The sequence below is a fragment of the Eptesicus fuscus genome, chromosome 1 (assembly GCF_027574615.1).
Source record: "Eptesicus fuscus isolate TK198812 chromosome 1, DD_ASM_mEF_20220401, whole genome shotgun sequence".
In the NCBI taxonomy this organism is placed as follows: domain Eukaryota; kingdom Metazoa; phylum Chordata; class Mammalia; order Chiroptera; family Vespertilionidae; genus Eptesicus; species Eptesicus fuscus.
The window spans coordinates 129,553,999-129,619,819 of NC_072473.1; the positions used below are offsets into that span (position 1 = coordinate 129,553,999).

The window sequence follows — 65,821 nt, forward strand, 5'->3', positions numbered from 1 at the left end:
CCAGGACTGCTGGCTCCCAACTGCTTACCTGCCTGCCTTCCTGATTGCCCCTAACCGCTTCTGCCTGCCAGCCTGATCACCCCCTAACCACTCCCCTGCCAGCCTGATTGATGCCTAACTGCTTCCCTGCCAGCCTGTTTGCCCCTAACTGCCCTCCCCTGCAGGCCTGGTCACCCCTAACTGCCCTCCCCTGCAGGTCTGGTCACGCCTAACTGCCCTCCCCTGCAGGCCTGGTCCCCCCCAACTGCTCTTCACTGCAGGCCTGGGTCCCCCCCAACTGCCTTTCCCTGCAGGCCCAGTCACCCCCAACTTCCCTCCTCTGCCGGCCTGGTTACCCCTAACTGCCCTCCCCTGCTGGCCATCTTGTGGTGGCCATCTTGTGTCCACACGGGGGCAGGATCTTTGACCACATGGGGACAGCCATCTTGTGTGTTGGAGTGATGGTCAATATGCATATTACTCTTTTATTAAATAGGATAGAGGCCTGGTACAGGGGTAGGGGCCAGCTGGTTTGCCCTGAAGGGTGTCCCAGATCAGGGTGGGGTTCCCTTGGGGCATGGGGCGGCCTGGGTGAGGGGCCTGTGGTGGTTTGCAGGATGGCCACCCCCCTCAGCGACCCAAGCCGAGGCCCTGGTATCTGGGGTTTATTTATCTTCTACAATTGAAACTTAGTAGCCTGTAGTGAAGACAAGCCTCCTGCTTGCTCTATGGTGGCAGCCATTTCTGTTGGGATTTACGTATCTTCTATAATTGAAACTTTATAGCCTTAAGCGGAGGCCAAGGCAGGCCAGGGCTTCAGAAGCTTGGCTTCTTCTATCGCCAGGGGCAATCCTAGCTTCCTGCTCTTTCCAGCTCCGTGGCCATTTCTGTTTGGATTTACTTATCTTCTATCATTGAAACTTTGTAGCCTTGAGTGGAGGCCTGGGCCCACCAGGGTGTGCGGAAAGCTTGGCTTCCTCCATCGCTGGGGAAACCCAAGCCTCCCTCCTGTTCTCTGTGGCTTCAGCCATCTTGGTTGGGTTTATTTGCATATTCACTCCTGATTGGCTGGTGGGCGTGGCTTATGGGCATGGTTTGTGGGTGTATACTTTTATTAGATAGGATATACAGACACAAGCTCCTGGTAGAAACTTCTAATATAATACCAAGGGAAGTAAATTAGCAAATACAGGATCCCAGATACTACTCCCCCACTCCTATTTATTGCCACTTCTCACTTTTCTACACACATTTATTTTAAAAGCTTCTTTGGACAACCCCTTTCTAGAACTATTTCTATCACCTCTACACATCTCTATTCAGATTGATACCCACAATATACTTTTAACACTAGGCCAACTGTCCAACCAGGCAGGCGCTTATTACCCTCTTCCCATAAACTGGCCTGGAAACTTTCAGGATGAACAGGAGCAGTTAGCCCCAAGATTAATAGTAGAAAGATCACTAGACTTGTTGTCAAAACCACAAAGGTCCAGTTTCTGTCACAACACATTCTGCTAAGTCTCCATCTTAATCTTAGTTTCCTCATATTTTGCCTACTCATAGGGTTGTTGTAATATTGAAGGGTATTTGTGTAATAAAGCATTCCTAGCATATTGCTGTGAGTGTAGACAACCCTCCTCTCCACTGTCCATATACACACAGACATATCTGTTGGTATTCATCCACATACAAGAAAGTTTTGGTTTTGTAACTGGAATTAGAAAGAGGAGTATGCTGGAGGACAGGCAAGGAGGGAAAGGTACAACTGCCGTTGTCAGATTGGTTGATATCTGGGGTAAGGAAGGGTTGTCTGAGTGGCTTGACAGTCTTAAGATGTGGCCAGGTGGGAGTTGGAGCTGGATAGAAGAAAGCATGGCATCCCTCTTGAAAACCATAGCTGAAAGTTTGGTTTGAGTGTGCCTAGGATGCCCTGATTTAGTGGTATACTTCAGAGCTTTGGAGCCACAAATAATTGGAAAACACTTTATTCCCTACACTCTGGAATGTTAGCAGAATAAGGAGAGGAAAATAATTCTTCCACTAGAATAGACCTTTGGTTTATGCCATTCTGAATTGACTTTTTTGGATTGTCATCTAGAGAATGGGTCTGTGTTTTCCTTTCATTGAATTCTTACTGCCTACTGGTATGCAATAAATATTGGTTGGGTAAATTGACTATTCTCATACATTATCTACTTTATCCCTCAAGACCAATGGAATAAGAATGATGTGTGTATAGCCAATTTGTAAAGCCCAATTTCAATTCAACAATCCAATAAGGCAGGTTTTATGTCATTCCTACTTTACAGATTAGGCTACTGAGGTTGAAAGGTCAAATCACATACCTAAAATCACATGGCATATAAGTAGCAGAGGCTAAAATAAACATGCCCTCAGTCACATAAAAAGGGTTGTATAAGATGGTGGTTATCAGGTTGTAACTTACAAAATAAAAGACCTGGTTGTGAGTGGATACATGCGGTGTCCCTGAAAGGTGAAATATATGTAGGGAACAGACACATTTTCAGACAGGAAACAGGAATTAAGATGTCAAGCTTTCCATAGCCAGCCATTCCACTGATAATATATTTTCAGAGGTCCTACTCTGTGCTGGGTCCTGAATCTGATAATTGGGATACAAGAGTGAACAAGTGGGCCACACTGGTTTGACTCATTGGATAGAGTGTCAGCCTGCGGACTGAAGGCTCCCAGGTTTGATTCCAGTCAAGGGCATGTACCTTGGTTGTGGGCACATCCCCAGTTGGAGGTGTGCAAGAGGCAGCTGATTGATGTTTCTCTTTCATCGATGTTTCTAACTCTATCTCTCTCCCTTCCTCTCTGTAAAAAAAAAAACAATAAAATATATTTTTTAAAAAAGAGTGAACAAGTGGAACAATGAGTTCTACAAAGTCGTGCTAAGATGGAGCCCACCAAATAGGAGGCTGATAAGGCTTCAAGGCGGGATGAAGCCTGAAATACTCTGTATGGTTTTCCAAATAATAGTCTAAAATTTGGCACAAACCTCCAAAAATCTATATTTTAATACCCATTTCTGATTATTCTGATGCACACGCATGATCAGCCAGATGAGGTCATTGCACATCATGTTGACTCCCTTTTATTTTCCTTAAGCTTTTAGGTTAAAAATTCTACCTCCACCTCAACTTGTACAATAGACACACTTAGACCACCATATTAAAAAGGAATGATCTTCACCACATCCCAAGGCCAGTGACATAAACAGAAAAAATTGCCTCGACAGTAAGGAGAATCTTGTGGAACACAAAGCCATACTGTGAGGTCCAGAAGCCCCTTTTCAAGAGGAGACTCATCCTCCAAGGCTAATATTAGAAATCCTGAGTATTGTTTGATCAAGAAAGGTAGCAATTCCTTGGTGGGAATGCAGACTGGTGCAGCCATTATGAAAAACAGTATGGAGTTTCCTAAAAAAAAATTAAATATGGAGCTGTCATTTGACCCAGTAATCCCACTTCTAGGATAAATCCTAAGAGACCCAAAACACCAATCAGAAAGAATGTATATACCCCTATGTTCATAGCAATTCTATTTACAATAGCTAAGATCTGCAAACAGCCCAAATGCCCATCAGTAGATGAGTGGATAAAAAAGCTTTGGTATATTTTTACCACGGAATACTATGCAGCAGTAAAAAAAGAGGATCCCTTACCCTTTGAGACAGCATGGAGGGACCTGGAGAGTATAATGCTAAGTGAAATAAGTCAGTCAGAGAAAGACAAGTATCACATGATCTCACTCATGTGGAATCTAAGTAACAAAATAAACCAATGAACAAAATAGATCCAGAGACATGGAAACAGAACAGACTGTGGAATCTCAGAGGGAAGGCAGGGGAGGTTGGGCAGGTGGGAAGAGATCAGCCAAAGAACTTGTATGCATATATACATAACCCATGGACACAGACAATAGAATGGTGAAGAACTGGGGTGGGAGGTGGGAAGGCTAGAAGAGGTCAATGGGGTAAAAAGGTGACATATATAATACTTTCAATAATAATTTTTTTTTAAAAAAAGAAAGGTAGCAATTCCTTTACAGTAAGCCTTGAGTCCAGGTCCTCTGACTCCAAATCCTATACTTTTCTCCTTCTAACTGTCTTTTGTTCTATCTGTAGCCTTCTGAATCAAGATCCTAAAATATCTATTTAGAGACAGTGGCAGTGGACAATATATAAGAAATGAACCTTCTCAATCACCCAGTGTATGATAATTTGTTATAGCAGCTTGAATTTACTAAGACACCTAAAATAGTCCCAGTTTTGTGCCTGTTGTCCCTGGGTAATTATTAATATCACCATCCCACTGTCAAAAGAGACACAGTCATACAAAAAATTATGTGGCCATCCTAGTAAGGGAGAAACTGTAGTTGTTCTTTCCTCATTGGTTTTATCTGGGACACTGCTTTGAAAAAGAAGCTACAGCTTTCAGAATTAGGACAATAAGCTCCTTAAAGGCAATGACTGATAAGTGATTGCCTTTTTTAAATTAAAAAAAAAAAACATGAATTTTATTATATACATTAAAAATAGAAAGCTAGTAAACTAAAAAATAAATTTTGATTGAATTTTGTATGCCCAGCATCTAGCTGTATATATGAATTAATGCTTCTTGACCTGCCTTCCCTCACAGTTCTTTTCTGACCAAACCTTAGCTACATTAGTATCTCAATGATTGCACTGACATCTGGTGGTCATTTCTAGGTTTTATTCTGGGCAGCTCCTGTATAAGAGGATGAATTAATGTGTACCTCATACTCCATCAAAGCCACTTTTATCTGAGCCCTACAGTAACTAGACATGAAACTCTAGTTTGTAGCAAGTTGTTGATAGCTAGTAACAACTACATATATTGTTTTTTTCTCAAAAGGTATTTAGATCAGAGGCCGGATGGTGATAGTGTGAAAGGAGTCCAGTAAAATTATAAATAACATCAAAAAATGAAATTTATTTGTGACATTTTAGGCTTATGAGTGAGTTATCCTACCTAATAAAAGAGTAATATGCAAATTGACCCCAACTCCGCTACACCCACAAGCCACACCCACCAGCCACACCCACCAGCCAATCAGGAGCAGATATGCAAATAAACCCAACCAAGATGGCTACAGCCACAGAGAGCAAGGTTTCCCAGGCAACGGAGGAAGCCAAGCTTTCCACCTGCCCTTGCAGGCCTAAGCCTCCACTCAAGCTACAAAGTTTCAATTATAGAAGGTAAACAAATCCAAACAGAAATGGCGGCAGCCACAGAGCTGGAGAGAGCAGGCCAGGGTTGCCCCCAGCAATGGAGGAAGCAAAGCTTTCCGCACACCCTGGCTGGCCCAGGCCTCTGCTTAAGGCTACAAAGTTTTAATTATAGAAGGTGAATTAACCCCAACAGAAATGGCTGCCGGCCACGGAGCAAGCAGGAGGCTTGGCTCCGCTCCAGGCTACAAAGTTTCAATTGTAGAAGGTAAATAAATTCCAGATACCAGGGCCTCCGCTTGGGTCACCAGGGGGCGTGACCAGCCTGCAAACCACCACAGACCCCTCGCTCAGGCCGCCCCATGCCCCAGGGGAACCCCCACCCTGATCCGGGACACCCTTCAGGGCAAACCAGCTGCCCCCCACCCATGCACCAGGCCTCTATCCTATCTAATAAAAGAGTAATATGCAGATTGACCATCACTCTAACACACAAGATGGCTGCCCCCATGTGGTCAAAGATCCTGCCCCAATGTGGACACAAGATGGCCACCACAATATGGCCAGCAGGGGAGGGATGTTGGGAGGGACCAGGCCTGCAAGGGAGGGCAGTTAGGGGTGATCAGGCCAGCAGGGGAGGGCAGTTGGGGGTGACCAAGCCTGCAGGGGAGTGCAGTTAGGGGTGACCAGGCCGGCAGAGGAGGGAAGTTGGGGACAAATAGGCTGGCAGGGGAGCAGTTAGGCATCAATCAGGCTGGCAGGGGAGTGGTTAGGGGGTGATCAGGCTGGCAGACAGAAGTGGTTAGGGGCAATCAGGAAGGCAGGCAGTCGAGCAGTTGGGAGCCAGCAGTCCTGGATTGTGAGAGGGATGTCCGACTGCGTGTTTAAGTGGGATCGGGCCTAAAGGGGCAGTCGGACATCCCTCGAGGGGTCCCAGATTGGAGAGGTTACAGGCTGGGCTGAGGGACACCCCCCCCTCCGTGCACGAATTTCGTGCACCGGGCCTCTAGTTTTTACATAAGAGGTGTCCTTCTTTAAATGATACTATGTAAGCTGAAGGCATTAAAATTCTTGGTAGCAAAAAGATGTCAAGTCAACACCAGTAAAGATGTGATCAAATGTCAACTGAAGGAATTCTTTTTTTTTTTTGTCTTAAGTTTTACATATGTCCCCTTTATCCCCAATTGATCCCCTCCCCCACACCTTTCCAGCCTAGGCAAGCCCCCACTGCCCCAGTATCTGTGTCCATTGGTGATGTTAATATGCATGCATATAAGTCCTTTGGTTGCTCTCTAATCCCCCCTCCCCTACCATTTGTCTCTTGATCGATCTATTCTTGTTCATCAAATTATGTTGATCATTATATCCCATATATGAGTGAGATCATGTGATATTTATCTTTCTCTGACTGGCTTATTTCGTTTAGCATAATGCTCTCCAGTTCCATCTATGCTTTTGCAAATAGTAAAAGTTACTTCTTGTTAATAGCAGCATAGTATTCCATTGTGTAGATGTACCATAGTTTTTTAATCCACTCAAATCTTACCTTTTGTAAATTCTGCTGCTATGAACATAGGGGTGCATATATCCTTTCTGATTGGTGTTTCTGTTTTCTTGGGATATAGTCCTAGAAGTGGAATTACTGGATCAAATGGGAGTTCCATTTTTAACTTTTTTCAGGAAACTCCATACTGTTCTCCACAGTAGCTGCACCAGTCTGCATTCCCACCAGCAGTGCACCAGGGTTCCTTTTTCTCCGCATCCTCGCCAGCACTTGTTGTTGATTTGTGGATGATAGAGCCATTCTGACAGGTGTGAGATGGTACCCCATTGTTGTTTTGATTTGCATCTCAGATGATTAGTGACTTTGAGCATGTTTTCATGTCTCTGGGCCTTCTGTATGTTCTCTTTCGAAAAGTGTCTATTTAGGTCCTTTGCCCATTTTTTGATTGGATTGTTTATCTTCCTTTTGTTAAGTTGTATGAGTTCCCTGTAAATGTTAGAGATTAAACCCTTATCGGATATATCACTGCCAAATATGTTCTCCCATGCAATGGGCTTTCTTGTTGTTTTGTTGATGGTTTCTTTTGCTGTGCAGAAGCTTTTTATTTTGATGTAGTCCCATTTGTTTGTTTTCTCCTTAGTCTCCATTGCCCTAGGATCTGTGTCTGTAAAGATATTGATACGACATATGTCTGGAATTTTGCTGTCTATGGAGTCTTGAGGATTTTTATGGTTTCCTGTCTTACATTCAAGTCCTTTAGCCATTTTGAGTTTGTTTTTGTGTATGGTGTAAGTTGCTGATCTAGTTTCATTTTTTGCATGTATCTGTCCAATTTTCCCAACACTATTTATTGAAGAGACTGTCTTGACTCCATTGTATGTCTTGCCTCCTTTGTCAAATATTAATTGAGCATAATGGCTTGGGTCGATCTCTGGGTTCTCTGTTCTGTTCCATTGGTCTATATGTCTGTTCTTGTGCCAATACCAGGCAGTTTTGAGAAGAGTGGCTTTGTAGTATAGCTCAGTATCTGGTATTGTGATCCCTCAACTTTGTTCTTCTTTCTCAGGATTGCTGTGGCAACTCGGGGTCTTTTTTTTTTATTCCAGATGAATTTTTGGAGAGTTTGTTCTAAATATGCCATTGGTATTTTAATGGGGATTGCATTGAGTCTGTAGATTGCTTTGGGTAGTATGGACATTTAAATGATGTTGATTCTACCAATCCATGAACATGGTATGTTCTTCCATTTGTTTATGTCTTCCTCTATCTCTTTTTTCAATGCCTTGAAGTTTTCTGAATACAGGTCTTTTATGTCCTTAGTTAAGTTTATTCCTAGGTATCTTAATTTTTTTTGTTGCTATGGTAAATGGAATTATTTTTTTCGTTTCTCTTTCTGTGGGTTCATTATTAGTGTATAAAAAGGCCATAGATTTCTGGGTGTTCATTTTATATCCTGCTACATTGCCAAATTCATTTATTAGGTCTAGTAGGTTTATGATGGAGTCTTTGGGGTTTTCTATGTATAGTATCATGTCATCTGTGAATAAGGACAGTTTTACTTCTTCTTTTCCAATTTGGATGCTTTTTATATCTTCTTCTTGTCTGATCACTATGGCTAGCACTTCCAGTATTATGTCAAACAGGAGTGGTGAAAGTGGGCATCCTGTATTGTTCCTGTTCTTATGGAAAATGAGTTTAGATTTTGCCCATTGAGTATGATGTTGGCTGTAGGTTTGTCATATAAGGCTTTTATTATGTTGAGGTATGATCCCTCTATTCCCACTTTGCTGAGCATTTTTATCAGAAAAGGGTGTTAGATTTTGTCAAATGCCTTTTCTGCATCAATTGGTATGATTATGTGATTTTTGTCTCTCAGTTTGTTTATGTGATATATCACATTTATTGATTTGCAGATATTATACCATCCTTGCATCCCCAGAATAAATCCCACTTGGTCATAGTATATGATCTTTCTAATGTAATGCTGAATCGGATTTGCTAGAATTTTGTTGAGTATTTTAGCATCTATGTTCATCGAGGATATTGGCCTGTACTCTTTTTTTGTGATGTCTTTATCTGGTTTGGGGATTATAGTAATGATGGCTTCATAGAAAGAGCTTGGGAGTGTGCCTTCCTCTTGAATTTTTTGGAATAGTCTGAGGATAGGTTTTAGTTGTTCTTTGAATGCTTGGTAGAACTCCCCTGTAAAACTGACTGGATCAGGGCTTCTGTTTGCTGGAAGATTTTTTATTGCTGTTTCAATTGCTTCAGTAGTTATCGGCCTATTCAGGTTTTTTTTATTCTTCTTGAGTTTTTTTTTCCCATTTTTAAATTAAGGTATTACATGTGTACATATATTCCCATTGCCTCCCCACCCCACTCCCATACATGCCCTCACCCCCCAGTGTCTTGCGTCCATTGGTTATGCTTATATGCATGCATGCAAGTCCTTCGGTTGATCTCTTATCTCCCCCACCTCTCCCTAATCTTCCCGCTGTAATTTGACAGTCTGTTTGATGCTTTACTGCCTCTGAGTCTATCTTTTTGTTCATCAGTTTATAATGTTCCTTCAAGGTCTATAATGTTCTTTATTATCCACAAATGAGTGATATCATGTGGTATTTTTCTTTCATTGACTGGCTTATTTCACTTAGCATAATGCTCTCCAGTTCCATCCAGGTTTGATTGAGTTTTGGGAGCTTGTATTTTTCTAAGAATATGTCCTTTTCATCTAGGTTGTCCATTTTGTTGGACTAGAGTTGTTCACAGTATTTTTTCATAATCATTTGTATTTCTGTGGGATCTGTTGTTACTTCACCTCTTTCATTTCTGATTTGTTTATTTGGTTCCTCTCTCTTTGCTTCTTGGTGAGCCTGGCTAGAGGTTCATCAATCTGTTTATCCTTTCAAAGAACAAGCTCTTGGTTTTGTTGATTTTTTGTATTTTTTTTGGTCTCTATGTCATTTATTTATGCTCTGATCTTTATTATTTCCTTCCTTCTGCTTACATTGAGCTTTTTTTGTTGCTCTCTAACTCTTTGAGTTGTAGGGTTAGATAATTCATTACCATTGTTTCTTATAGAACTATTCCCCTTCTTTATGTATTCATTTACTATTGGAAAAAGGAGAATAGAGAGTAGCTAGGCCTGAGTTTGTGATTGTAATTCATTAAACTACTAATAGAAGAATAGAACAAGTGAGGAAAGGAATAACAGAAGCAAAAAACAGCAACAAAAACAAAGAACAACAAAAACAAATATTAACAAGCAATAAAAACCAAACTAATCAATAATCAAACATTAACAAGACAGAAAGAAAGAAAAAGGCAAACAATTAAAAAAGGAAAAAACAACACAAAACAACAAAAAAATGGAAGTAAAAGAAAATCTGGATAGTGAAGAAAGAGAAAACTGTGTATGGTCTTGAAGCAGGGGAGCAGAAATTAGATATGTGTATAAGATAAATTTTTTAAATTTATTTTTTAAAATATATATTTTATTGATTTTTTACAGAAAGGAAGGGAGAGGGAGAGAGAGTCAGAAACATCAATGAGAGAGAAACATTGATCAGCTGCCTCCTGCACACTCCCTACTGGGTATGTGCTCACAACCAAGGTACATGCCCTTGACCGGAATCGAACCCGGGACCCCTGAGTCCGCAGGCTGACGCTCTATCCACTGAGCCAAACCAGCCAGGGCATAAGATAAATTTTTAATGGGGAGTAAAAGGAAAGGATAGAGAAAAACTAAAGCAGGAACAGGGTAAGAGAAACAGGGCAAAAGGGGAACATGAGGAAGAGAATGATGGTATAAAGGAAAAACTGAGATAGAGTAAAATAATGCTACAGGAAAAAATAAAAATAGAGTGTAGAACACTAATCCCAAAATAAAATAAAGAAAAAATAAAATAAAACTTTTTAAAAAGGTAAAATAATAGTAGTAATAATAGTAATTATAAACAAAAATAGAATTTTAAAAAAAGGTAAAATCAAGTGAGAAAGAAAAAAAATTAGTTTCCCAAGTAAAAGATAAAAAAATAATAATGTGAAATAGTGAAGGTCGTTCACTTCCTCTACTGTTCTGTTTGGCAGGTCTGTTTCCTGTCAGGTAGACAGCCCAGTTTTGGAGTTCCCTGACTCCACAGCTCCTCTGTGTTGTAAGGCACAATCCTTTTTTCAAGCAGTCGGGTCTCTTTGTTTCTCAGCCTACCTTTAGTTGCATTCACACGAGTCAATTACTGATACAACCCCTGGGTGGCAGTGTTTCTGTATTGATATCCAAGGCTAAAAGGCTCCTCCCCTACCCAGTGTTTAGATGGCTTTCCCTGCTGCACTTAATGCTGGGTTAGAGGGATGGACTGCCCTAGAACTGGTTTTCTGTTCATTTCTCCACATTCTGTTCCCCAGGTTCCACAAAAACAGCTTTCCCCTGCAGTCTCGGCAAGTGTTTTTTAATTGGAAGATCCTATGTACTGGGCTTAGTAATCAGAACCAAGTATTTAAAAAGAAAAAGCCACAGGATGCGTGGTGTTTCCCTTGGCACTCCGCAGCCAGCGCACTGGCAGAACTCCAGACTGCCCTGCTGTGCCCAGCCCTGCCGTGGGTTAATTTCTATAGTCTCCTTCTGCCCCCAGCCCTGTGGACCCCTTTCAACATCCGAGGGCAACACTTACCCCAACAGCGCATATTTTGTGGGGCGCAATCTTCCTTTGAGACTGTAGTTCCTCCTGCGCACCTTTCAGGCACATTCATGTGCGTTTCTCCCTTCAGCCTGGACCCCAGATCTCACCTCTCCCTAGGCCAGTGGTCAGCAAACCGCGACTCGCGAGCCACCTGCGGCTCTTTGGCCCCTTGAGTGTTCTAACGCCACTTCTTCAAAATGGACTCACCCACGCCAAAAACCGACTTCTGCGCATGCGCCACGAAGTTTCAATCACACTGTATGTGCTTGCCTGCATGTGGTATTTTGTGGAAGAGCCACACTCAAGGGGCCAAAGAGCCGCATGTGGCTCGCGAGCCGCGGTTTGCCGACCACGGCCCTAGGCGAAAGCAGACCTTTCCATCCACGGATTTCCTTACCATCCACGGATTTCTCACCAGCTGTGTTTAATTCACGAGTTCCAGGTGGATATTAATCAATTCAGCTGTTCCTTCTCTCTGCTCTGTGAGAAGGCACAGGGGTCATCAGCGTACTTGCGCCGCTTTTTCTCCTCCTGGACAGACTTTCTAGGCTACCCGAGGTCAGAGAGGCTGGAGTCTTGGTATTCCTGAGGCAGCTTGTCCCTGGGGGTTGTGGTGGTAGAGTCCCGAGAGGTATCTGAGGTCTCCCCAGTTGAAGGTAAGGCTGGGCTCCATATCACCACCACTCTCCCCTTCTAGATGGCGCAGACTCTGCGCAGGGCCGCTCTGGGAGAGATTTCAGCAGCAGTAGAGGCTGCCCAGCCAGGGGAGTCTCGTCAGGCAGTCCCCAACAATTCCTTGGAATATAGCTCACAAATATAGACACTCCCTGCACATCCACTCATGCTCCTTTCTTTCTCTCACTCACACACTATCTTGCAGCCTACCGTGCTGTCAGCAGCCATCTTAGAATCTCTGAAGGAATTCTTAAATGAAAACTTGCACACATAGCAAACTGCCTTACTAGTGGTCTGGCTAACAGAGAGAGGGAAAGAGTGGGGGAAACAAATCAGATGCAGGGAAAATAGAGTGAGAAATTATGAAAACCATACTTCAAAGTATAGAAAGTCCTCACTTAATGTTGTTGATAGGTTCTGTGACTTTAAGTAAAATGATATACAACAAAACCAATTTACCTCAGGCTTATTTACATAAATTAGAGTTAAGCATCTCATCAATGTTATAACCAAGTGATGTTGAACAAAACAGTTATTTGAGGACCTGCTGTATAGCTTCTCTTTGCTTTCTAGAGAGGTGTATAAAGGAAATGTTTGTATATTCAAGTATCTCCCTGAAAAGTTCCCTCCTTGGTCACTTCAGAGGGTTTCCAACATATCGTAAAGAGGTTGGTACTAACCCTACTGTTCATTGAGGAACATTTCAATCACCCACCCTACTCCTTGTAAAAAGTGACAGTGCATAGGTAAGAGCCCTATCAAAGTCCATAATCTTACATAATTAAAAAATCAAAAAGAGAGAAAACTACAGCTCCCAGTTAATTCTCATGCCATCAGGAAAGTATCACCAATGTATGAGGCAAGAACATTTAAGTAGCCATAATGAATGAGGTATCTGGAATCTCCCAGAAAATTTTGTAAGCTGCCCCTCATTTGTCTCTTTATGGTAAAAGGTATTACTGAATCTCACCCAGTTGGCATGGCCCAGTGGTTGAGCATAGATCTATGAGCTAGGAGGTAATAGTTCGATTCCAGGTTGGGACACATGCCCGGGTTGTGGGCTTGATTCCCAGTGGGGGCATGCAGGAGATAACTGATCGATGATTCTCTTTCATCATTGATATTTCTCTCTATCCCTTCCTCTCTGAAATCAATAAAAATATATATTTTTTAAAAGTATTACTGAATCTGTAAATGTAAAAATAATCCTATCTAATAAAACAGTAATATGCAAATTGACCGTACCTTCGCTATGCCCACAGCCAATCAGAGCAAACAAGATGGTGGTTAATTTGCATATGCTAAGGGAGGGAGGAGTGAAGAAAGCAGAAACCATGGCGGCTGCGTGAGTGGGCCGTGGCGCAGCTGTGGAGCATGCGGCCATGGTGGCCTCTGAGGCGGTGGCGGGCAGTGTGAGCAGCTGCGACTCGACCACAGCGGTGGTGGCGGCGGCGGTGGGTGGGGCGCGCAGTGGAGGCGGCAGGTGGGGCTTGGCAGGTGGTGTGTGAGGCCTTGGTGGCCTTGGAGGCGGTGATGGCTGCGGGTGGGGCGTGGCGAGGCGGGTGTCGCATGGTGGGGCGCGCAGCAGCAGCAGCGTGCGGGGCTGAGGAGGCGGCGGCAGTGTGTGCGGTGGGTCGGGGTGATCAGAGGCAGTGGCAGTGCACGGCCACAGAGGCAGCTGCGTCAGCGGGTGCAGAGGGTGGGGAGTGCGGGATGAGGTGGGCTGGGTTGGGTGGGCGGGACGGGCGGGCGGCGCCCTGCCCGTTCGGCCCGCCCCGCCCCGCCTGCCGCAGCAGTGGTAGAGGTGGGGGGGCAAGAGGGAAGCCTGCTGCCAGAAGTCTTGCAGGAAATATTCCTGCAACGGGTCCCTAGTTAAGTAGTTAATAAATCTTTTTTAGAAGGGAGCTTGCTAGTAGGAATTTGCAGTTGCCTTTTATACTATCCTCCCCTGACCCTGATACACTGCTCCCCCGATTTTATTATTAGAAATCAATAGGTACAAAATTGCCCTAGCCGGCTTGGCTCAGTGGATAGAGCGTCAGCCTGCGGACCGAAGGGACCCAGGTTCGATTCCAGCCGAGGGCACATGCCTGAGTTGCAGGCTTGATCCCCAGTGGGGGGTGTGCAGGAGGCATCCCATCAATGATTCTCTCTCATCATTGATGTTTCTATCGCTCTCTCCTTCTCCCTTCCTCTCTGAAATCAATAAAGAAATATATATTTTTTAAAAAATAGGTACAAAATTGAAAGTCATCAAAAACACACAAGACACCAGGTTGGATAAGGCTGTGCTTTATTACATGCATAATTACAAATCTGTGCTAAGTGGAAATGTATAAAGCAATGGCAACCTGGGTTTAAGCCACACAGAGAAAGGACTAGACAATCCCATTAACCCTTCTGCCAATGTCCATTCCATTGCCTTTAACATGATTATTTCCATTTCATACAATTTGCATAGCACTTACTCATCAAAGTACTTTCCATTCATTGTCTCAATTTATCCTCACAACAACCCTGTGAGGTAGGTAGGGCAATTAACACTATCCCCATTTTACAGATGGGAACACTGAGGCACAGAACGGTTAAGATCTCGAGGCTAGTTAGTAGAAGCATAGGGAATACATAACTCCCCAGCCCATGTCTTCCTTTTTAGACTTGCTATGCATGACCAAGGAGCAGAATGAAGTGAGCAGTGACTCACAGCTTTGGTACAGGCTGTACCTATGAACAGGGACCAACATCTCTAAAAGTTAGAATAAAGCTAAGAAAGCATGACTATAAGGGTCGGCAACATTCAGATAAATAAACACTCTGAACAGCTCAGCTTCTTGTGGAAACTCAGGCTATATTAGCTTTGGTTGCCTAGTTGATGTCTATACATTAGCTTCAGCTAAACTTCTACCAACTCTTATGAACTAAAATGTTTAGTTAGACAGATTTTCTTTGGCTACCATAGCTGGAGCCTGTCCTATGAATGAGCTTATTACAGAGATATTCCTATAGTGGCCCATGGGCTAGAACCCTCTGATCCTTCTGGCCTCATTGGCTCACCCAAAGGGTGGTATTTCTCCCATAGCCAGAGATGAATGGATAGAGGTAAGAGCATGATGTTGGCCTTGGTCAAATGAAGAAGAGTCACCATCATGACATCAGTGTCATCCTTAAGTGATATGACCTGGGTGCTGTCTATCAGGCTCAACTCCTTTCTGGCCTGTACCTGGTTAGCAGCATAGCTTCAAAAGACAGTTTAAAAGAACAAAATATTAAGTACATCATTTTTTATCTAGAATGAAATTAATTCTTAATCATTACATAGTCCCAAAGGACCAAATATATAATAAAAACTAAATACTTATTTAAAAGCTAGTACTAAAAAGGCAGAACAACAGGAGAGAAAAGATGGATAAGGGATAAAGTAAAATGGAGGAGGGAAAAGGAACACTCTTAAATGTCAATATATTTTGAGGTACACTCAGTATGATAATGAGGCTGAAGATTCCTGCCTTGATAAAACCATCTCAGGCCACTCCCTTGTCCCCATTTTACCAGGTGGCATTTCACTTACCAAATCCTAGACTGCTTCTGACTTTCAAAAGATTTGGACTAGTATATAATAATAAGGTTAATCAATGAATACTTCATATATCTGCCTTCAGGATGCTAAAGCCCTTGACACTCCCAATAAATACCACTAGCTTTTGCCCCTGCAGTGGAGCAAAGCTCCATTCGCCCCATCAACTCAAAATTATCTTCTAGTCTCGGTTTTCAGAATGATCCTCTCCTTTCTCCAAGGTCCACATTTGAAACAATATGTAACAACTGAGAAAGTTTTGAACTTGAGGGAGGAAGGAGAGAAAGAGACAGAGTCAGGGGGAGAGGGTGGGATAAAAGGAAGAGAGAGAGGCAAAGATCACTTTTTTAAATCCTCATAATTTTGTAGTATCACATGCCTTTCTTTAAGCAAGGCATTCATTCAATGAGTGTGCAAACAGAGGCTGAAGACCCTTTGGCAGGAACATAGAGGTAGGAATTTATGACTGCAGGGTTGGGCTGAGTGACCCAATAAGCCCCATGCAAGAAACGCAAACTCTGCATATCGACTTCTTTCTTTCTCTTTCTTTCTTTCTTTCTTTCTTTCTTTCTTTTTTTCTTTCTTTCTTTCTTTCTTTCTTTCTTTCTTTCTTAGGTGACCTGGCAAAACCAGATAACACAGTGGAAAAACCAATTTTGTTCCCTATATCACTTGAAAACTTTACCCAGGACCAGATGTTATGAAATGAGACCCTGGCCAGCAAATGTTTGGGGAATAACCTGAATTTTCTAACACCTGCTATTCCAAGAACTTTTCTCCTCAGAGCAAACAACTGAAATTGAAGCAGAGCAAAAGTCCTATGGTCACCACAGGTATACTACACAGATTTCCTATCAAATTTACACAGCTCCCTGAGCTCTAATCTGAGAAACCCTCACCTTTTTCTTTCTAATATAAATAAGTACATACTGGGGAGGCTAAAAATATAGATTTAAAAATATTTTGTTATCAAAATTCAAGACAATCTCCCTAAAGCTTATCATTTAGGCAATGGCAGTAGTGGCTCCCCACCTTCAAGAGCAGATGTCTTGTCTTATGTCAGCCCTTTCCATAAAAATAGACTCACTTTAGCTAAATACTTTTGCTTGGAAGGCTTGGTCTTTGGGAGACTATTTGACTTTTTTTTCCCCTCGGGGCACATGATCAAACAGTTTATAAATGCCAAGATGTGTGGCTGGCCTTCCTTCCACCATCTTACATAAACTCATATTTTTTTCTTACTAGGGTTTTTCCACTGCCATAACTCTCCATTCCCTCTCCAAAGGGAATCCAGGCAATCTCAAGGTGGTTTTTTAAAAAAATCAAGGTTTTAAGATATTCAGAGTACATATATAGACATCTTTTTTTTAAAGGACTCAATAGTCAACCTCCCCTTTACTTTCTAAATTCCTAATTTTTCTCAGGGTTTTTAAGAGCTCAATACTCTGTGCACTGCCATGGCAGATGCTCTCCTACTTTCTCTGAACTGATGGATTGCATGTATTTGGCTCTGATCCAAAGCAGGTAAGTCGATTCTTCACAGTACAATGTGGTCAGTCATCAGTAAGTACTTTGGCAATATAAAACACACTGGTTGTTTCAAATTCTCGATATTGTCTTCACAATCATTAAAAACTCAGCTTCAAAAATTGCACTCCTTATGATTTTAAAAAGATACTGCAGGGTAACAAGTACACTTTCCTTCTTATCACCCAACAAAACAAACCAAGATCAAAACTCAAATGGGATAGGTAATTTAAATACTTAAAACATAGAGCAACAATTATGTTCCATGATGGACTCTATTATATACTAAGATTTTTTAAACATATTTGCTTCCCCCACACCTGAACAGGTTCATAACATGATTGAGAATTATTTCGCAGCCTTAGACCACACTAATTTTCCATTACTTTATCATTCTCATGTTTAAACACAATTGAAGGCTGGCTAGAGAAATTTATACTGTGCTCTGTTCTTTCTGTAAAGCGTTCAGATTCAGCCTTTGGTACCAAAACAATTGAAGTGCTTTGCAGTTAAATCAGCAAATTAATAATTTATTCTGCCAGCTGGCAAATCCAAAGTATTGTCAGTGTCATATTATATACCAGAGGATATCTGTTCTATGGACTAGTCCACCTCTGCTCCATAGCTGGGCTGAGCCAGAAGGAAGCCAGAGCCAGAAAAGAGCAAATTATCTGAACAAACTTCTAAATACAAATGATCTTGAGAGTGGCCATTATTTTGCGTTTTCATTCCCCTAATTCTTCCCTCTAATGGTATAACTAATCATCCATTAAGTGCTTGAGGTTCATTAATTTTTTACATTAAAGATCTGAAGATACAAAACATAGCAGACTTTTATAAATCTATAGACTCTCACTCCTTTCATGACTGGATATTATTCCTTGGAAAATCCTGAAGTACTTATTGGCATTTTTTTTTTTTTTTTGTAAATCATTCCCTTGTGTCGGGCAATTTCCTTTTGTTAATACCAAACTAGACTAATTTAAACTCATATTCATTTTTAAATCACCGATTATCTTGTCTTTTGCCATTGAGGTCTGTGGACATCTGACAGACCTCCCTAATTCAGCTTTGTTTGTTGGCTAAGTTGTCCAACTGCTGAATTAGCAATGTCAGAAAGAACATTTTCCTTTGCCTCAAGACAAGAAACTCTTGAGTGGTGAGGTGCTGAGTTAGCAGTCTAGCGGGGAACTCCAGCTGCAATTAGCCAAACTTTGAGCCAAACCATAGGATTTGACATATAATGCATACCATACACTATAGCTACTTCTAGCATATGAGTTACATGGATTCCTGAGAAGCTGAGGTTAATGGATGAAACTTATCAGGAGTGAGGTATCAAAGGAATATTATTCTCTGGAGGGCCAATCATTTCTTAGCATCTAGAAAGTTTACCTTGGCACAGTGTTATCTGATTTCTTGAATTTAGTCTCTGAAGTAGCACCTTAACACTGGCTCATCTGTCTAAAATTATAAACAGAGCCTAGAAGAAACACAAAGGCAAACTTAGAAATCCCTCCATATCGCTGCTGCACTACGAAATGCAACCAAATCTCTCATTGTCATCAAATACCATAAAAAACAACATTTCCTGTTTTGCAAACTTTAGTTGGGTAGCTAATAAGGTAAGTAATGATCCATAAATTTACAGATAAGAACTTTGATTTCTACACAATGTACCAGGGTAGTCAGGCAAAATAGCCACATCTCATGCAAGGGAATCAGTAACATGTAAGTGACAAAAGATGTCAAGTTGCTGAGTTATGACTATCATAAAATATATCTGAGGTTTTTTTCTTTTTCATTAAAATGCTAGAGTGATATACTTAAAATAAAAAACTTGGGACTGCTTTGATATTTTAAAGATAAAAGTAAAAATAAGCCTTGACTACCTAGTTCTGGATAATAACAATTTCAGATTTGGGAAAGATAAGAACTAAGGGTTTAAAAAAAGCTTAGACTCTGGGATCAGCAGCTTTAAAATGAGGTATGAAGTGTTTGGGGAAGGGAGGTGGAGGGATGGGAAGGATATGCTGAGTGACTGCTGATTCCAGGTTAGAAGGGTGGAGAGAAGTGCTGGGGAACAGACTTGTAAAATGCAAAAGGCTGAACTTTCACCCCTGGCAGTTAAGTCTCACTGCTGTGGGCATCGGTGTGGAAATTGAGGCATGGTAGCAGTAACTGGGTTATAGAACAGAGCCATGGTTGTGTGTTACCTATGGTCCACATGCCAAAAGATTACTGAGGCTTGGTTTATAATTTAACTAGCCCTGGGAATTATTTTTGTAATAGGAATGATTCAATCAGGACTGTGGAGTGGGAAGGGGCAAAGAATTGAGGGGGAACAACTACACGTGGGTAAAATTGTAGAAAGTGAAACAGTGATCGGAATGATGGTGGTGGCTCTGTAATTCCACCAGGTGTCCCTAGACTGTGATGTTTTCTACTGCAGTTAAGGTGGTAGGAAATTCAGACAGGCACCTTTTCAATTGGATGCAAGCACCTTTGGTGTTACCAGGCCTTATCCACACCCTGGGGTCTTAGGATGGTTCTGCATTTCATTCAGAATTCTAAGGAGCTGCAAGGGAGTCACAACTGCCTATTCTGTTTCAATGACTTGAATATATTTGAAAGTACCCGGAGCCTAAATTCATGTTCACAGGAACAATATTGACCTATTCTACATAATTCACACTGGGAGGAGGCATGGGTGTCCAGTTATTTTAGTACTGGTGGTCTTTATGAAGGAATGCATGAGAACGTAGATACAGTTCAGAATCTTCCCTAGTTTACCAGTATGCAGTCTAGACTTGGTTCCCTTTATTATCCTTATATATTCCAGAAGCCTAAAGCACCATCACTCATGGAGGTGGCATCTGGGTAAGAGGATGAGTTGGAACCTCACAAAATTTAAAGTTCCTAGTCATTGACTTTGCTTAGAACTTCACTAATCATTCATCTGGAGAAATCATTCCTTGCTACTAATAAATGCATGGCAAAGTCCTTGTCTACTAGCAAACAAATACCATCTAGAAAATTACCCTTCTTAGAGCAGACAAGGAGAAAGCTCTATAACTTATCTTTGCGCACTTCAAAAGAGTACCAGGAACAAGCAAGCCATTAAAATCAACCTCTCTAAATTCATTTAGAGAAGATTAACCAAAGCAGCATTGAATTATAATCAGATATTAAAATTAACATACACATACACACACAAACTAATAATGCTAAATATTGTAACAGGAGCAAGATAACATTTGAACTGAATTTTCACAGTCTGGAAAATGCCATTACTATTTTCCTTCTGGTTTTCTTCTCTGTGGTTGAAAAAGCAAAGCTCCTTAGTTTACACTTCATCTTCCACCAATGATAGTTAGAGTCCCAAAAAAGTGACTTTTTCATGAGTTTCCTGCAGGCTATCAGTTAGGACGGTCAACATTTTTCTTGCATAGTTTTCAGTGATTGCATATTGGCTAACAGTTGTTTTAAATTAAAAAAATATTTTTAAAAAAAGAAAAGTAAGTAAACCATCGCTATCTCGTTTACTCTTTCATGAAATCTTTGTAATGCAACATCACAGAAACCTAACTGCATTTTCTCCTAAAGAGATTAACTTTCAGAAATTATTATGTAGTGCAACTGGTTAACTTGTAGGAAAGAGACAACACACTAATATAACTTCACCATCCAGATATGGGAAATGTGTTTTAGGTACCCAGTTAATAAAATATATCCACGGTCTGCAATGTCCTTTCTGTTTTGAATCCAGCACAACCCTGTGATTCTAGTTGAAGAGAATGGAATCAGGATCTTGGTTCGCCATCTGTGCTATATGCTTTAACACATCCTTCTTGGTAATGATTCCAAGCAATCGCCTAAAAGACAATAAAACAAAAACAAAAAATCTGTAGTTAAAATAACATTCTCAAAGGGGATACTTTTCCTCTTCCGTTATATTTGCCAATGCTATCTCTGATAAGGGTTTAATCTCCAAATGTTACAGGGAACTCATACAACTTAACAAAAGGAAGATAAACAATCTAATAAAAAAAATGGGCAAAGGACCTAAATAGGCACTTTTCAAAAGAGGACATACAGAAGGCCAAGAGACATATGAAAATATGCTCAAAGTCACTAATTAACCAAGAGATGCAAATCAAAACAGCATTGAGGTACCATCTCACACCTGTCAGAATGGCTATCATCAACTAATCAACAAACAACAAGTGCTGGCAAGGATGTGGGGAAAAAGGAACCCTCATGCACTGCTGGTGGGAATGCAGACTGGTGCAGCCACTGTGGAGAACAGTATGGCGTTTCCTCAGAAAACTAAAAATGGAACTCCCATTTGACCCAGTGATCCCACTCCTAGGAATATATCCCAAGAAACTAGAAACACCAATCAGAAAGGATATATGCACCTCTATGTTCATAGCAGCACAATTTACAATAGCTAAGATTTGGAAACAGCCTAAGTGTCCATCAGCAGATGAGTGGATTAAAAAACAGTGGTACATCTACACAATGGAATACTATGCTGCAATAAAAAAAGAAGTAACTTTTACCATTTGCAACAGCATGGATGGACCTGGAGAACATTATGCTAGTCAGGGAAAGATAAATATCACATGATCTCACTCATTTGTGGAATATAATGAACAACATAAACTGATGAACAAAAATAGATCCAGAGACAAAGAAACACCGAACAGACTGTCCATCCTCAGAGGGACGGTAGGGGAGGGTGGAAGAGGGGGTAAGAGATCAACCAGAGGACTTGTATGCATGCATATTAGCATAACCAATGGATACGGACACTGGGGTGGTGGGGGAGGGTTGTTCTGGGGGGTGGGAGTGGCCGGGGAGGGGTTGATGGTGCGGGAGAGGAGACATATGTAATACTTTAAACAATAAAAAAAGAAATATCCAAGAAAGAAAGAGCCTTGGCCTTAGGAGTAGAAGATTTATGTTTAAAGCCTACCTGTACTATACACTGAGTGGCCAGATTATTATGATCTCTGAACACATAATAATCTGACCACTCAGTATATATATATATATTGAGTGGCCAGATTATTATGATCTGTACTATACACTGAGTGGCCAGATTATTATGTACTATACACTGAGTGGCCTGTACTATACAATGAGTGGCCAGATTATTATACATTCAGAGATCATAATAATCTGGCCACTCAGTGAATATTAACTGGGAGTGCTAGTATAAATCTTCCAACCTCATTGAAACTTGGTTTTCTCATCCTCATATAAGAATAACAAAGGTATTGTAAGGACCAAATACTATACATATACTATTTAATACCGTTATAATTTCATAAGAACACAGCTATTTATTTTGTGGGGAGGAACTGAGTTATATACAATATGCAACCTGCAGTTCACACCTGTCAAACCCACTTTCTTCCTCAAACTCCTTTTTTATAAATTATGACAATAAAAGAAACACATCCATCTTCATTTCAGAGCTGCTGAAAGGCCCATAAGTGCTACTAATGTTCATGTGAATTACGTTCTTTCTCTCTACAGTCTTTCTCCCACAATCCAATTCGCCTTCACCAAAGAACTCTCACCCATTGTGTGTAACCAGGCACTGTCGCAGTCCCAGCTTGCGGAAGATATCCACAACGATCTCCATGGGGGTAAGGTCAGTCACAGTGAAGGGGCTGAGATCCAGGATGTTCCGAAGCTTTAGAGTAGGTGGAGTGTATGGTGGCATTGGAGGAGAATGCTCAGTGAAATAAATGATGGATGTGCTCACAACTCCATCCTGTTTTTTACGAGCATTTTCTATTTGAAAAATAGAGAGATGTTGAAAATTAAACAGCTATTTCTGGCTCCTAACTAGTCCCCTCTTCCCTCTATCATCCCCCATTTTATGAATATTTATTTATTTCCACAGTGAATCCTATTATCCCTTTTCTGGAAGCCTTACCAATTGAAATAATGAGATCTCTTCGGAGGACAAAACCCACAAGCCTTTGGGACTCCCGGGACACCACTACTGGGAAGCCACTATAAGTGGTTTCGCTGATTACGGTCTCTACGTCTTCCACAGTCATACTGTCCTGAGTAAGGACAGTCAACAAAGGATCATTTCTCCGGGGTTTCATCACATCCATTGCCAGGGTCTTATGAGCAAACTCTTCTTTAGCTTCAAGAAAGGGGTATCCATTGAGACGGATGTGGGCATCATAGATGCCTTCCCGCCCAAGAGCATCTGCCACCCATTTGCTTGTCATTGCCGCAGCCATCAGAGGCACAATGTATTCCAAGCCACCAGTTAGTTCAAACATTATGACAACAAGAGAAACAGTCATTCGAGTCACTCCACCTGCAAAGAAATAGGCACAGGCTATTGAAGGTGGGAAGAGTATAGGATTCATCACAATTATTGACCTGCTACAGGCCCCACTCAGGAAAAGCTTACTTAACAGAAACACTGCTAAAAGGATGTCTCACTCACAACTGCTGACCCCAGCAATGCATTAAAGGAAGTTTACGATGGAAGTGAATCAGAGTTTTCAAAATAACATCTACAAAAGTATGAGATGCATTCTTGATTCTTCTTTTTGTTTTGTCTATTGTGCTCCCCCCACTATAAAAGTAGCTGTAGAAGACATCCATAATCTGTGTAACACTACAGAGGCCAGAAGTTCTCTGCAATGTGCAGGTCCATTGTGGAAAATTCAGAAAATAAAAAAAAAAGTATATCATTATCTACTAGTATAAGTTCACTGCCCAGAAGTAAGTAGAGTAAAAAACTTGAATGACTTTTTCAAGTTGTTTACTATGCCAAAATATGTTTTTCATGAGTAAAGTCATACTACATGTTTAATTCCCCACATGTTCTCCTCCACCCCCACTTTATGTTGGAAACATTTTGTATGTTATTACAAATTTATTTAACACTGTATTTAAATATGTTAAATATCAACATTCAATGGTTACATAGTATAACATTACATAGATGTGCCATAATTTATTTAACCAGTCCCTTACTGTGTACATTTAGGTTGATTCCAACTTTTTGCTATTATAAATAATATCATGATGAACATTCTTGTGCAGACATATTTGTATAAATTTCTGATCATTTCCTCAGTATAATGGATTTGAGAGTAGAATTACTCTTAAAGGGGAGGAATGTAGATATATGGTAAAGACTGTTTTCTTTTTTAAGTATTTAACAATTATTTAATAAAAGAGTATGCTATCATGAAATAGACAATTTGTAATAATATACAAATGTTCCCAACAGAAAGTGGGGGAGGGGGAGCATGTGAGGAATTAAACATATTATCTGAGCAGTCAGAGAACTACTCTCTGGGGAAAAACATTTAACATAAAATATGAAGGCTGAAAGGAACCAACTATGCTATAGCTAGGAGCATTCATAGAAAGGGCAGCAAGTACAAAGATAGGATGGAGGAATAAGCTTGACATATCTGAAAAAACTTAGGGTGGTATGGGGAAAGAAAACACACAACACTTTGGACAATCAATAATGCTTTCTTAAAGAAGTTGAAAAATGGCAAACCCAACAGAAAATAGTCACTTAAAAAATCTGCAGTCAATTGTATTTAATATCACTCTTCTTTTTTGTGTCAACCTGGGTAGCAACTTTGAAATCAATGCAAACACTACTCACCTAAGCAGGCTGCAGCCCCAACCATTGCATAAAGGCCAGGAGTGATACAATCAGCTCCTTGGCTACACCAGCTATTGAAGATGGCCCAGTCATGGTGGTAATAAGCCATTTGTTCCATTCCTACTCCTAAAAGTCGACCTGCTATAGCACCAACGGCCATGCTAGGGATAAAGAGACCAGAAGGGATCTACAAAGAGAAAGTAATAGATGGTTAGTAAGAAATAATGCCTGGTATATGTAAGGGTTAGAGGATTGACCCTCTGAGAAGCAAACAGGCCAATGACAATGTAACTATATACTATGCTAGTAAGTGGCTACAAATATTTGTGTAACTACAGAGACTAGGGGTTCTCCGGGATGTGCAGGCAAGTATGACTGCAAAAAATCTTACCCTGATTCGGGGTCCATCAGGCTAGAGCCTGAACTCTCCAGACCAACAAAGAACTGAAGGCAGAAATTAAGCCTTTCCCAAAGAAAAAGGAAAATAGATGGAATTTCTCATATATGAAGACATTTTCCCCCAAAACAATTATCCTTTATTGGCTATCTACTATATTCTATTCTGGATGCTCTAAAGATAAGACTTCAGGAGGTAGGTACTCTTATTCCCAAATCACAAAGAACCTAAGATTTAGAGAAATTAAGTAACTTACCCAAGGCCAAGATTTAGTAAATACTAGTGATGGGGTATAAATGCAATGCTCATACCCACTTAACCAACTGTTCACACAAAAAGAATGGCACATGAGGTTTCTGTTTATTTTGTGACAATACAAAGAAAGAATAAGTGGTTATTTTAAATCAGGGAGTGATTATGGTTGCCTGGCTATCTAGAAAAGGAACCCTCATCTGTCTCCCCACTCTTTTTTTTTTCTCCTATGATACTACAGTGAATTCTCAATTTTCTGAGCTAAGAGAGAGACATGATGACAAAGATAATCAAAACAGCAGATTATTTTAAATAGCTTGTGTTTGATTTTTGGAATGCTTTTGAATCTAGGAAGGTCTGGTGGTCTGGGGAAATGACTTTAAATTTTAAAAAATGAAGCCAGAGGTGAAAATTACTAGAGAAGCACTGCAAAACTTTTCAGGGTGTTGAGGAGGATGGACGATTTGATCTCAGAGATTTCAGTACTGTCTAAACTGAATTGCTGTCTCTAATTCCCTGGTTTGAATCTCCATTTCTCTAGAGAATAGAAGGCAATAACTTGGTAGTGGGGTGCTAAGGCACAAATAAAAACCAGGGAGGAGGGAAATATGTTAACAAATTTTCTTTTCTGGTTTCTTCTGAAACACGGAAAGAATAATGGGTACTAAAAGTAAAACTTGCTGTCTTGATGCCTCATTTTGACAGTTTAAATATTAATTGAGGATCAACTGTGAAGTCTTTGATAATTGGACATTGATACCAAATGTAAAAAATGCATTTACATAGTCCAGCCAGTGTGGCTAAGCGGTTGGACATCAACCTATGAACCAGGAGGTCATGGTTTGAATCCTGATCAGTTAGGGCACAGGTCTCGGTTGCAGACTCGACACCCAGTGTAGGGCGTGCAGGAGGCAGCTGATCAATTATTCTCTCTTATCATTGATGTTTCTATCTCCCTCTCCCTTCCCCTCTGAAATCAATAAAAATATATTTTAAACATATATTTACATATATATTGGGCTAAACTATATGAAATTGCTATTTTAGTGGTCAAAATGGTAGAATATTGGCAACTTCATTTGGTTCAACCTAATATTTTGCTTTACCAGTAAACTCTAAAGCCACCCTATAAGGACCAATACTATATTGAATAGATATCATTTTAATATACAATGCATAGAAATAAATACCTCACTATCCTTTTTGAGCGGCAAAATATTTTTTAACTAAAAAGAAGACAACATTTCTACTTAAAATCTCAGCACTGAGGTTTGTATTTGGTCAAGAACTAGGCTTGGATCATTTTAGATAGAGGTACAACTGTCTAGGAAGTTATAAGGGCATATGGAGGTAAAAAGGGCTTTTGGGGTTGAGTAATAACATAGGGTGAAGTTGGAAGTGCCACATGAGCTATGAGGATTGTGATATCTGGCTTTGCCCTCCAAACCCACAGCCACACATATACCCAGTGAGTACCAAAAGAATCTCCTCACCTTCATGCCAAAGGTGAATATAGTAATGACAATTTTCAATATGAGTGTCAAGGCCAGCTGCCACATGGCACTGTAGACTCCCGCACCAGCAGGTCTGTCAGGCAGGTCACCACCCTTGCTTGAGTTGAAATGGTTCTCATAATCACAGAGCTTAGAAGAGTCCAGAAGGCCACAGTCATTAAATAGTTCAGAAATTAGCTCACTTGTGCTCATTCGGGTGTACTCATTGGGGAAAGCCAGGATGGCAGTGATGGCTGTCACAACAAGTACCTCTATGACAGGATACTTGCCCAATTGGGTGGTCTTACGCTTCCGACACCAGGCAATGTTTGTGCGGATAAATAAAGCTCCCCACAGACCACCAAATATGCCCAGCAGAATGAATGGCACAAGCTCAAAGAGATGCCACGGGGTGTGAAACTCCACGTAAAACAGAACCAGACGGCTGTTCCCAAATGGATTGATGGAGCGTAGGGTAAATGCTGCCACCAAGGCAGCAAAGAACGAACGCCACAGTGTTTTGAGGGGAAAATAGTAGCTGACCTGTAAGAGAGAAGGGGGAAAGGCAAACTCAGTCAGTATGTAGAAACTGTTTCGGATAAAAAGTTGGTGCTGTAGGAATTAAGACCTGAGAATGAAAACTGCCCAGACATTTCTGGTCACATGATAAAGTACTGACTTATGCAAAGCACTTTGGGACTACCATGTACATAGATACTGGCCAGGATTCCCAACACAAAAGTATGCATATGTGCTACAAATAGTTAAAAGTATTACCTCTTCAAGGCTGAATAATACTCCTCCAATAGGTGCCCCAAAGGCGACAGACACACCAGCTGCTGCTGCAGCCGACAAGACCTACAACCCAAAAGTCAAAATTAACAATAGAATAATGCCACTTTCCTACCATCAATCACAGTTTTAAAAGGAGTGTTAGTGGCTACTAGACATTTTTTTTAAAACTTTACATGCTCCAAGCAGTTTATTTAAAAAATGAAGTCCAACTTATACTTTGAGAGCAAACTTTGTATTTGGATTTTGAACACATAGTTCACATGCTGGAATAAATAGAGGGTCTTTCATTTGTAATTAATTTAGGTATGCTTTATTCCAAATTATGCACCCATCTTCAATACACACAATTCCATAACTGAATTTGAGTCTGTATTCATCACCTAAATGAAGTACTTACAATGATGTGTTTACATAGCACTTTATTTGTAAAGGAATGCTTTTAAAATTAAATTTTAAGGAAGGCTCTAAGCACACAAAACTAAAGTTACAATTAGTTCACAGCTGTTCAGGGGCTGCAAATATTCATACAATAGATATCTAAGTTTTCCTATACTATGTGCCCCACTCCATGTCTAGTGACCTATGGAAAAAGAAATAGGGAGGTAACTAGAAGCAAGGTTGGGAATATATTTTGAAGGGAAGAGAAGACCTATGTATCTTTAGGTGTGGAAAGGTAAAGGGCTAAGAGGGAAGGGGAAAGCATGATAAACACAAGAAGTAATGGAAAGATAAAGTCCTGTCATCAGATTCTGGTTGCTGTGGAGTGATAATATGATTTGGGGTAGTAAGGACATATTTCAAAGAAAAGGTAGACAAAATTTAAGAGTATTTTTGTGGATGTGTTACCATTTCTTTTTTTAATTGTTGACAGTATTACAGATGTCCCCCACATTTTCCCCCTTTGTCCCCCCTCCACCCAGCACCTGTCCCACCCAGACCTTTACCACATGTCTGTGTCCATGGGTTATGCATATATGTTCTTTGGTTAATCTCTTTCCATCCCCCTTACCCCCCCCCACCTCCCCTGAGTTTTTTAAGAATGAAATGGTTCTTGGCAAAATAAGTAAACAGATTTCTCTGGGAGTATAGGATGACCAAGGGAAATGAAGGGGAGGAAAGAGTGAACTCTCTGGTGCTAGGTGGGGAGGACTTAGAAATTTATGGCTATAATGGTTTTCATCTGAGAAGAATGACAGTCAACATGGAACTTGAGAAAGGGGATTTTAGTGGCTGTTTAGGATGAATTATGTGGGAGAAAAATCGAGGTGGCTTGTTTGCTATAATTTTATGTTGTAGAGTGGAGTTTATCTATGCCCTTACTTTTCAAATCTTTATTTTATTCAACCATCTTCCCACTTTGACCAGGCCCTGGGACACAAAAGGGTTGCTGCCAATCAACAGGGGGGAAAAAACTGGAAAGTCTAAATAAGCAATAGGAAGTCAACTAAAACTTCAAATATTCATGAGTCCAGTTAGAGAAATATATGACATCTCTTCAGAGAAACAGCCAAATCAAATTCCCCTCATATTTTATATGAAATTATTTGAACAAAAAATTTTAATTTTATGGAATGAAAGTAATGAGCAGTCTACAGTTCCAAAGTCACCTCTACCTCTGCAAAACCAGCAACAATCAACATTTCACTCTTGTCGAAGTTGAAAAAACAGTTTGACATATAACATTATAACAACTTCACCAACTTAATACTACTTTTATATCCCTCTACCATTCAGATATATATGTCTCTCTCTAGCCTTTCTCTCCTTCCAGGAACTTTTCCCCCTTGAACTATCAAAATGTATTCTGTATTTAAAATTTCAACACCTTTGAGTTTCCTTCTAGGTCTTAATTTTTTCCTTTGTTTTCAAAATAAACCGCTAGGTTCCAATTTTATGAGAAACCTTTTATAATAGAATGGCCCTGGTCTTGACCCATTCCATATGTGATTTCAAGGAAAATAGAGCAAGAACCATTATTTTCTTAAATCTCTAATTATAACAGGAAAAAAATAAACAATGACTTAGAACACTTTTTTAAAAAAATGTTCTTCCTCCTCAAAATCCTAAAACATGAGAACTCCTACAGAGATGCTGTGGTGGAACTAATTTAGTGGGGTTGAAACAGAAGAGAGGGAGATCCAAGGCAGAGGGAGATCCAAGACACAGCTGAATTCCATTTGGTGTTAGGTAGAAATAAAACATGAAGAGTCTGGCATCTGAAACAAATGCTAAGTGTGTATTCTTTCATAGGAATAGACAACTTCTTTATTAAAATCGTCTATTTTTTAACTTAATTTATAATAGAAACTACACAGAATTGTATAGTATTATATATAATAAAAAGTTTAAGTCCTTACTTCACCATTACTGTCACCTCACTTCCCATTCACCAGAAGATATTTTTTAACAGTTTGAGGTAAAACCACTTTCCAGACATTTTCTCTCTAGGTGCACATACATACACCTTTTAAAAACATTAATTATCCCAGCCAGCGTGGCTCAGTGGTTAAGCATCAACCTATGAATCAGGAGGTCTCGGTTTGATTCCCCGTGTGGGACATGCAGGAGGCAGCCAATCAATGATTCTCTTTCATCATTGATGTTTTTATCTCTCTCTCCCTCTCCCTTCTTCTCTGAAATCAATAAAAATATATTTTAAAATAAATAATAAAATAAAAACACTATTTAAATTATACTACATACATTATTCTGAAATTATTTTTTTTAAGTCTAACAGTGCTCTCTGGTCATACTTTCATGTCAGTATATAAAGGGCTATCTTGGTCTTTTTAAAAGTTGCACAGTTTTCTATAGTATGGACATAAGATTGTTCAGTCAGTCCCCTGTTGTACACATTGTGATAATTTCAGTGTTTCACTATGTTGATAAATGCTGCATTGACTATCCCCATACATCTTTGAGCACACGCATGCTAGCAAATTCCTAGAAGTGGAACTTCTAGGTCAAAGGTCATTTGAATTAACATTGGTAGAATCCCCAAATTTTCATCCCTAAGAATTACCATTTATGTTCTCACCCAAAACAAACAAACAAAAACAAAAAGAGAGAGAGATTGTTAAGGCCATTTGTTATTACCTCTCTGCGTTTAGCTTCATTCTTCCTGTATTTGTTGAAGCAGTGGCACAGGATGTTCCCACAACAGCAAGCCACATGCACTAGAGGGCCCTCTTTGCCCAGGCTCAAACCAGAAGACACTGCCAGCACCAACGTGATGGTTTTGATAATCAGGGTCCACTTACCCAAGTAGCCCCTAATAATAAAACCACTCAAGATAGTTTTTATCTGCAGGTCAAACACAGGGAGATTGGATATAGACTAAGCAAGTAAACCAAGCTAAGAAGCAATAATCTGGACCTCATTATCGAAACTATATCTTTGGAACATATAAATGCTAGACCTACAGTGATCCTAGTTTGGGAGGGAGGCCAGGAACCCAAGAAAGTGAGAACTGTTCTTTAAGTTTTCATGTTTCTTGCTTCTTTTTTGGCCGTGGGATAGCTGGGCAAGGGAGTATTGTAAGTATGAGAGCGTGTACATGGAGAAGGGGAGGTGGAAACGGAAGGTATTTTCCTTACAGACTAATATAGCCTTGATTTCCTGCCAGAAAAAATTGTATCTGTGACTTGGTCAGGAAACAAGAGAAGGGCAAGGTCATCTAGGTAACCTTAAAATCTCAGTGGTTTCAATCACTGTCAAGCAATCTAAACCAAAAATAATTAGAAACAGGGTTTTAATCATTTTTTTCTAGCCCACATCAGATTGTAGGAAATACAGCCAAATAGTTTTATTTATTCTGCTGTAACAAAGTTGACAACACCACTACATTTTCAGGCCAGAATCTTGAGATCTACCCTGGGAAGCTTCTTGAGTAGGGAGTGGTAGAGGTCTTCAGGGGCTTAGCTCACCAGAAACCCACAGGAGGCTAGGAATCAACTCCTTTTAATGTCCAGGTGGCTCAGGTGAGGAGGAACACCTAGAAAGTCCCTAGATTGCCTCAAGATCTAACCTTATTTAATAGTCATATTGTTGTATACATATTAAAGGGTTTTTAAAAAAATAAAAATAAAGGGTTTTAACCAAAAAGGATTCATTATTGTTACCATTTATAAACCATTTTAGAGACTCACCTCAGGGATTCCGGAGCCACAGGCATAAGGTGCAAACACCTTGACAAGAGATACGGCAAGGAAGGCAAACAGTAGAGCCCAGAGGACATACATGAAATAATTGACTATGTAAGCAAAGGCTCCCTAGAACAGGGAAAAAAGAAAAGAAGTTTTGTTAGCTCAGACAGCCTCAGTAAGGCATGCAGCTCTTCTGAGTAATAGGTTTTCAGGAGAGGAAATCAGAGAAAAAACATAATATTAAATTGCTTAAGATGTTTCTTTCCCGATTATCAGCAAAGCTTCTACTAAAAACACTGTCAGCCCATTTGCTCTTTAAAATGAAGGGCTTGCTACACCCAAAGGAAACTGACAATGGCTTCTAAGGATAGACAAGAACAAGGGCAAACAAATTCCTGAAGCAAATTCACTTTCTATGTGAGTGGTTTGATAAATTTTGTAGTCAACGGTACAGTTGACCCTTAAGCAATGCTGGATTAAAGATACTGACCCCTGAGCAGTTGAAAATCCCCATATAACTTTTTTTTTTAATTTTTCAATTATAGTTTACATCAGTATTACTTTGTATTAGTTTCAGGTGTACAGCACAGCAGATAGACAACCATATACTCTATAAAGGGATCCCCCAATATTTCAATTACCCACCTGGCCCTATACATAGTTATTAGAATATTATTGACTATATTCTATATGCTGTAATTTCAATCCATGCAACTATTCTGAAATTACCAATTTGTATTTCTTAATCCCTTCACCTTTTTCACCCAGTGCACCACCCCCTCTGGAAACTAACACTCTGTTCTCTGTATCTATGAGTCTGTTTCTATTTTGTTCATTTATTTTGTTCTTTAGATTCCCCATATAACTTTTGACTCCCCCTAAACTTAACTGCAGTTGGCCCTTCACATCCATGGATTAAACCAATTGAAAATAAAAAACTATCTTTGATCTGCAGTTGGGAAACCACGATGGTAATATGTAAATACTGTGTTCCATTTGTGGTTGGTTGAATCCACGGAGGTTTGAATCCATGAAGGAAAACACAAAGGGCTGATTATATTTAGTAGTATTGAAAAAAATTCTGCATATAAGTGGACCCGCACAATTCAAAACTGTGTTACTCAAGGTCAACTGTAGCCCGGCCAGCCTGGCTCAGTGATTGAGCATCGATCTATGAACCAGGAGCTCAGGGTTCAATTCCTGGTCAGGGCACATGCCCAGGTTGCAGGCTCAATCCCCAGTAGGGGGCATGCAGAAGGCAGCCAATCAATGAATCTATCTCACCTTTGATGTTTCTCTCTCCCTCTCCTTTCCTCTCTGAAATCAATAAAAATATGTCTTTTTTTTTAAGTCAACTTTATTAAGATTAATAGCCCTTCTTTTCAAATGGCTGGACCTTGGCTACACATTGAAAGTTTGAGTTGGCTCTAAAGTTTCATTAAATTCACCTTTGGCAACCTACCTCGGTATCAAATTCTCATAGGAGGTTATAGTGTCTAAAATTCATGGGTGTTTTTCTTAAAATACACAATTATGTTCTGTAGAGAATGATCACATCGTTGAGAGAATTTTGCTACCACAGATTCAGCAACAAGTTTATGTAGTAGAAGTTCCAGACTCTGACCACAAAACCAAACCAGTAAAATGCCAGATATCCCAAAGAATAAAATGGCAATAGCAATTTTTTAAATGGAGAAATGAGAATAGAGATAATATACTTTTGAAAATACCCTATGATAATAAAGTCTGTGAGAAAATAAATCTAATTTTAACCACCAATAAGGAATTACCAACATTAAGGGCTTGCAAATAGTTATGTCCTATAAAAAAAAAACTATTTTGAACATAAGGAGATTATGCATGCTGATAGACACATTAGAAGTTGAAATTCAATCAAATTACACAAAACACAAAACTCAATGAACTTTTGACTTTTTAAAACATAATACAATTTAAAAATTTGCTGACCTAGACAAGGAGAACTAAAATGGACAGGTTTTTTCTGAATTATAATTTTGACACAAGGTTTCCATTATCTTACTCCCTCAGAGAAACATAAAATTGTTCTCTCTTTGCTTTTGGAATGTAGCTAGGGAAGAAGACTCCAGAAATTGGAAACAAAGAGGAAAGGGGGGAGAAAGGAAATGTAGCTGAAACTGGCTAGAGGCAGAGATCCGGAGGCCAAGTTCTTGGCAGGAGAACTCTTAAAACCCAGAAGACTTTTTTCCCCAAGCAAGGATTTTGTTCATAAAAAGGAGAGCCAGATACATTTTTCACTTGACAAATCTCAAGCTCCAGTTTGAAAGTTATAGTTGGAACACTTAAAAATATTCCCAGCTATAAAGGGGTAGCAGGGAAGGGTGATGCAACAATAGTTCCGTATCTTGATTGTGGTAGTGGTTACATAAATCTATACATGTAATAAAATTGCAGGGGACTACACACACACACACACACACACACACACACACACACTGAGTGGAGAGATTATTATGATCTTTGAATGCATAATAATCTGGCCCCTCAGAATATATATATATATATATATATATATATATATATATATATATATATATATTAAAGGCCTGGTGCATGAATTCGTGCATGGGTGGGGTAAGGCTAGCCTGACCCGGGGGAGGGAACATGGGCGATTGGATGGTCTGCCTGCTGGTTGAACTCCTGGTCGAGGGGACAATTTGCATATTATCCTTTTATTATATAGGATATACACAGAGTGGCCAGATTATTATGCGTTCAGAGATCATCATAATCTTGCCAGTGTATATCTATGCATGTAAAACAGAAGAAATAAGGTCTGTGGATAAGGGCTGGGTGAAAGGTAAGGGAGCCCTCCCTATATACTGTTTTGCAACTTCCTGTGAATCTATACTTCAAAAATAAGTTTTCTAAAGCAAGGGAATCATAAACACATAAGATACACACACACACACACACACACACACACACACACACACACACACACACTCACCTTAAATTCTAGGGCTTCTCAAATTTTTCTGCCCAAGTACTCCTAATCTAAGAAAGTAAATAGAGATTTCAGGGTAGGGGATGGGGGCATCCAGGAGCAGAGCTAAAATAGAGATTGTTTTATCTTAACAAACATGGGAATTTTGCATTTCTTTTTAATGATGGTTTACATTTAATTTTTGAGAAAAAAATTCTGCCAAATATTTAGGAAAGACTGATATTCTGGCAAGGCACATAACATTTATCCTGTGGTTTCACCTACTCTCTGACACAGTGACCCCAGTTTGAGAAGCTTACATTTAAACACTCTCATACATATACTATATATTTACCACTGTTATTGAACTGTTCCCCAAGCCAAAATATGCAGTCATATATACACACAAACACTGTTATTTATGACTTTATTATTCTCCTACCCTTTTTTCCCTTGATTGACTCTGTGTGTGTGTGTGTGTGTGCGCGCGCGCACCCCACTTCAAATGTGGACCAAAGTAGGTGGGGAGAAAGTATATGTAATACTTTCAACAATAAAGATTTGAAATAAAAATAAATAAAATGTTACATGAATCTTAAAAAATAAAATTTAAAAGTACAAACAGTCAGCCAGTGTGGCTCAGTGGTGGAGCATCGACCTATGAACCAGGAGGTCACGGTTCCATTCCCAGTCAGGGCACATGCCTGGGTTGTGGGCTCATCCCCCAGTAGAGGGTGTGCAGAAGGTGGCTGATCGATGATTCTCTCTCATCATTGATGTTTCTGTCTCTCTCTCCCTCTCCCTTCCTCTCTAAAGTCAACAAAAATATATTAAAAATAAATAAGTAAAATAAAAGTACAAACATATTTCCTAGTGTTATCCCCCTCACTTCACCAACAGAGCGGATGAGTAGTGAGCTAAGATAGTACCTGTTTTAATTGGTAGAAGTCAGAGTGAAATTGGGAATTGAGAGTTGCTTTGTTCAGTTTTATTTTCCATTTTTTTATTTTTAGTAGAAAAGATCTAACTTACAACCAAGTGGTAATAGAAAGGCAAGGAACTGCAAAACAAAGTTAATACTTCTTTGAAAAATATAGGCTAGCAGAGAAGGACAAATGAAAATATTGACAATCTCAAAATGGGACTGGGGCAAGTTTATTCCTGGTTTTCTGTTGTTTTGATATAGAATGTATTATAATTTTTTCATATTCAGAGTATAGGTTTTTACTTATACTAAGGATGTCATCAGCATTTTGAGCAAAGTGTACCATAGTTTTTTTAATGTTGTAATGTAATGCTCAGGAGAAAATTACTTTTGGAATCTACACAATAAACTTTTTTAACCCAGTCCATCCTTTGTTAGAAATTGTAGCTTTCCTGTTGGGTGGTTCTAACTTTTCTACTGAAATTATTAGAGAAAGATAGATTCAGTCACACTGTGCACTAAAACCAAGAAGAAACAATAAGCTTGTTTAAAACAAGCAAAAATGTTAAGTAATTGTGTAACCATCAAACGCTTCCACGTGCCAGAAGAGATGGAAATAGGACTGCACTTAAACCACAGAAAAAGGAAGCTGGCAGTGGTTCCCGTTTTCATGAAAAGGAAAACAAGGGGAGAGTCCACAGTTGCCATGAGTACAGTTAAGAAATGAAGGAAATGTAAGAATAAAAGTCAGTGTTTCCAATATCTTCACTACATGTTACCTCTTCTGTGCTGATGAGAAGCTGAGACCAGCTATTCCACTTTGGGCATTTGTCTTTGTCTTCAAAGGTGACCTGATCGGAGTCCCAGCAACAGTGTTCATGGTTAAACCACAATCCTTCTGTGCATATACCTTCTTTTAAGTCTGTCATCCAATGAGCAGAGATGTCTATCAAGCCAGCTAGGGAACCTGATTTGAGGGGAGGGAAGGAAGGGCCACAAATTTTAGAGCAAATGACAAAAAAGGGATAAAAATAATGGACAAACATATACCTTTCCCCATTCCATCTGCAACTTCTTTCTGATTCTCTGTTTGCTAGATTTTAACCTACTGTCTCTAATAGATTTCACCTATTATTAAATGCCTGTTTGAGAGGGAAAAACAAAACAAAACATTGTCTAAATTAAACACTGTGTCTAGAGAATTTCTACTAGTATATTGGGGAAACTTAAGGGAGAGAAAATAGGTTGGGTGGGAACAAGGAGAAAATGGATTTGACCTTCAGCTGATTTACATGGAAATATTCTGCTTTGGCCCTAGCTGGTTTGGTTCAGTGGATAGAGCGCCGGCCTTCGGACTGAAGGGTCCCGGGTTCGATTCTGACCAAGGGCACATGCCCAGGTTGCAGGCTCGATCCCCAGTTGGGGGCATCCATTAGACAACCAGTCAATGATTCTCTCTCATCATTCTCTCTCCCTCTCCCTTCTTCTCTGAAATCAATAAAAATATTTTTTAATAAAAGAATTATAGTTTTAAAAAAAGAAAGATTCTGCTTTGACTTAGAGTTAATGAATACTGTCAAGTTTATTAAAGATTATTTTATTCTCACTATATGCATAAGATTGAGAAAACTTGAATTGACCATATTAAAGAATATGATATGATGTTATTTGAGTTGGCTTGGGGGAGAGGAACCAATGAAGGCTATGGCCGAAGGACTCAGTCTTGATAGTGATTTTGTCCCATGGACAAGGGAATTTGAGCAATGGGCAGGAAGGCATTCTAGCCTAAGGGAACTAAATTTATAAAAGCACCCACATAGAAAGTTACATGAAGCTGTAGACATATTGAAGCTTCCTGAGCCTGGGACATAAACATTCTGAACTTTTCTTAGTGAGAGGAGCAAACAATATTATATACATAGAAAAATGTGAGAAAATAAATAGTGAATGGGAACTTAGGCACTATGGCTAATAGACTGATAGGGTTCAGATAGTTATAGTACTTTCAATTTGGGCCTTCTCATCATTTCTGTCACCCAGATGAAGAAATTATGGCATTCAAAAATTAAATGGTCTAGAATATAACTTTAGGGAAATAGGAAAGACATCATAAAATTCACAGCCCCTGAATCCCCAGACTGTTCCTGCATTCAGACACACTGCTTCTATTTTAGCTCCCTAATGCTTAAAAACAAAATACCCTGTGTGTATGAGGGAAAGAAAAATATTCACCTAGTGACAAGAAATACATAAAAAAGTTGAGGATATTACATTTACATTCCAACAGGCTGGAGGCCATGTCATGTGTATGTTTTGGTAGGTGCTAAAAGTGTTAACACAGGTTATTTACATACTTGAATAACCTAGTCAAATCTAAATAAAAGTTTGATACCTACTCTTGGCCACTCCAGTTCCCACCTTCTCTTCCTTCTAAATCTTACTGCCTGAATTCCAAAAACTAACATAATGTTATAGAGTTTGGCTTGTTCTCTAGTAGTTTCATGCATGCATGCCTTATCCTAACTAACACAGGTACCCTCAATGCTGTCTTCCCTTCTACTTCTCCTTCTTTTCCCAACCAGCTCCTTCTTCCCTGGTTACAAATTTCATAAAATGCTTTCCCTTGTCCTTCTTACCACTTCAAGCTTTTGTCCCTTCTCTACTTCCTATGAACACCAAATATTTCCAAAACTTTCATACTGCTTTCCTCCCCTTGAACTCTGGCCCCTAATATTTGCCTTAGTTGGTTTTTCAAGGTCATTGGTATTCTCTTAACTGCTAAACTATATAACCTTTTCTCAGTCCTCTTCCTTCTCTTCGGCATCTCTGCAACACTTGGGGCTACAGATCACTCAGTCTATCATTAGCCAGCTCTAAACTGGCCAGACCATGTTCTCTCTCCTGTGCAAGGTAGAAGGGGCACCATTAATACCCTAGACCACAGGGTGACAAATTATGGTCTGAGAGTCAAATCTGCCTCTGTGTTTGTAAATAAAGTTTTTCTTGGTCACAGCCTCACTCATTTGTTTACCTAATGTCTATGGCTGTTTTCATGCTACAGAAACCATTTGGCCCATAAGTCCTAAAATATTTACTATCTGATCCTTTAGAGAAAATGTTTGCTGACCACTGCCCTAGATCATCTTTGAAAAGCCAGCTATGGAAGAGACATTCCTCGCTGCAGCAATCATCTTATACTCCATGGCTTATGATTTATCTCTAGGTAACAGCAGAAGTACCATTAACAACCGGGCTATGTGCTGAGCGCTATATGTGTTCTATCTCATTTAATCTCCACAACAAATGAGTAATAATAGATACTCATTATCCACACTTTATAGATAAGTAAACTAAAGTTTCCAAGGGTTCAGAAACTTGCCAAAAGTCCCAAAACTAGCAAGTTCTGAGGCTTGGATTCAAATCTAGGCAGCCACAAACTAGAGCCTGTGCTGTTAATTGCTATTTCATCTCATCCATCTCCAGGTTTCCCACTTAACATTCATTTTAACTCAATATTCCAGATCTTTCCGCATCCATCTTTTAATGCCATAAGGCTACATCTCTTAGCATCTCTGCCAGGTATTCTTGACTTTCTGCTTCCCCCAGAGGGGGGGAAACCTGCTTGGGAACTTGCTTTAAAGCTGTATTTGCATAGCAAGTGTAATATTACAAGTTAAATTGTATATTAGTCGCAGTGGCTTGGGAGGTTGATGGAGATGACAGGGAAAGGTGGTAGCAGCCCACTTCTCAGCCACCATGAAAGAATGAGATGGTAAACTCCAGGATATGAGCCATGTCTTACATGCTTTTCTTTATCCCCAATTGAGAGAGTAGATTTTTAAGAAATAGCTACAAAAATGTCTCAGGAAGTCCTCTTCTACATCTTCTCTCCTAAACCCCATGTACTATGTATTTTTTTAAAAACTGATTGTTTTCAATAGAAGGGCTCTTCCTCAAGACAAGCACTGAAAGGCCATGCTAACAGCACCTTAAAATGAATACATTATTTTATGGTGTACACAAATGCATTTATATATAAAATTCCTCATTTAACATCATTTATTTACGGGAGATGCAGGTATTTGCATCTCCCGTAAATAAATGAGATATGAGATTTGGAAGCTCATATCCCCTTTACCATGGGGATATGAGCTTCCAAAAGATCCATCAGCAATTTATTTCATGTAGGAGAATTGTAAAGCACAGCACTCAACTCAGGTCATGACTTAGGGGGGGACGCATACCAAAATTTTGTGAGATTTATTTAGAAAACTAACAGAGTTTACCATACCTGATAAAAGCCCAATAAGTAGCATCAACAACCAGCCAGAAAAAGCATCACTCACACTGTGAATTAAGGCCCATGTTGATTCTTTGCTTTTATTGGTAATCTAAGGAGAAATGAGAAAACATTGGTACATTCTACATACACAGTTGCGTTTTCACCTCCAAATGTGCAATGGAGTAAATAAATGCAAAGACAAATATACTTATTGGGAATAGAAACCAATTTGGAGTTATTTCTCAAATAACCTTTGGCTGACCCAAAATAACCAAGAACTTAGAGGTTTATTGAACATTGACTACTGACCCCCACCACTGTCTTCTACAATATCAAAATGCCTACAAGTATCTTATTCAGGCCTTCCCCATTCAGCTGCTGATTTCTTAAAGCATCAATCTATTTTGCTTACTAAAGTGGTCTCTTTCCACCCTAGACATCAGGTATTTCAAGGATTGTCTCCTGACTCATAGCAAATAGTTTGATTGTTTTTCAAAGAATAAACAAACATAAGCTGCCGAAACCGGTTTGGCTCAGTGGATAGAGCGTCGGCCTGCGAACTGAGGGGTCCCGGGTTCGATTCCGGTTGGGGACATGTACTTTGGTTGCGGGCACATCCCCAGTGGGGGGTGTGCAGGAGGCAGCTGATCGATGTTTCTCTCTCATCGACGTTTCTAACTCTGTCCCTCTCTCTTCCTCTCTGTAAAAAAACCAATAAAATATATTTTTAAAAAAATTAAAAAAAACATAAGCTTATTTGAGTGCTGAAAGTACAATCTGAGGTGTACTATCCAGAGCTGTGCTTCAGGTCAGGCAAATCTTGATCAGGTCAGGCAAGACTTGGTCGTCCAAGCGCCTAACTGTAGGTTGATCATAGATACTAGATGATATTAAGAATGCATCTCTTTATTTTCAAAAACCTGCTGGGAATATCTGAGGCTATCAAGAGATACAGAAAGTTTTACCTTTGAGGCCCTAGCCTTGTCAATTTTACCTTTCAGTGTCCACATTTCAAAACCAAGCATTGTGACAGCTTTGTCGTTGGTACTTCCCCCTTCTCTGTACCTCTATTTCTTATCTTTGAAATTATGACTTAGCCACTCCATCTTTATCTATAGCAACATCACAAATAATTATAATAAATTATTATTTTAAAAACTTAAAGTAATTAAAATTTTCATTTTGACCTATAATTTCAAGTTTCCAGTTCAGTGGTGAAAGTAGGTGAGGTGACATTTTTCCCTGTGACAGTGTTTACATTTGAACATTTCATAAACAAATTTTAATTTATTTTGAATTATTGGCATAATTTGTCTCGGATGCAACCATTTTAACATAATGGGAAATATGCTCTTGTCATATCACAGATTACTTTTGCAATGTGAATAAGATTGAGTATGCAACTGTTGACAATTTGAAGTCTGAATTACAGAGAACAGAAATTCAAAAGCCATACAATTCCAAATTTTAAAGCCTACCTGATGAATTGATAAAATAAATAGAATACGTATGTGCTCCCAAATATCAGAAACCTTTTTTAAATTTTATCTTCATTGTTGAAAGTATTACAGATGTCTCCTTTCACCTCCCCCCCCCCATTGACCCTCTCTAGCTTGTACCTGCCCTCCACCCCAAGTCTCCACCACACTATTGTCTGTGTCCATGGGTTATGCATATATACATATATGTTCTTTGGTTTATAGAAATCGCCCTTTTAAGTTAGGATAAGAAAACTCCTATGGGAGTTTTCAGTGGGATAATCAGTGGGATTATCACAAATCCAAGGATTACAAAGGAATTTCTCAAAACCTGTACTTGGGACAACCTGACTCCTGGGTTCTGGTGGCCATGAGAACACCAATCAGGAACTGGGAAAGGCTTAAGAATGAAAAGTGGCCCCGCCGGCATGGCTCAGTAGTTGAGCGTCAACTTATGAACCAGGAGGTCATAGTTCGATTCCTGGTCAGGGCACATGTCCGGGTTGTGGGCTCAATCCCCAGTAGGGAGCATGCAGGAGGCAGCCAATCCATGATTCCATCTCATCATTGATGTTTCCATCTCTCTCTCTCTCCCTCTCCCTTCCTCTCTGAAATCACTTTAAAAAAAAAGAATGAAAAGTGATCTGCTTCGGAGATTTATTGAGAAAGAAATAATGAACTCGGGACAGAATGGGGTCATCTTAAAAATCAAAAATTAAATTCAGAGTCAAAGCATAAATAGTAAGAAGGAAAAAATAATTTTACCTACCGTTGGTTGAAGAAATGTCTCCCCAGAGGATCATCTACTGAATCAGGGTCACTGGGGCTGGGGCCCTACCTTAATAATAAGCTTTCCATGAGCTCCTGACACAAACTAGAAATTATGATTCCCTCATTTAAATGACACACATCAACAAGTTCAAGGCAAATGACCTTGCTGGACTGCTCTGAAAAGTTTTCATCATACTTTGAAAAGTGGAGAAATTCTCTTGTCATATTCACAAGAAGCTGTCCTAGCCATAAGTACCATCTATTACCTATCATGTTAAATCAATGCCCTTAATTTGAATTTGATTGGTCTTGTGGTTTTGTTTGAGCCCAATACATAAATTTATTTTGGTTTTATGGTTGTACAAGAGCTACGAGCACAAAATGTATATCTTGTATGCTTCAGTAAACACTAAAGCTCTGAGATTTTTTTCTTTTATTCCTTTAAAAGGAACCCATTTACTTTTCTTAGTTCTAAAAATCCTGCTTTAAGGGAAAACCATAAAAGGGAGATGAAATGAGAAAGGAGGATCTTTGAAATTTATTTTGGTCACTCCCACCAAGTTTGCATAGGTATTTATACCCATTTCAGGCTGCAAAGATCCTTCTCAACCACTTACTATAGAAAGAAAAATCATCATTAAATATAAATTCTTTTCAAAATCATATAAAAGCACATTAAAATAAAACTCTACATTGCCAATAGAAACCAGATTCAGCCACATCCAGGGCTGAAGGAATGACATATAAAGTATATCTTCAATTTCTTACCCTGGTGTTTCCTAACACTCATGTACCATTTTTCACCTTACCTCTCGATGCCTATCCCGGTCTCGAGACTTCTCTCTCACCCAATCAATTGTATTGAAATCATCATAGGTCCCCACACCAGGGATTGGCTCCTCCAAGAAATCCATCATCCTAGTTGAAGAACCTATTCCTCCACCATTGTATGACTTGTCCTCTATATTGAACAGGAAACAAGACATTAGTAATTCAGACATTCGTCATTTTTAATATCTCTTTTCTGGGCACCAATAGGTGAGCCCTTAAACTATCAGAAGACTACAGTTAGGGTGTGCTGACAAAGCAATAAAATTAATTGCTTGGTGAGAACTTCCATCACATTCAGGGGTTTCAATGGTCTAGGTACAAAATGAGTGTCTTCAGGCAGTGTAAATGGAAGGGGACAGATGAGAGTGGAAGTACAAAGGGAGAACTGACAGGAGTTGAAGTGCAGTGGGAAAGGATTTATGAAACAAAAGACGGAGCTTGGAGCAGCTGAAGTATTTCAGTTTCTGTTATGGAAGGGAGACAAAGGGGTCAAAGACCTCTGTAGACATATCACAGCAGAAAGCATTTTACATTTATGAGGCAATAATTCAATCGTGGGAGGTGGCTTCTGCCTGAATGGGGACTCCAAAGAAAGCATGTCAGCCTCTTCAAGCGTTAAGCTGGCTGGAATGTACATATTTTCTTTCAATAGGTAGAAGACTTTGATCCCTGATGTAACAGGCTTGTAGAAACTTTTACTGAGTATATCAGAACAATCTAAGATTTATAAGTAGAGATTTATAGAGCAGTGTAGGGCTCCATGATGATGTCCCTCCTTGGTCCTTCAATCGTTAAGAAACAAATCCAATTTTCCAACAATCACAGCCCTTTATCTGCTCTGCCTTTAGCATTTCTATTATAATTATTATGCAAATGCTTTATCTTCTTTTCTGGACTAGAAGCTCTTTGAAGGCAGCCCTAGATCTGACTCATCATTGCCTTCTCCAGCATATATCATCTGCCCAAGGCTTAATAAATATCAGCTAAACCAAAGTTTGTTTGATAAACAGTGGTGATAAGGGAGAAGTAGTCAAACTCAGAAGTAGTACTCATACAAGGTTACTTAGTACGGCTTAACAAACTTATTCAAAATATTTCCACAATCCTCTGGTGAAACAATATTTAGCTATTAAACACAAAATGTAAAATAGTACTCAGGTATTTATGTAAATGAACTCTGAGGAAAAATGCAGAGTAATGCCATAATTGAACTCAGCCGGAGCTCACATTTGCAGCATCAACCTAGGCAGATCCAAAGCTTTATCTAGACTATTTGGTGATGAATCCCTCTGCAGAGAAAGTCAAAGTGGGCCTGAACTGACCCCCCCACTCCTCCTATCCGCATCCCCATTTTGACTCTAAACTTCTAACAGACAACTTCAGCACTCTTCTGGGGTCAATTTGAATTAACACCCAAGCTATATCTGGTTTACAAATTTGAGTCTTCCAAATACCTAATTCAGCATATCTTTCACAAGCAACACAGATATTTGAAAGAAAAAACTCTGCAGAATCTAAATCATATTGAAGGTAAGGCTGGGGGTGGTGTTGGACTGGAGGAGGTGAACAAGTTAATCTTAAAACCCCTAATCAAAGTCCTTTCTCTATCTTCCAGCCTACCTGGCTGTAAAATGGTTGGCTGCTGAATCACCAGTCCAGCATTTCCTATCATGTTAGTGGCATACTGATAAAGATCAGTGTTGGTGTGCTGTTTGAGAGCTTAGAGGGAAATAGCCAGCTAGGAAATGAGGGCAGAAAGAGAATAAAGTATGTGAGGAGGGGGAAAAAGACAAGCTGTTTCAATTCTCAAGACAAATGCTGACATGAACACAGGACACCAAAAAATCAGAAATTTACTTTTTAAAGCAGGTTAATGCTTCAGTGGAATTTGCTCTGGTTTAAGAGTGTTCCTTTCAGGAGAAATTAAATAAGGATTTTGTGAAATTGATTTTTAAAAGCAATAGCTATCTAATGTTACACTATTATCAAATGAAGCCCCCCCCCCACCCAGCTCAAAGGATATTAAGACAACATGAAAATCTGCAACAGCTTCCTAACAGAAATGAAAGAATCCTCTTACATCACTAGGTAACATGAGCACTGCATCATCCTCCTTTGTAGATAGTCTCCTGTTATAAATGCAAATTGTCAGGCAGCTCTAAAAGAGCAGGCAGTCATTACAATCTGACAACAGACTGCTTGTGATTCTCCAGATTCCCTTCTCCCTGGGGTCACGCTTCTGTCCCTGGCCAGGCTCAAATCGGCTTACCTTCAATTATAGCTTTCTTTTTTTCTGCCTCAAGGAAGAAATAACCTTGGCAGCCCGCATTTGGTCATTTAGGTTGAGAAGCTTTTACAGAAGGAGCCCCGGCATAAACTGCTTTAGAGGGGCACTTGCTGCTTTCTCTGCCTTTCACAGGAACAAACACCACCTAAAGAATTACCAGTGTTCCCCGGCAGTCAGAGTGTGATGTCACTGTTGGAATCACGTGACCAGACCCTTGGACCAGCCTTGGAGAAAGGAAGATTTTTTAACCGAGCACAGCAGCCTTAAAGATGTAGTCTCATAAAACAAAAGCCATCAGAGTAGGGGCAGTCAGGGCAGTTCAGAAAACTAGGGTCCATTTCCATCTGACTTATTTCACTTAGTGTAATACCCTCAAGGAAGGACAAAAATCACATGATATCACTTATGTGTAGAATATAAAATAAAACAAAATAAATGAACACACAAAACAAAAACAAACTCATAGATACAGAGAACAGACTGCTGGTTACCAGAGGGGAGGGAAAGGGGGAGGGCAAAAATGGGTCAAGAGGGTCAAATATATGGTGATGGATGGAAACTAGGTTTTTGGTGTTGAGCAGGCAGTAGGGCATACAGCTATCGAATTATAATGTTGTGCACCTGAAACTTTTATAATGTTATAAACCATATTACCTCAATAAAAAAAATTTTTTTTAATGAAAACTGGGGACCTGACAAGTTTTAGTCTTCAGACCACATTTAGCAGAAAATCCAAGAAGGCAAAGTAGAAATCTCCAAAAGCATTTAGAGTTACAGGGATCCTAAGTAAAAAAGGAAGAGAGGCAAATACAGAAAAGGCTTTTTAAAAAAATGCACTGCATAGCAATAACCCGGATAAAATCTCACAAATATTAACACTGACTGAAAGTTCCCAGACCCAAAAGAGTACATAGCATGATTCTTTTCATACAAGCAATACCAGGCAAACCTAAATTATACTGTTTTTGTATAGGATACAAATGTAAGTAACTACATTACAAAGAGAAGCAAGAAAATGATGAAAGTAAAAACAGTGGCTACCCAGAGAAAGAGAGGGGGTTGTCATCTGGATGGAGCACATGGTAAGGGTGGAGCTTCTGGAATGCTTGTAATTTTTCTTTTTTTTTTTTAAGTTGACATCATTTATTGAGTGACTTCTAGTATGTATTATGTTAGCAGTTGCATTTAGCAGTTATTTAACATATTCTCTTCATCCATTTAATCAACAAACATTATGTAACTTACAGCCAGTTTATGGCCAAACTGAAAATTTTTCATGTTGGCTATTATCATTTTTTTAAAAATTATCTTTATTGTTGAAAGTATTGCAGATGTCCCCTTTTTCCCCCAATTGACCTCCCTTCTCCCCATTCCCATCCCCTCCCCAGGCCTTCACCCCACTATTGTCTGTGTCCATGGTTTATGCATATTTTCAAATAAGTTCTTTGATTGATCTCTCCCCCCTCTTTCCCTCTGAGGATCCTCAATCTGTTGCATGCTTCCATGTCTCTGGACCTATTTTGTTTGTCAGTTTATTTTGTTCATAAACTTGTCTTTCTCTGACTGGCTTACATATTTCACTTAGCATAATACTCTCTAGGTCCCTCCGTGTTGTCTCAGAGGGTAAGAGATCCCTCTTTTTTACAGCTGCATAGTATTCCATGGATCTGAGCAGTGATTACCTGAGTGCTGACATTATAATTATTCTTTACACTGTACACATATGTTTTATGCCTTTCTATGTAAACATCATAATTAGAGAAAAAAATAAAAAACGAACTGCACATGAACTGACTATACAAGATCAGTTCTTTAAAAGTACCTAATAACTTTAAGCCCTAGCTGGTTTGGCTCAGTGGATAGAGTGTGACCAGAGCCTGTGGACTGAAGGGTCCAGGTTCGATTCTGGTCAAGGGCACATGCCCTGGTTACAGGCTCGGTCCCCAAAGGGGGCACGCAGGAGGCAGCTGATCAATGATTCTCTCTCATCATTGATGTTTCTATCTTTTTCTCTCTCCCTCCTCTCTGAAATCAATAAAAACATATTTAAAATAAAATAAAATCACCTAACAACTTTGAAAACCCAGAATACAGTTAAGAAAATGAGTTGTTCCTTAGTATTAGTGCTCTAGACAGAAAGAAACATAAAATCAGAAGATCTCATTAATCCAAATTGGGTAAAAGTAGCTATTTTAGCCATGGAAATGAATTCACTAATACCTGTGCACTATTTTAAAGGCTTTCCCGCCCTAGCCTGTTTGGCTCAAAGGATAGAGCGTCAGCCTGCAAACCAAAGGGTCCCGAGTTCGATTCCACTCAAGGGCACGTACCTTGGTTGCAGGCTCCTCCCCAGACTGGGCCCTGGTTGGGACTCATGCAGGAGGCAACCAATTGATGTGTTTCTCTCACATAGATATTTCTCTCTTTCTTCCACTCTCCCTAAAAATCAATGGGAAAATATCTTCACGTGAGGATTAACAAAAAAGAGGGGGGGAAAAGGCTTTCCCTTCCTTGGCCTTATTCTGAGAGCTATTTTTAAGCAGGTCTTAATTAATTGTACAATAAGGCCAGGCCAGTAAAGAAGAATCAAATTGCCATTTCCCAACTTCCTAAGTGAATCCATAGGATGGCCACTGTTAAACATTAATCCAATTAGCGTGCTCCAATAATCAGACTTAAATTGAGGGCTTTAAATGTGGGGTTACTCTAATCAATTCTTAAAGTCCAATACATCCTGAAATGTTAATACAACAAAACCTTATGAAATGTAAGGAACTTAAGGAAACCTGTATCCTCCAAGTCTAGTCCATCATTATTATGACATCTCAGTTTCTTATTTTTTAATATATTTTTATTGATTTCAGAGAGGAAAGGAGGATAGAGAGACAGAAACATCAATGATGAGAGAGAGTCATTGATTGTCTGCCTCCTGCACACCCCTCCCCCCCCACCCACACACACACTGGGGATCAAGCCCACAACTCATGTGCCTTGACCAGGAATCAAACAATGACCTCCTGGTTCATAGGTGGATGCTCAACCACTAAGCCACACCAGCTGGGCAACATCTCACTTTCTTGATGAATTAATCTAGCTGACTGAGAAGAATTAAAATTAAATAGCAACTGATGGTATTGTGGCAATGAACTACAAAGCTTAAAAAGCAAAACTATTTATAGCCCAAGTGTGACTGTCTTATACAATTACACTTTTAGAAAAGTATATATTATATATATCTTACTTAAAGAGGATGGCATGCCCAACCTCACAATCTTCCTTCAAGGTCATTCTTTATTAAGTAGGATTCTACCTGTAGTATTTAAAAACCACTACAGAATTCACTTATATTATCTAGTAAGATTTACATTACCTTATTAGACTATAAGATGCTATTTGTTATAGTACCTAAAAAATGCCCTTCAACATATAGTGACTGGATTGCATAACTAGCACCATATCACTAACTTTTGATGCAAGAGCATGTGTTTTTCAAATGCTACACCAGTGCTTCTAGGGCAAGGACTTTTTGTTCCATGTAAATTTACTTCCTTTGAAAACTAGAAGGCTGGTAGCTATAATGCAGTCCTCATTCTAAAATGGGGTTTAATTACAATTCAGATAGCCTGGCCAGCATGGCTCAGTGGTTGAGTGTTAACCTATGAACCAGGAGGTCACGGTTCAATCCCCCATCAGGGCACATGCACAGGTTGTGGGCTCAGTCCCTAGTGTGGAGTGTGCAGGAGGCAGCTGTTATGATTCTCTCTCATCATTGATGTTTCTATCTCTCCCTCCCTCTCCTTTCCTCTCTGAAATCAATAAAAATATATTAAGAGAACACACAAAACAATTCAGTTAACTGAAGAACTTGTATATATATATACACTGAGTGTCCAGATTATTATGATCTTTGAATGCATAATAATCTGGCCACTCAGTGTATATCCTCTCTAATAAAAGAGTAATATGCAAATTAACCATCACTCCACTATATAAGCCATGCCTACCAGCCAAGCCACACCCACCAGCTAATCAGGGTGAGTATGCAAATTAACTCCAACCAAGATGGCTACCAGAAGGGAGGCTTGGGTTTCCCCGGCAACAGAGGAAGCCAAGCTTTCCACACACTCTGGCAGGCCCAGGCCTCCACTCAAGGATACAAAGTTTCAATTATAGAAGGTAAACAAATCCAAATGGCAGCAGCCACAGAGCTGGAAAGAGTGAGAGGCTTGGGTTTTCAGGCAATGGAGGAAGCTAAGCTTTCTGCACACCCTGGCCGGCCCAGGCCTCTGCTTAAGGCTACAAAGTTTCAATTATAGAAGATACATCAATCCTAAGAGAAATGGCTGCCGGCCCTGGAGCGAGCAGGAGGCTTGGTTCCGCTCCAGGCTACAAAGTTTCAATTGTAGAAGGTAAATAAATTCCAGATACCAGGGCCTCTGCTTGGGTCACCAGGGCCGTGGCCGGCCTGCAAACCACCACAGGCCCCTCGCTCAGGCCTCTCCATGCCCCAAGGGAACCCCACTCTGACCCAGGACACCATTCAGGGCAAACCAGCTGGCCCCCACCCATGCACCAGGCCGCTATCCTATTTAATAAAGGAGTAATATGCATATTGACCATCACTCCAACACACAAGATCAAGATAGCTGCCCCTATGTGGTCAAAGATCCTGCCCCTGTGGACACAAGATGGCCACCACAAGATGGCCAGTAGGGGAGGGTAGTTGGGAGGGACCAGGCCTGCAAGGGAAGGCAGTTGAGAGGGACCAGGCCTGCAAGGGAAGGCAGTTGAGAGGGACCAGGCCTGCAAGGGAGGGCAGTTGGAGGCAATCAACCCTGCAGAGGAGGGCAGTTAGGGGTGACCAGGCCAGCAGAGGAGGGAAGTTAGGGGTGACCAGGCAGGCAGAGGAGGGAAGTTGGGGGAAAACAGGCTGGCAGGGGAGCAGTTAGACATCAATCAGGCTGGCATGGGAGTGGTTAGGGGGTGATCAGGCTGGCAGGAAGAAGCAGTTAGGGGAAATCAGGAAGGCAGGCAGGCGAGCAGTTGGGAGCCAGCAGTCCTGGATTGTCAGAGGGATGTCCAGTGGGATCGGGCCTAAACGGGCAGTCGGACATCCCTCGAGAGGTCCCAGATTGGAGAGGGTGCAAGCTGGGCTGAGGGACAACCGCCCCCCCCGCCCCCGTGCACGAATTTCGTGCACCGGGCTTCTAGTCTATAATAATAAAAGTGTAATATGCTAATTAGACCGGATGTCCTTCCAGTGGAAGCTGGGGCTGCGAGGGAAATATGGGTCCCGGGTGCCAGAGGGAAGCTGGTGACAGCAGCCAGGGGAAGGAAGGCCTACTCTTGCACGAATTTTGTGCATCGGGGCCTCTAGTCCTATATAATAAAAGGCTAATATGCAAATTGTCCCTTCAACCAGGAGTTCGACCAGCAGGCAGGCCGGCCAACCACCCATGTCCCCTCGCCCTGGTCAGGCTGGCCGGACCCCACCCATGCACGAATTCATGCACCAGGCCTCTAATATATATATGTGTGTGTGTGTGTGTGTGTGTGTGTGTGTGTGTGTGTACCTTAGGCCAGATTATTATGCGTTCAGAGATCATACATATCCCATGGACACAGACAATAGTGTGGTGAAGGCCTGGGGTGGGGAGCAACTGCGGGGTAGAAGGGGTCAATGGGGAAAAAGGGAGACATCTGTAATACTTTCAACAATAAAGATAAAATTTTAAAAAAAGCAATGAGGTGCTGATATTCAAAGTTTAATATTATATTTCTTTTACTCTTTCCTATCTCGCCCCCAATTCGGTCTCTGCCACACTTGTGATATCTAGTATATGTTCATTATACCTACTGCCAGATGTAGGTCAATTGAAATTATTGTGAAAATGAAACAAGGAGATGCTTACCAATTATTAATGCATCCTATGCTAGATAAACAATAATATAGTTAATATTTGAGGACAAGCAGAGTTATCTTTTTGGAACACAGATCTGATCAGATCATTTTCTGATTTCCAAAATGTGAGTGACTCTGACAGCAATCTTTCATTTTATTTTATTGATTGTGAGAGAGAGAGCAAGAGAGAGAGAGAGAGAGATTTGTTGTTCCACTTATGTATGCATTCATTAGTTGCTTCTTGTTTGTGACCTGACCGGGGATCGAACCTGAAACATTGGCATATTGGGATGACGCTCTAACCAACTGAGCTACACAGCCAGGGCCTCCTACAACAATCTTTTAAAACTTTCAGCATATAGCCCTAGACAGTTTGGCTCAGTGGATAGACCGTTGGCCTGCAGACTAAAGAGTCCCATGTTCAATCCGGTCAAGGGCACATGCCCGGGTTGTGGACTCAATCCCCAGTAGGGGGCATGCAGGAGGCAGCCAATCAATGATTCTCTCTCATCATTAATGTTTCCATCTCTCTCTCCCTCTCCCTTCCTCTCTGAAATCAATAAAAAATATATTTTTTAATTAAAAAAATAAATTTTCAGCATATGAAGACCACTTAATGGGCACTTGACACAAGTGTGGACCAAGATTTTTAAAATATCTATCATAATGTTTAGAATGGGAAAAATAAAATATTTTAAAATGTATAATGATAATGATGACAATGATATTACTACTATTATAGGTTTCATCAATGAAAGGGATTAAATTATTGGCATTCTTTCATGGAGGTATCTATAATATCTGACTTGATGACAAAATAGCTTTAGCTGTGGGTCATAGTTTACACAATCCGTTGGTTTCCTGTTTTTAGAATTTTTATATTTAGTAAAAAGAAAGGGTAAATTCATAAGACTTAGTTGTCAAGAATGGTAGCAGAAATTACCTACCCATTCAGAACCAACTACTAAAGTAGAAAGAAAGTAATGCAATGCAAAAGCCTTTTCAAGAAATGGTGTATTGTCTAGCCAGTGTGGCTCAGTGGCTGAGCATCGACCTATGAACCAGGAGGTCACTGTTTGATTCCTGGTCAGGGCACATTCCTGGGTTGCAGGCTCGATCCCCAGTGTAGGGTGTGCAGGAGGCAGCCAATCAATGATTCTCTCTCATCATTGATGTTTCTCTCTCCCTCTCCCTTCCTTTCTGAAATCAATAAAAGTATATTTAAAAGAAAGAAAGAAGAAAAGAGAAGAGAAAAGAAAAGAAAAAAAGAAAAGGAAAGAAAAAGAAAAGAAAAGAAAAGGTGTATTAAGAGTTAAGCTTCTGCCCTGGCTGGTGTGGCTCAGTTGGTTGAGCATCGTCCCATGCACCAAAAGGTGCTGGTTCCCAGGATGTGGGTTTGATCCCTGGTTGGGGTGGGTGCAGGAGATATGTTTCTCTCTTTCCCTTTCTCTCTCTTTCTAAAAAATAAATAGAAACATTTAAAAAAAAAAAGAGTCAAACTTCTGGTGCGTAAAATACTCTGCCAAGGAAGGTAGAGAAAAATTATACAACCCCCCTAAAGGTCAAATTTAGGTACTTAGATAAGTCTAGATTTTTGTCTCTATACAAAAAAAAAGTAAAATTTAACTCAAGTTTTGAAGGCATAGTGTGCCCTAAATTTATATAAAAGAATCCACTGCTCTAACAGAAAAATGATTCAAGTACAATTAGATCTTGACTAAAAGAAGAAAAGTCCTCAAAAGACTAATGTGCATTACTTGAGTCCTTAAGTGGGGGAGTAGGAGTATTAGGGGAGAAAAAGAAACATTGAAACAGCTTTTCCAGTAGGCTAGTCTTAGGTCTAAAAACTTAACAATGGGTCTTTAGAAACACACAGCTTGAATGAGGAGGCATATAAATGAATGCATTTAGCTCCTTTCCCTTCATGGAAACCACTTTCTAATTTTTTTTCTAAAAATCCCATGATGCTTAAAACTAAAAAAAAACACACCCTTCAGATACAAGAAAATAAATTGCTACTTGAGAATAATGTTTCTTTTAATCCCTAACCAATATGCCATTAGAAATTTACCTGGGGGCTGAACAGTAACTGATTAAATGAACTAGTTAAACACTAACAAAAACACAAGGGGAAAGAGGATAGAAAGAAACCTCATGCACCACTCCTAAAGCCCTGCTTTAGTAATATCCAAGTTGTATGAGGGCGCACTTATTAGCAGCAGCCTAAAGAAAGAAATAAGTATTCAAAGAAATGGGCAGGGCTACAACAACTTTAAATAGTTCAATTTTTTAATATATTTCAGTTTTTACAGGGATATATTATATTTTTACAAGATTAAAACCACATCTAAACCCCCCAAAATCAATACTCTACCCAGCACACATCAGCAGAAATTCATCCTGTGGTCATTTAAATTTTACCTTTATTCTATAGCAAGTACTCAAATACTAAGAGCCTACGGTATGCCATTTCTCACTTCCATACCTGCTCTCCCTTCCATTATTTATTGGTTCATGCATTCTAGATCTCCCCATAAGTCACAAACCCTTTCACATTCCATTCACCTCTATATTTGAGAATATCTAATAGCTGAAGTCCCAATAATTAATCAACATTTTTGGGATCTTTCTATCAATGTGTGACTCCATTTTGCTTTCCCACTTACCCGAACCCAGTATCTGATAGACAAATGTTGGTGGAGTAGCCCTCCCAACTGAGCCCTGGATAGTATCATGAGACCATGTTATACTTTACTATATTACTTTAGTTTGGCCCCTGAAACACTTATTCAGGGCAACTATTTCATTGGTACATATCTGTACAGCCATGCTGGTTATTAAATACTGAAATACCTCTGTAACTATAGATAACCACTCTTCCCCGAGGACTCTCCTACCCTCCAACTGTTCCCTAGGTGGCTCCTGAATGTTCTCATGATGCAGCAGTAGGAACACCAAGAGTATTCAGGATACTGCTCAGCCCTATGTCTTACATCCAAGTCTATGTTGTTTTGAGTTTCCCCAAGCATTCATTTCATGTAGGGACTGACTGCTGTGGTTCCTGCTCACAGCAGTTTAAAATTTAGTTGTCTAAGAGCAAGAAGGACAACAAAGAGGAAAAGCTTTCTGAGAGCAAGACAATAAAAAGGATGATGACAGATGTGGGTAACAGAACTGCAGAAACTACAACCAAATTTCTGATGTATACTATTGAGATGAAATTTGAGAGCTCTAGAAGTATACAAGAAGGAGGTGAATAGCAGAAAGAGATGGAAAAAAGACTTTAGAGACAAGCATGAGTCTACAGTAGATTCTAACACCACCTTCTGACTCTCTGTTTCCTGTTGGATACAGTTCTATCCCCACTGGGTTGTAGTCATTTGCTTGGGGTGTATCTGCTATGTTTCCTACTCCCAATATCTGCTCTAATATGGAAGTTCCTGACCCAACCCACTTTCATTACTAGTGGAGCCGAGGTGCTAACTGCCAGAATCGCCATACTTAGGAAAAACTGCATGAGGGCTATGGCTTGGTATCTGCAGGCTCCCACTGGACTACAATGCCACAAAAATCTATAGAGAACTGGAAGGGACTGGATTTGATAAAGCTGCTGAATAGGTTGTCCATGTAAAGAAAATAGCCCTCGCCCTAGCCAATTTGGCTCAGTGGATAGAGCATTGGCCTGAAGGGTCCCGGGTTCGATTCCGGTCAAGGGCACATACCGAGTTGTAGGCTCCATCCCTAGTGGGGGGGGTGCAGGAGGCAGCCAATGAATGATTCTCATAATTGATGTTTCTATCTCTCCCTCTCCCTTTCTCTGAAATCAATAAAAATATATTTAAAAAATAAAAGAAAATAGCCCTCTGCTCCATTACTTGCTCTTCATTCCTTCCTTATCAAATTTACATGTTTATGGGATTGAAAACAGGATTAGGGAGTGTAATGGGTAGAAAGACAGTGCCTTAAAATGTACATTACATTCCACAGTGTTGGGAAACCCTTTGGTTAGCATGATCTTGTTTAATTACTTGTAATTATTGTTTTAGATGCAGCAATTCTCCAGTTCTTTCATACTGAGTCTCCATTGGTTTCTTTCTATTAATCTCAAAAAAAGTTGGGAACAAGAGATTAGCCATTATTCTTTGGTGGGGAAAACAACTTCAAGAGAAGTACCAATTAAGAGATTCTTATTGAATTCATGAGAATAGTGTGCTGTCATGGACAGAAAATGAGTTAAAAACATATTCATATGGCCGAAACCGGTGTGGCTCAGTGGATAGAGCGTCGGCCTGTGGACTGAAAGGTCCCAGGTTCGATTCCGGCCAGGGGCATGTACATTGGTTGCGGTACATCCCCAGTGGGGGGTGTGCAGGAGGCAGCTGGTCGATGTTTCTCTCTCATCGATGTTTCTAGCTCTCTATCCTTCTACCTTCCTCTCTGTAAAAAATCAATAAAATATATTTTTTTAAAAACACATATTCATATGAAATCAAGGAACTGCACACCAATGTATGCATGTTATTCATTGAAGCACTGTTAGTAGTAGCAAAAACCTGGAAATAATGAAAGAGTCCAGTGATGGGGGAATAATGCAAGGAAAGAAGTAGACTGATGAGTATTGAAATAGGAAAATCCCACAAACATATGTGAAAAAAACAAGTTACAAAATAATAAGTAGGATATGTTTTAAAATATATATCTGTGTGTTAACTGAATAGAAAATGAATTGAAAGAGTCATATTGAATTCTTTTGAGGGGTTATCTCTGGAGAGGGAAATAGAGGGGTGTTAAATTTTATATACTAGTAAATGTGTATTGTTTGAGTCTTTATAGTAAGGTATTTATGTGTTATATAAGTGGTTTTAAAAAGGAAAAAACAATGATAACACAGCTAGAAGAGAAGAGATGGGACAATGCAAAGGGCAGACTTCCATTCTGAGAAGACTAAATTCTTAGGTATTTAGAAACAAAGCAGATGACAGTTTCTGGAGAACACCAGGAGGAAAACACCAAGAGGAAGGCGGCTTACTTACTGAGTTTTTCAATGAAAGTCAATGGGAAGAAAGTGTTCCTAATCAGACCTATTGTCCAGCAGTGAGAGGATATGAATTTTAACCCTAGCTATACAACTCACTAGACGTGTCATGTTAGGCAATTGACTAAATTTCTGTGGGTTTCAAGTTCCTCATCTGTAAAATAAGGGGGTGGTTAGCATGTATGATTTTTAAAGTTCTTTCCAACTCTCATTTTAACAACGATTTTTTTGGTCATTCATACATTGTGGTGAATAACTTTAGAGTAGATCATAACTTTGAGGAATTCCAAATGGTATTTTGATTTCATAGTTATCTGAGAACACTCTCCTGGCAAGATCATAATATGGCACTCCCAATCTTTAAAAAAGAAAAGTAAGACTCAGCTCATCAATAAAGAACAGAATAACCTGGGACCCAGTGCTTCTGACATATTGTCAACTAGAGCTATGCCAATATAGATACAGTATCCTTGGAGTACCTGCTAGCCACGTACCCCAGAAACATTCAGCACACAATCCATAACATTATAGCAACTCTTTCCTCTAACCCAGGGATGAGGACCCTTTTTCCTGCCAAGGGCCATTTGGATATTTATAACATCATTCCTGGGCCATATAAAATTATCAGCTTAAAAATTATCCTGCTGTATTTGTCAAACATTTAATTAACTCACCCCTAATGCCTTGGCAGGGCCAGACCAAAGGATTTCGAGGGCCTTATGTGGCCGGGGGCTGGACATCCCCCACCCCTGCTAAAGCTGGTGCTACAAATTGGAATGAGTTTAAAAATAATCCACTCAGGATTTATATTACTGCCAAAGGGCCTCTAAAATATATAATTTTTTGTTTCAAGAAGAGACCAAAGTGGCTTCCCTAATTGAAAAAGAAATGGAGAGCTTCCAGATTCAGCTCTGACTAATAAAAAGCTTAGAAGTTTCACTCCCATCCTTACAATGAACTGAACTGAACAAATAAAAAAATCAATAACTTTTTTTGGGCCCTCCAGAGAGTTGAGGTTGCAGGGGAAACTGCAACCCCCAAATCTGAAGATACAGGCTTATCCAAAGAGGCACAGCTGAGATCTGCTTACCTAGAGTAGAAAACACTGGAACCACAATCTCCCGGGGACACTTAAATGGCAACTTTGACGAATTGCTGAAGGCTGAGTGTGGCTTTGAGTGGGAGTGAGAAACTCTTGTGGCCTACACTTTTGTGGGATCTACCTCCAGGTACTGCACCAAATTCTCAGTGAAGATTCAAGAAAGATCCTCTCCTGGCTCTGAGGAGGTAAAGAGTAACTACTGAAATATCCCAGAGTTCTCTATAACATAGGACTACGCTCCAGGGGAAAATTCTTTGGCTGAGCCTTATCCTAGCTGGGGGAAGGGCATTCCTCCCACTCCAGCACCCTCCCTTCTCAGCCTTCTTGTCTCATCTAAGAGGAAAAAAAAACACAGAGTCAACAGGGTCCTGGGCTTCCAGGAAATAGGTTGAGAAAGCTGAGGTCAGGGATAGGAGTAGTGGGGGCAGGGAGAACAAAAGCATATACCACTGGACTAAAAGTTGTGACAGTCAAAACCACAAAACACAGGCTCAACAGACACTGAAATTTAATCAGAAGCTTATAAAATGACCTTCTCCCCTGTACCTTACCACCACACCAACAGGGTTTTATTATAATAATAGTAAATTATAGCTGAAAGAGCTGCAAGACACAGAATCTCTATCAAGGATATCTACTGAAGGAAACTCAAAAGGGGGAAGAAAAACAAACATGCTGCAGGAATTTAACCCTTTGTACTGATAGTTACACCAAACATTAAACACTGCTCAACTCTCCTGGCAGAGTAGATTAGTTGGTTAGACAATCATTCCAATACTCCAAGGTTGTAGGTTTGATCCCTGGTCAGGGCTCATGCAAGAAGCAACCAATGAATGCACAACTAAGTGAAACAACAAATCAATGTTTCTCTCTCTCCCTTCCCCCCTCTCTCAAATCAATCAATAAAATTTTTTTTAAATATTAAACACAGGGAGATAGATCAACCAAAGGACTTGTGTGCTTGCATATGAGCCTAACCAGTGATCACAGACAACAGGGGGATGGGGGCATGCGTGTGTGGGGGGTTGGGATGGGAATGGGGGGGGCTGATGACAAATATGTGATACCTTAATCAATAAAGTAATTAAAAAAATAAAAATAAAATTAAACACAGCCTAGCTCCTAGCCAGTTTACCATAAATCCTAACACAATGGAATTAAGCTAGCAACCAATCACAAAAATATTGGCTGAAAAATACCCCAAATACCTGGAAATTAAACAACACAGTTCCAAATAACTCATGGGTCAAAAAAATCTCAAGAAAAATTTTAAAATATTTTACGTGAATGAAAATGAAAATACATGTCAAAATTTGTGGGATGCTACAAAAGCAGTGCTTACAGAGAAATTTATAGCATTAAATGCAAATATTAGAAAAGAAAAATCTAAAATCAAAAGATCTGAACTTCAGCAAAGAAGATATGCAGAAGACAAATACCAATAAAAAGATGTTCAACTTCACTTGTCATTAGAGTAATACAAATTAAAATGAATACATACCACTACATACCTATTAGAATGGCTAAAATCTGAAACATTGACAATACCAATTGCTCACAAGGATGCAGAATAACAGGAACTCTCATTAGCAGGTGAGAATGCAAAATGGTACACCCCTTTGGAAGACTGTTTGACAATGTCTTACAAAACTAAACATAGTCTTGTCCTGGCCAGTGTTGCTCAGTGAGTAGATCATTGGCCTGTGCACCAGAGAGTTTTGGGTTCGATTCCTGGTTAAAGGCACATACTTGGGTTGCAGGTTCGATTCCCCACCCAGGTAGGAGTGTATGTGGGAGGCAACCAATCGATGTCTCTCTCACATCAATGTTTCTCCCTCTCTCTCTCTCTCTCTCTCTCTCTCTCTCTCTCTCTCTCTCTTTCTCTCTCTCTCTCTCCCCTTCCCCTCCTTCCCCATCCCTTCTACTTTCTAAAAATCAATTTTTTTAATTCCTAAGATAGAATGCAGTATTTGACAAAAGAATCTATATTACAAATATGTGAAACAGCCTTTACTGAAGGGAATAAAGGAAAAAGGTGCTGACCTAAGTAACTGGAAATTAGTAGAGTCTGTAAGATCCAAGTAAAAAAAGAAATTATGTATAAACACTATACTCTAGTTGACAGAGTATATGTTAACAATTTGAAACCACCATATGCTAGAAGTGAACAATTAACTAATGGATGGTGGATGGTAGGAGCCAAGTTTCTCACTACCTAGAGTGGGAGGTTATAGATCAGCGGGAGGAAGAGGCTAGAATGATCCGTGTGATAATGGAGGAGAAATAGAGACATTAGCATGATCTCGGGTTTAGCTTAATGTAGATTCAGATGGCTACATGTAGATAATATATCTATTTATAGATATGAATATATACATGGGTCAATATACAGATATATAGTTCTTTACTGAGAGTCTGAGAGGGCCTAGAAGGAGCAATAGCCCAATAGACAGGAGCACTAGTGTCCAGATCTTGGTTTCTAATACCATTCTCCACTAAAAGAAACCAGGGCTCCTTGGAGAAATGGCTGATTCTAGGACTGAGGAAGGAAATATATACTAATAACATAGGTCTAGAGCATATTGTAGTGCCAGAAAGTAAGTCTCAAGAAAACCCATACGTCAGAGAGAAAGAGCCATTTGAAAGAGATCCAACCCGGCCAGTGTAGATCAGTGGTTGTGAGTTGACCTATGAACCAGCAAGTCATGGTTCGATTCCTGGTCAGTCGGAGCACAAGACTGGGATGTGGGCTCGATCATTGATTCTCTCTCATCATTGATGTTTCTATATCTCTCTCCCTCTCCCTTCCTCTCTGAAATCAATAAAAATATATTTTTAAAGGAGCTCCAAATGGCCAAAGCTGGAAAAGTTTGAACAAAACAAAAAGTAGTAATGTGCTGGGGCTGACCAGGAGCCCCTGAATGACAGATGAACAGATTGCTCCGACACAGTTTCAGTGTGGGGGCAAGAAGAAGCCAGGCCGCCATAATTGCCTGCCCCGTTAGGCCTTTACTGGAATTTTTATCTTTAGATATAATCAGCAGGGTGAGTAATGTTGGGAGGACATACATGTTTACATTGTCTCTAGGCAAGGACATCCAGGGATTAAGCATAAGGATTCTACTCAACACCCTGGGATCTGCATATGAACAGGCTTGTTTGGAAAGGTCAAGGAATAATTAAGGATACCGCCTTTGACACTCCCCTAAGTCAGAATTCCGATAAACAGGGCATGTGGCCTTCCACACACTTCCCTTTTATCAGAATGTCCTCCTTACAAACTTTCCAACCAAGTCTCATGCTTCCCAACAGTAATGCATTAAAACCTAAAGTATAAAACAAATATGAGTCCCTGCTGCTATAAATAAGTGATTTAATAAATAGGAGAGAAGAGACAAATCCTCCATGCAGAACAATTGAAATTAATTTCTATAGATACTTCACTCTCAAGGAGGTAGAGTCCAGTTCCCTAGTGTGGCCTATGCAGTGACTTCCTTCCAAAGAGTACATTATGGAAAGGATAAAGAAAGAGTACCTTTACAGTAGAGAAAACTGACAAACAGTAGCTCAGTTAGGTGATCAAAATCAACATCAGCAGTGACTAGTTAAGAGTGGCACTTTACCTCTAGTCTTATTCCAAGAAACGCATAACCCCAGCCTAATCATGGGAAAAAAATCAGAAAAATCTCAATTGAGAAACATTCTACAAAATTCCTGGCCAGTTCTCTTCAAACTGTCAAATTCATTAAAAACGAAGTCTAGTAAACCAATGCAGCCAAGAGGAACCTGAGGACACATGATGACTAAATGTAATGTGGTATCCTGGATGAGACATTAGGTAAAAACTAAATAAATCTGAACAATGCATGTACTGACAAAAATATAAATAAATGGGGGAGAGATTAGAGGGCATAAACTATAAAATATGACCAGATATTTTCCCATTAAGTAACCTAAATGAAGCATTTAAAGACTGTGTACATCATCACAGGCCTGATTGTAAAGGTTCAACGTATAAACCTGGAGTGTGGTTTAGCTTCTGATACAAGCTACTTTTTATCAAAAGCTCAAACAGCTGCAGATAAGTCATTGCTTTTTATATTCTTCTGCAAGTTATATAATTTATAAATCCTACCTATTTTGAGAATGAAAGATGCTTTTGAAGTGGGATTATTTATTTTTATTTTTAAAAATTATATTTTTATTGATTTCAGAGAGAGAAAGGGAAGGGGAGAGAGGGATAGAAACATAAATGATGAAAGAGAATCAACAATTGGCTGCCTCCTGCACGCCCCACACTGGGGATCTAGCCTGCAACCTGGGCATGTGCCCTGACTGGGAATCAAACTGTGACCTCCTGGTTCATGGGTCGATGCTCAACCACTGAGCCACACTAGCCAAGTGGGATTACGTATTTTTAATTTTTTGTTTCTATAGCATTTATTATAGAGATAGATAGATAGATAGATAGATAGATAGATAGATAGATAGATAGATAGATAGATAGATAGATAGATAGATAGATATTCAATAAAATATTATTGGTCTAATGGGAGGTGGGGGGAGAGCAGCAGCTACAATTTCCATTCTCCCAGGCTAAGTGTTTAGGGGAGTGTGATTATTATGAAGGTGATGGATTCTGAATTCCCTTTCGTTGTCCTCCCTGCCCCATCCACATAATTGCTTCAGACAGTTTGGGAGAGGCTAACTGAGGTGATGATGGTAGGTTTTTCCATGAGCTAGAGCCCAAGATGTTTTCCATTTCTCTCAGGAGATATAGTATGATCCTTTTTGATAGCGTGGCAGAACAAACAGAACTATTTCACAACTTAACTTGGTGGATTTCATGTACCAGCATAGTTTTCATTTCAAAACTGTTTTTCCTTCCCTGGGACGTTAGAAGGTTGTTGAAGCTCATGGGTGATCTAAGCACACCATCACATGTAGGGCGCCACGACTTGCTCTCATATTCCGCCTGGGCTTTGAAGTCACTCATGACTCTCTTCTAGTTTATTCCCCATATCTAATTGATCCTATCAAGTCCCCCTCTGAAATTTCTCCAGAACTTAGTCTTTCTTCTCCATTCCAGTTGTCTTAATTCAGGCCTTTTGATCTTTCATCTAGATTGTTTAAAAATATCAGTTTAACTGGTGTCCCAGTCTCCAACCTACTCTTTCCCCAACCCATCCTCCACACTGCCATAAATTTTCTAAAACACAAATCCAATCATATAATTCCTGTGTTTTTAAATAATTTGATGGCTTCTTGCTTACAAGAAAAAGTCCAAAAGCATACACTATCTGGACCCCATCTAGATTTCTAACTAGATCTCCCACCCTATCCCCTGCTTTCCTCCCTCCAGCTCCAACTGCCACCATCCCAACCCTGGGAGGCTTAGACTTCTGACTCGAAGACTCTGGTTTCTTGAATAGAAAAGACTATCCCATGCTGCTGTGCCTTTACCTCTGTTGCTCTCTGCCAGGAATGTCTCCTCATTCAACAGAAAGTAGTAGCAAGTCACACTAGGTAGAAAGACAAGGAGGTGAGGGAAAGAAGGGAATCAAGGAGCATTACTAAAACAACACAGTGCTGGGTTCATATCTGGGTTCCCCATAAATATTAAATGAATGAATGGATAAATGAATGAATGAATTGTTGACCTAGAGGTCTAGGCTGCTGAGGCAGGCAAGTGAGAACAGATGGAATATGAGAATAGCTCTGAGTTTTTTCCTGTTACTCAAACCCTTTTTCTATTTTTCTTTCTCTCCCCTTCTTTCAGATCTCCATGTTTATGTTTCTTCTAATTTACAGACTACTATAACACTACCTCAGATGCATTTAACCATGTCATGCATAATTTATTTATTCATTCCTCATAAATCAATCCCTCTAGTCATCTGGAAAACAAGAACCACTTCTACTGCCTTTCAAGCTCCTTTTAACTTATCTTTTTAGTATGTGCTATTGTGCCTGGTACAAAATGTAGTATTCTATGTGCAGTTTCACCACCAAATAGCAAAAACTTTATGACCTTTTTTGTTGTTTTTATAGGAAATCCCACGTGTGAACATCAAATAAAGTCAGAACAATTAAAAAGAAAAACAAGAAAGCTATATCACTGCAGAGTGACTGTACTGATTTTCATGGCTCATGGAAAACAGCATAATTCTTTTATGGTCAGATCTTGTAAACCACAAGCAGTCATTCTCCTATAAAGGCTAGTGAAAAATAGTGAAGGGCTACTCCCATAAAAACACACTCTACAATCACAAGCAATGTCAAAATTTTCTCTGCCTCAATTTTCTAGTCTATTATATGGGAACAAAGGGGTACACGCTTGCTCTAATCACCTACTGAGAGCACAGTGAACACACAAAAAGTAGTTTGGTGATTCAAATGCTATATGAAATCATTTTCTATTAGAAGCAATGCTGCCCTAGCCGGTTTGGCTCAGTGGATAGAGCCTCAGCTTGCAGACCAAATGGTCCTGGGTTTGATTCTGGTCAAGGGCATGTACCTTGGTTGCAGGCTCCTCCCTGGCCTGGGCCTTGGTCAGGGCACATGCAGGAGGTAAACCAATGGATGTGTTTCTCTCACATCAATGTTTCTCTCTGTCTTTCTCTCTCTCTCTCTCTTTCACTCTCTCAAAAAAAAAATCAATGGAAAAATATCCTCGGGTGAAGATTAAGCCCCTCCCCCCACACAAAAAAAAGAAGAAGCAATGCTGATACAACTAAGCTAAACTGCTCTGGTTTAGCCAGAAGGCTTAAGGAGAGGTAGACAGTTTGAGTTTATGGAAAACCTAACTGACCACTTTACTAGAGACAGTAATTGTTATAACTGACTCACTGTGGTTATAACTATACATAAGTGGAAGTGACTCACACACATTTGTCCCTTTTGTAGAAGTAGGCAAATATGAAAAATCACTCAATACCAAACCATGAGTACCTTTCTTTTATGAATTTTAAATTCAGGGGTTCTCTTCTGTAGCTTTCCTGAAATATCTTTACCAGGCAAATTTCTTATCACCCTTTTGAACCTGCAGGGTTTTGGGTTTTTTTTTTCCTATTTTTATTTTTATTGAATTTATTGGGGTTACATGGTTAATAAAATTATAAACGTTTCAGGTAAACAATTCTAAAATACATCATCAGTATATTGTATTGTGTGTTCAACACCCCAAGTCAAGTCTCCTTCCATCACCATTTTCCCCCTTTACTCACCTCTACCTCCCCCCCATCCCCTTTCCCTCTGGCAATCACCATACTGTTCTATGAGTTTGTCTGTTTTTGCTTAATCCCTTCACCTTTTTCACCCAACCCCCAATTCCCCTCCCCTCTGACAGCTGTCAGTCTGTTCTCTGTATCTATGAGTCTGTTTCTATTTTGTTTCTTACTTTGTTTTGTCATTAGATTCCATTATAAGTGAAACCTGACTGGCTTGCAGTTTTCATACCTTTCTAACTAGTGTTATTCACCAGTTATCTTCTATTGTCATTCTGTTTATTTTCATTCTAGTACTACTCATCACAATGGGTAATTAACAAGCTAATCTGTTTGTTTACTGATTTACCTAACTAGATCTAAATTCCAGGTCGGATTTTATCTAAATTAATTCCACCACTGTATCCCTGGTGCCTACAATAGTGCCTGGTTCATATAGGTCAGTGATGGTGAACCTATGACACGCGTGTCAGCACTGACACGCGTAGCCATTTCTGATGACACGCGGCCGCTGAGGTGGCCGCATGCCGAGGATGAAACATTTGCTGCTCCTGAGGATGAAACATTTGCGAAATAATGTTTTTTCCTCAAAGTGACACACTACCCAAGTTATGCTCAGTTTTTTGGCGAAGTTTGACACACCAAGCTCAAAAGGTTGCCCATCACTGATATAGGTGCTCAAAAAAATATTTGTTGGATGAATGGATGGAGAGTTTGTCCTCACAGTGACAGTGAAGTTAATTCAAACTTCTTAGCATGACATTCAAGGCCCCAACTTATTTGTTTGGCCTTATATTCTGCCCTTTTCATATCTCTGTATATTATGGCTGTTTATATCCCTGTAAAATCTTGCTTTCTGCCTGGAATGTTCTTCTTCCTACCATATAACTAATCTTTCAATTCCATTTTTAAATACATGAAATATTTTTAAATCTTCCACAGACAGACAGACACGCACACACACACGCACACACACACACACACACAAAACAGAATGCTGCTTCTACTAAGTTCTTTTAAGAGTTACAACACTTAGAGGGTTTTAATAGAAATTTAAAAATAATAAGAGCAATAACTAATATTTTATTTTGCATTAACTCAATGCCAGTC

General features: G+C 39.8%; 1 protein-coding gene across 1 annotated transcript; it reads right to left on the reverse strand.

Annotated features, from left to right (window-relative positions):
* Positions 1-14,339: 14,339 nt before the first annotated feature.
* CLCN5 (chloride voltage-gated channel 5) lies at positions 14,340-43,257 on the reverse strand. The gene is made up of 12 exons (XM_054714004.1): positions 43,138-43,257; positions 40,089-40,188; positions 36,577-36,764; positions 31,911-32,033; positions 30,859-31,065; positions 27,745-27,825; positions 26,968-27,510; positions 24,826-25,012; positions 23,110-23,508; positions 22,748-22,964; positions 20,872-21,031; positions 14,340-15,291 (listed from the first exon to the last, which is right to left on the reverse strand). The coding sequence occupies exons 1-11, from the start codon at positions 43,243-43,245 to the stop codon at positions 20,941-20,943; spliced, it is 2,244 nt and encodes a 747-aa protein (XP_054569979.1). The 5' UTR covers positions 43,246-43,257; the 3' UTR covers positions 14,340-15,291; positions 20,872-20,940.
* Between the last annotated feature and the right edge of the window lie 22,564 nt (positions 43,258-65,821).

Excerpts from the sequence above, each read along its gene's own strand:
- CLCN5 (XM_054714004.1), bottom strand. The coding sequence starts at position 43,245 with ATGATGGATTTCTTGGAGGAGCCAATCCCTGGTGTGGGGACCTATGAT. Across the intron at positions 36,765-40,088 it reads ACTTATTGGGCTTTTATCAG|GTTCCCTAGCTGGCTTGATA; the intron begins GTATGGTAAACT and ends CCCTCAAATCAG. Across the intron at positions 27,826-30,858 it reads ATGAAGCTAAACGCAGAGAG|GTCTTGTCGGCTGCAGCAGC; the intron begins GTAATAACAAAT and ends TTTGGGTTGTAG.